General features: G+C 43.7%; 3 protein-coding genes and 1 pseudogene across 3 annotated transcripts; all 4 read right to left on the bottom strand.

The window, feature by feature from the left end:
* Positions 1-9,355: 9,355 nt before the first annotated feature.
* On the bottom strand, positions 9,356-16,163 carry LOC129630737 (cationic amino acid transporter 3-like). Its single transcript, XM_055551232.1, has 11 exons — positions 15,794-16,163; positions 15,067-15,225; positions 12,331-12,517; positions 11,810-11,922; positions 11,417-11,639; positions 11,107-11,246; positions 10,904-11,006; positions 10,387-10,586; positions 10,022-10,188; positions 9,644-9,752; positions 9,356-9,477 (listed from the first exon to the last, which is right to left on the bottom strand). The coding sequence occupies exons 1-11, from the start codon at positions 16,161-16,163 to the stop codon at positions 9,356-9,358; spliced, it is 1,893 nt and encodes a 630-aa protein (XP_055407207.1).
* A 15,421-nt stretch (positions 16,164-31,584) lies between these two features.
* Positions 31,585-33,356, bottom strand: LOC129631172 (solute carrier family 2, facilitated glucose transporter member 3-like). The gene has a single exon (XM_055551997.1). The coding sequence runs from the start codon at positions 32,986-32,988 to the stop codon at positions 31,585-31,587; it is 1,404 nt and encodes a 467-aa protein (XP_055407972.1). The 5' UTR covers positions 32,989-33,356.
* A 7,494-nt stretch (positions 33,357-40,850) lies between these two features.
* On the bottom strand, positions 40,851-45,625 carry LOC129631171 (cationic amino acid transporter 3-like). The gene is made up of 11 exons (XM_055551995.1): positions 45,256-45,625; positions 44,527-44,685; positions 43,355-43,514; positions 43,043-43,155; positions 42,653-42,875; positions 42,344-42,483; positions 42,137-42,239; positions 41,760-41,947; positions 41,397-41,563; positions 41,029-41,137; positions 40,851-40,882 (listed from the first exon to the last, which is right to left on the bottom strand). The coding sequence occupies exons 1-11, from the start codon at positions 45,623-45,625 to the stop codon at positions 40,851-40,853; spliced, it is 1,764 nt and encodes a 587-aa protein (XP_055407970.1).
* Positions 45,626-56,616: 10,991 nt separating this feature from the next.
* On the bottom strand, positions 56,617-71,300 carry LOC129630736 (cationic amino acid transporter 3-like; annotated as a pseudogene).
* Positions 71,301-71,767: the final 467 nt, after the last annotated feature.

Raw genomic sequence — 71,767 nt, 5'->3', positions numbered from 1 at the left:
TATTAATGCAGAAACGCAACCTACGGGGGCCTTGCAGCCTGGACTCCCATCCCCTTCGGCCATACCTCAGGATCAGTTCAGTTCAGTTCAGTTGCTCAGTCGTATCCTACTCTTTGTGACCCCATGGACTGCAGCATGCCTGGCTTCCCTGACCATCACCAACTCCTGGAGTCTACTCAAACTCATGTCCATTGAGTTGGTGATGCCATCCAACCATCTCATCCTCTGTTGTCCCCTTCTCCTCCCACCTTCAATCTTTCCCAGCATCAGGGTCTTTTCAAATGAGTCAGCTCTTCACATCAGGTGGCCAAAGTATTGGAGTTTCAACTTCAGCATCAGTCCTTCCAATGAACTTTCAGGACTGATATCCTTTAGGATGGACTGGTTGGAGCTCCTCGAAGTCCACTGGACTCTTAAGAGTCCTCTCCAACACCACAGTTCAAAAGCATCAATTCTTCAGTGCTCAGCTTTCTTTATAGTCTAACTCACATCCATACATGACCACTGGAAAAACCATAGCCTTGACTAGACGGACCTTTGTTGACAAAGTAATGTCTCTGCTTTTTAATATGCTGTCTAGGTTGGTCATAACTTTCCTTCTAAGGAGTAAGCGTCTTTTAGTTTCATGGCTGCAGTCACTATCTGCAGTGATTTTGGAGCCCCCAAAAATATAGTCTGCCACTGTTTCCACTGTTTCCCACCTATTTTCCATGAAGTGGTGGGACTAGATGCCATGATCTTATTTTTCTGAATGTTGAGCTTTAAGCCAATTTTTTCACTCTCCTCTTTCACTCTTTAGTTCTTTTTCACTTTCTGCCACAAGGGTGGTGTCATCTGTATATCTGAGGTTCCCACTGTAATTCTGGATCTTAAAGATTGTTTTTATACAATCTCCTTAGCTCCACAAGACAGAGAGAAATTTGCATTTTCAGTACCCAGTATTAACCAACAAGCTCCCATGAAACGGTACCAGTGGAAAATGTTGCCTCGGGGTGATGAATAGTCCTATGCTCTGCCAACTGTATGTGGCTAGTGCTCTGGAGTGAGCTCGAGCCCTCTATCCTTAAGCTTACATCATTCACTATGTGGATGACATACTCTTAGTTGCCCCAGAGGACTCTCTACTAAACCCACTTTTTCACCAAGTTCAACATGAACTTATATGATGGGGACTACATGTAGCCCCTGAAAAAATTCAAAAAACAGCTCCCTTTTGCTATTTAGGTTATCGGGTTTCAGAATGCCACCATTACACCCCAGAAAGTACAAAACATTAAATGATTTTCAAAAGCTTTTAGGAGATATTAATTGGTTGCACCCTGCCTTGGACATTCCTACCAGCCTCACTTGAACACCTCTTTGAGACTCTTAAAGGGGACTCAGCCCTTTCTTCCCCTCAAACTCTGACTCCACAAACTAAAAAGGAACTTGATATAGTAAATATTGCCGTTCAAAATGCTCAACTTAATCGTATTCACTATGATTATCCCATTCTCTTCATTGCTGTAGCTTCTCCAGAAGCCCCTATAGGAGTTCTATTCCAAGAACAGCCCACATTTGACATCATAGAATGGTTGTTCCCACTTTCTCAGGAGGGAAAAAGCCTGTTGACATACATTACCCTTGGGTCTAATTTAATTATGCAAGGAAGGAAACGTACTTGCCAGTTGACTGGCTTTAATCCTCAAACTCTCCATGTTCCATTTGACAAAACTCAACAACAGCAACTTTGGCAAACTTGCTTATCATGGCAGGTTGCCCTTGCTGATTCTGTGGGCATTTTAGACAATCACCCTCCTGCACATAAATTATTACAATTTATTTCCCTAACTTCCTTTGTGTGGCCCAGAGTCACAGAGGCCATGCCTATCCCAGGCACTCCTACTTACTTTACAGATGGCTCTAACAATGGCAAGGGAGACATTACCGGTCCTGACAAACGAGAAACTCTAGTTACTTCCCATACCTCGGCTCAGCGGGTGGAGCTAGTAGCAGTAATTACAATACTTGTATCTAAAGAGGAGAAGGCAATGGCATCCCACTCCAGTACTCTTGCCTGGAAAATCCCATGGACAGAGGAGCCTGGTAGGCTGCAGTCCATGGGGTCGCTAAGAGTCGGACACGACTGAGCGACTTCACTTTCACTTTCTACTTTCATGCATTGGAGAAGGAAATGGCAACCCACTCCAGCGTTCTTGCCTGGAGAATCCCAGGGACGGGGGAGCCTGGTGGGCTGCCGTCTATGGGGTCGCACAGAGTCCGGCACGACTGAAGTGACTTAGCAGCAGCAGCAGCAGCAGTATCTAAAGATAAGACACCTATTAATATTGTTAGTGACTCTGCCTATGTTGTTGGAATGACCAAGTCTATTGAGACTACAAAAATTAAACAAGTTAATTCTGAGGAATTATTCCTATTTCTCCAACCTCAAAAAGCCATTAGTTCCCGTTCCTTTCCTTTCCTTCCTTTCTTTATTACACATAGTCGAGCTCACTCTCCCCTCCCTTGGCAATTCTCAGGCTGATCTTTTAACGATGCCCATTTTTAAGCAGGTTTATAAGTCTCATCAGTTTCTTCAGCAATCTGCCCGGTCCCTTAGACATCAGTTTAACATTACTAAACCCCAAGCAACACAAATTATTCAAGCCTATCCTTCCTGTCAGCAAGTCAGTGCTTATCAACCTCCACCGCCTGGAGTTCACCCCGGAGGGCTTACTCCAGATAAAATCTGGCAGATGGATATGACCCATTTTCCTGAGTTTGGATGCTTTAGCTACCTCCATATTTCTAGCGATACTTATTCTCACATGCTTTAGGCTTCTGCTCATCCTGGTGAAACCACCATTCATGCCCAATGCCATTTATTAGCCGCTTTTGCTCATATGGGCATTCCAAAGAAACTTAAAACTGACAACAGGCCCGCTTACATAAATAAAGCTCTTAAAACCTTTTGCTTTCTCTAGTCTATTAGCTGGAGAAGGCAATGGCACCCCACTCCAGTACTCTTGCCTGGAAAATCCCATGGACAGGGGAGCCTGGTGGGATGCGGTCCATGGGGTCGCTAAGAGTCGGACACGACTGAACGACTTCACTTTCCCTTTTCACTTTCATGCACTGGAGAAGGAAATGGCAACCCACTCCAGTGTTCTTGCCTGGAGAATCCGAGGGACGGGGGAGCCTGGTGGGCTGCCGTCTATGAGGTCGCACAGAGTTGGACGCGACTGAAGCGACTTAGCAGCAGCAGCAGCAGTATATTAGTCACTCTACAGACATCCCATATAACTTGACTGACCAGGCTACTGTTGAACAAGCACATTATTCTCTTAAAAATCAACTTTTAAAACATAAAGGGGGAATAGCAGGGAAATCTCCACCTGAATGTCTGCATCTGGCTCTCCTAACCTTAAAATTTTTCACAACAGATGACCAAAAATCCGCCCTGTGTGAGAAACACCATTCATATACCCCTTCAGTGCAACACCCACAGGTCTGGTGGAAGGCGCCAGAAGGTGGTCCATGGGAAGGGCCAACCCCCTCTACCAACCTGGGGTGAGGATATGGTTGTGTCTCAACTATATCAAGGCCCTTGTTGGATACCAAGCATGTGCATCAAGCCATACCATGAACCCCCCATTTGCACCACGGGAGATGTGGGATCCCACAGTGAGCATGGCGATGGGTGACCCAGAAAGTCCAGAGGCTACACACTCATCAGGCACCTCCTGTGACCTGGGGACAACTGAAGAGACTAAGTCAGAAGAATGAATAGATGCTCCTGCACAAACACTTAAGACCCCCGAGCCGTGCTGCTGGCTATGGTGGCATTGGTCTCCCGGGCAGTAACTAGGGAGATGCTGATTTGTTTTGGACTTGTATTCCAAACCCTCCATCAGCTAGACCCTTAACCTGGATTTACCCTTCCCCCCCAACTTGGGCCAATGATTCCCACTGGTTCCCTGATCCTAATGGGGCACCTTCAGATTTAGTACAAGAAGGAGCCTTGTGTGATTATTCTGGATTGACCTCCTCCTTGCCACTTTGTGTAGGCAGTGGCTCCAATTGCCTTAATGTCCATACTCAAACTTGGATAAATATTGTGCCCACATGTGATAATCAAACAGCTCAAATATACACAATATTGGCTGGAAGTATTATAAAAGGCATGACCACATGACCTGTAGCCTCTGTCCTGGGATCCACCTGTTAGCAGACAAAGTATGGGATGCATCTGAACAGGGGCTGCATTGGGAGGACAGTGTGATCCCTCGTCCTCATCAGATTTGTGTTGCCAATCTTACATTTTATGATTGGGGACCTCACAGTCGAGCCCTCGGACGCAACTGTGTAGCCCTGAAATGGCAGTCTGTGACTGTGCAAAGAAAGACACAAGCATTTATTCAAAATTCCGGTCCCATTGTTCAGCATGAAGGCTGCTCCTAAGATATAATATATTGATACTATACTAAAAAAATCGGGTCCTTTACACATGCATATTTGAAAGATAGCTCTCCCCTTCTATCTCCAGTCCATATTTCTGCTGGTAATTACTCTAAAAACAAGGATAACTACACTCTTACAGTGACCGAGAGCCAGACCTTAGGAGTCACTGTATGTGCCTTTCACACACAAGTGTTCTTAGTAGGGAATCCTTATATTAAAAATGAAAATAATATATGGAATGTAACATGTACATCTTGCAGACTGTATTACTGCATAAGTCATGCTGTAATACAGCGCAATTCTGTGCTTGTCCTTCAATGCATGCCCTCTGTCTGGCTTCCGGCTAACTTAACCGAACCTTGGGAGGCACCACCCGGCGTGCATTTAATTATCCAGACACTTGATTCCCTGGTGCATTGCATTTAAATGCTTTTTGGGGATGTTGATTGCAGGAATTGTATCCTTGTCGTTCTAGTGACTTCTACTGCTGTCGCAACCACTGCCCTGGTAGAGACCGTGCAGACACAGCACTTTGTCAATGACTGGGTGCAAACTGCTTCCCACATGTGGAATACTCAGTTAAGAATTCACACCCGATTTGAATCTGAGTTAGCTGCTACTAAGAACACACTGCTATGGGAGATATATGGGGGAACAGATACAGAGCCTACACTTACCAGCAACAGCTTGTTTGCCACTGGAATGTTACTCATTACTGTGTTACTCCTCTTAAATATAATGACTACACATACCTGGGATTTGGTTAAAAAAAAAAAATCACCTCCAAGGAGCTTGGAGCAATGTGTCACTAGACATCGCCCATCTCCAGGAACAGGTTACTATTACCAGTCAAGCCCACCTTCAGGCCACCCCAGCCTCAGAAGTTCTGACTAAAATTGAAGAATCTTTCCAAAAACATAACCCTCTAAATGTAATCAAAGGCTTCGGAGGAGGTCTACAGGGAACCCGAGTACTAATGCTTGTGTTTTACTCCTTCTCATAGTGGGCAGATTTAGCCTCAGATCAATGAGAGAGTCCGCTGAGACTCGTCCGTTATTGACCACGATGGCCCTGCAGTCAAGACAAAAAGGGGGCGATGTTGCAGCCTGGTGGAGCAGAGACCAGAACCTGCCCCATGACTGGAGGGTGCAGCATACCGCATTCCTTGATTGTGCTAGTGAGCGAGCCGAAGGGACATGCTCTCTGCTCCGCTTCACTGCCTGCCCCCGCCTCCATCTCCATGGAAACAAGCCAAGATGTTCCTGATCAACAGCAGGGCCTTAACTTGCCTCCCCCTTTATGGTGCGCTGATCAAACTCCCCAGTATAGTTGTTTCCAAGTGCTCTCACGTGACTTCTGCCAATAAAAATGCGGGCTGAAAGGAGTCATTTTGTCTTCCTGCCATGGAGAGCAGCAAGGCCCCTGACTCCCCGCTTGCCAAATTATACATGTCTGTCTTTTCATTACTCTGGTCTTTCTCACCTGCTGTGCTGGACACAGCAATTATCGAGCATTCCCTCTATGGATGTATACCCAAAACAAATGGAAATAGTATCTCAAAACAGTGTACAATATCTGTATACATATGTTCATAGCAGTGTTATTCCCCGTAGCTGAAAGATGGAAGCAAACCAAGTGTTCATCCATGAAGGCCTGTGGTCTGTATGTACAGCGGAATATTGTGCAGCCTTAAAAGAAGTGATAGGGAATTCTGACTCAAGCTACAACACTGAGGAGTCTTGAGGACATTATGGTAAGCGACATAAGACGGTTACACACACACACAAATATATGATACCACTTCTATGAAGTACCCAGAGTAGTCAAATTTGTAGAGACAGAAAGTAGAGTGGTAGTTGGTCTGGAGCTTTGGTGAAGAGGAGAATGGGAAGTAATTGCTAAATGGGGACACAGTTTCAGTTTTATAAGATGAAAAGGTTTCTAGAGGTTGGTTGCTCAACAATGTAAATATGATTTACTGAACACTCTGAAATAGTTAAGGTAGTAAATTTTATGTCATGTGTATTTTAACAACCATTTAACAAAATTGCTGCCAATGATAAATAATAGAGCGAGCTTCACAGAGTTGCTGGGTATAATGTACTGCAAGGTGGTTTAATATAAATCACCATGACGGCCTCCTCCATGGGTACCAAAACCCGAAGGTTCTCAAGTCCCTGACGGTCTCTTCCATATTCAAGGAGGAAGAGCCTCCAGTTATGGGGTGCAGACAGCATACAGGAGACTGAAATGAAGTGGCCCGCATATCATAAATCCTCTATGTGGGCAATCTTTGATATTGTTTGAACTCTAAACAAAAAAAGAGCATCCAGACCTGGTCCCGTCTCCCACACCTAAACTGTTTCCCCTCAACACAAACATACACAGCTCCCAGCTCTTGCTTTCATCTGGAAAACGGGTCTCTCCATCCTCAGTCAGGGGCCAGGCTGACCCCCTGCACTCTGGAGTTGCAGAGGTCTCTTTGGGGGGATGTGAACTTAGCACCCAGTCTCCTACAGGAGAGCGTGACCCAAGACTTACTGGATCCTTGGAGCAGAGCCTGGAGCACTGGGTCAATCAGGGAGGCCGAGTTTAGCCATGAAGGGCAGGAGCTGAGACATCTCCAAGAACCGAAGTGGGAAGTCCTGAGCACAGAAGACAGTCCTGAACCCCTGGGTTGTTGGGGTGGAGATGGGGCTGGTGGGTGGGGAGCATCTGCAGAATTGCTATCAGCTTGACTCCTCTGTGGTTACCCTCAAGGGAGGTTCCAAAATTTTGTGTATGGTAAAATGCACATAACATAAAACTGACTAGTTTAATCATTTTAAGTGTGCAGTTCAGTCACATTAAATACATTCACTTTTTGTGCAACGGAACTCCAGGACTTTTTCCATTCAACAAAACTGAAACTCTACCGATTCAACAAAATTCCCTCCTTTCTCCATTCCCAGTTTCTGGCAGTCACTCTTCTACTTTCTGTCTCTATGACTCTGACAGCTCCAGGTTCTTCATTTCAGTGGAATGAGACAGTATATGTCCTTTCTGGACAGGCTTATTTTACTTAGAAGAATGTCCGCTAGGATCCATGTTGTAGCATGTGTTAGAAACCCCTTCCTTTTTAACGCTAGTAACACTCTATTGTGGGCACATACCACATGGACTTAGCCATGCTTTGATCAATGGGCACTTGGTTTTCTTCCATGTTTTATTGTGAGAAATGCTGCTATGAACATGGGTGCACAAATGCCTCTTCCAGAGTGTGGTTTCAATTTTTCTGAGTACATCCTCAAAGGTAGAATTGCTGGATCATGTGGATCTAAGATTTTTATCTGCTTGTGATGGAGAGAATGTTGACATATTGAAATATGAGGAAGTCAATTTGACTTATGCATGGTTCAGCTGGAACTTTGTGTGAATTACAACAGCCTGTCAGACCCTCACAGCTCATCTTCTTTAACCATTGAGTTAAAGAACATCTGTTTTGAAAATAAGAATGAATAACTCCCTTCTCATGGAGTCCACGTTAACACTCCCTGGAAGATAAGGTTCCCTTCCCAGCCATCAGCATACTGTTCGTTGCCTCACTGTCTATGTACTCAGTCTGTCTCTTTGGAAATCTTGATGGAATACACCCTGTCGGGTTGATGTGTGTTCTTTGTTTGGATGAAGTATAAGATGATGCTGGAAACTGTGCTTCAATGGAGCAATTCCCCAGAGCTATCTGAGAGTCTGTCTCCCAGACTATAGTCCTCATTTTGGCTCAAATAAAACTCTTGCTTATTCCCATTATATTGATTATTTTCACAGACACTTGAATTCATATGATCACCAAGGACCCTGGGAGGATAGGGCTATAAATCTGGGGAACCCACTTAAACCCTGATCCCACCTAGTCTCTTTTATACTACTTGACTTCCCACAGTCTTCACATGATCTGAGACACTCCAGTGTGGGGGGACCCCAACCCCAGCTGGACCCCAACCAGGAGAAGGGGAGCTTACCATCTCTAATGTGAATTCAAGCAATGAAAGCATTTAACAAGCTTCATGCCTGCATCCAGCCTTGAACAAAGAGGATAAAGGGGATATGACTTGGTCCCCTTCTTCAAGGAGCTCTGTTTGCTGGGAGAGCTGAGCACACAGGCAGAGAAGTGACACTTGATCTAGGAGGTCAGGAACTCTGCTCCTCATGAAAGAAAACCTGGAACAGGAAGTGGAGGGTGAAGCAGGGATGGGGGTACTGCTGAAGGGCTGGCTAGATTCTGACCTGCATCAAGTGACCCACATGCTAAAACACTGGGCATACACCTTCATAATGGAACTTAGATGAAGTGGTGGACTGTTAGATTAACATATAAAAAATTGAAATAGTTGATGTAAAATACTTAAAATGTTTTTTTTTTTTTTAAAGCCAACCACATAAGATGTAATGGAGTGGCCTACACTGTAGCGGAGAGTTTAGGTCTTTTTTAATGGCTGAGTAGTTGTTTCCTATGTGCAGGTTAGTATTTTTATTTCTTCCTCTGGTTGCTGATTACATTGTGATAATTTCCTGGTGAAAATGTATCTTGCTGCACACTTATGAAGCATGCACTTTTCTGTATACATATGATATTTTAAAAAGCTTACATAAACATTGTAAGACTTTAGGAATTCCCTAGAGGTCCAGTGGTTAGGACTTGGTGATTTCAGTCCTGTGGCCCTGGGGTTCATTCTCTGGTCGGGGAACTAAGCTCCCACAAGCTATGCTCTGCAGCCAAAAAATGTGCAGTATTTAAAGTCGCTTTGTCTGTTGGCAAAAAATTCATGGCTGTAAATGCATCCCACACTCATACTCCGTAGAGGCTCAGAGTGTCCTTGAACCAGCAGATCCTTCAGTGCATGGAGGGATTCCATACAGCATCTACTTTCTGCAGTTAAGATGACCCAGCACCAAGGATGTTTTTGTCAAGAGTCTGGGAGGTGGAGGCTGGTGGCTGTTGCTCATTGTTCTCCTCCAGGCTGTGTCGGATCCCATATCCAAAGTATATGACAGATCCTAGTAGGGAAATGAGATGATAGGAAGGGAATGTAGGTGCTTTTCCCCCTTATAAATGCCCAATAGGCCTCCTGTCATAGCATCTGACACAGTTTAGGGAGAGGTGGTAGGAAAAGGATTAGGTTCAGTCACTCAAGGGGTCCTATTTTCCAAGGAAGCCTCTTACCAATTGCTGCCCAGATGCCAAATAGGGCCCAGGTCCCAGAGGTCATCTGCATCATCAGGTAAACGTTCACGAAGATGCTCGCCAGTGGGAGGACAGGCAGAGCAGGGACCTGTGGGCAGAGTCAGTTCATCCCTGAACACACCCCAGATGTCTGAAAGGGAGACCCTACTCCATGTGGATGGGAGATTCCATTATTACTGGGGATGTGTTCAGTGCCTCTTAGATTGGATTTGTAAAGCATTGAGTGTGGATCAGGGAAGAGTCCAGTGGTTTAAGTAACTCCCCTTCTTCCCTGGTCCAACAAAGGATGTTTAGACCTCAAAGCATGCAGACTTCATTCACTCAAGGTGGACATTTTGGGCACATAAGGTCACCTACCTTAAAATAAAGATAAGTGGGGTCCTGGGGCTGCCTCCAGATGATGACCGTGACCCCAGTGATGAGCAGCAGCAGCAGCACAGCCACTGTTGTGAGCTCGGGGTCTCCAGAGAACACCTGGCTGGGCCACTGGGCCAGGAGCAGGCTCAGGATTATCAGCAGGAGAACTGCAAGGGTCAAGGAGGAGGAGAACAGGCTGGACTCAGAAGACAAAGATGGCAAGGCCTGGGGTCACACCCCTCCCCAGGCTGCCCACAGCAGGAAGGGTCATGATATCTCCAAGTGTCCTCATCAATGAAAAAGATACATTTCCACCCTACCCTGCCAATTTGAGAATACTGTCAAAAAGAAATCCCACTGCTCACCAAGCAGGGAGGCACATCCATAGACAATCTGCCCAGATTTCCGGGTCGGGATGGTGCTGGGAGGGAACCACAGACTCTTTAGAATGTTTGAGGTTCCTGCTTCAGGTCCAGAGTCCAAAGGACTTCCTTCAACTTCAGACTTCATCTCAATTTTGTCTTCTGTTTTCTCCTTCTTGCTTAAGATCTGATCTGGCTGGTATCTGAATTAGAGGTATTACAGCAATAATAACAGCAGCTCCTACACATCCAACATTGGACAATCTAATCTGTCTATTCCCAGCTAAGTGGACCAGGACATTTAGAAAGCAGCAAGAAGGCAGAAGATGATTCAGTTCAGTTCAGTTCAGTTGCTCAGTCGTATCTGACTCTTTGCGACCCCATGAATCGCAGCATGCCAGGCCTCCCTGTACATCACCAACTCCCAGAGTTCACTCAGACTCATGTCCATCGAGTCAGACGATTACCTCCCCATCAATCTCCAAGAGCCCAAAGCCCCCAAAGTGTAGTGGGGTCTCACCTGAGGACAAGCACAGAAAAAACCACCAGGGAATAAGCAAGCAGGGTCCCAACAGATACGAGATCCACAAGATCCGTGAACTCGAAGAGTAATGCCATGACCGCTGGAGTGACGGCATAGACAAGGTGGGGAGAGGAGAGAGTGAGTAACTGCTGCAAGTTTGGGCAGTTGATTCAGAGAAGGAGTAGGTTCTTTTTATTCACCTGCAATGTTTCCAGAAGCCATGATGGCCATGACGGGGGTGCCTGTGCGATCATAGATCCAGGCAAGTCCCTGGAAAAGGAGCCCATCCTTTGCCATTGCGTAGATCAACCGAGGCATGGTGAACATGGTACCCAGGAGGCTGGGAGAGGAAATGGGGACATGTGAGAGGACATGGAGAAGCAGGAGAGGCCAGGGCATCCTCTCCCTGGTCTACATGGGGTAAGATGTCTTTCTCTCTTGTCTCTCAATCCCAAGGGCTGGGATACCCTAGCATCTGACAGTAGATGGGTAGAAAACCACAACACTGACCTGGATGTAAGAGCACAGAGGGTGCCGATAGCCACGAAATATCTGGCAGGGCCCCACCCTACATGGAGAAAAGCCTGTGGCAAAGGACTCTTGGGCTGAATCTGGTAGTAGGGTACCATGAGAGTGAGTGCCACTGATACTCCAAAATATGCCAAAAAGCAGATGAAGAGAGAAATCATGATGCTGAAGGGGATGGAATGCTGAGGATTTAGGGCTTCTTCCCCTGCAGGAAGGGCAGAAATGCTGAGTCAGGAAAACATACTGGAATGAAAGCACAAAATCAAATTCCCTCTTGAATCTTCAAGAACAGGCTAACCTACTACCAACCCCTACACCCAAAAGAAGCCCAAACTGTGCCCAACCCTCTGATGGGACACACCGTGACAACGTTACCTCTCGTGGCAATGGAATCAAAACCAAGAAATGCGTAGAAACATGTTGCTGCCCCGTGGAGAATTCCTTCAAACCCAAAGGGCATGAACCCTCCGGAACCCAGAGGGTCCAAGCTATGGTGGGAGAAGGAATGAGGAAGGACATGGGTGAGATGTGTTGAGCCATCTCTACTGGACTCCTCCCTTAATACCACGAATCCTGGACCCTCATCACTTGGATCCATCAGCCCAGGTCTCTTTGTTGTTGTTGTTTTGTCACTAAGTCATATCCTACTCTTTTGCAACCCCCTGGACTGTAGCCCTCTAAGATCCTCTGTCCATAGGATATCCTAGGCAAAAATACCAGAGTGGGTTGCCATTTCCTTCTCCAGGGGATCTTCCCAACGCAGGGATTGAACTCAGATTTCTGGTATCGGCAGGCAGATTCTTTACCACTGAGCCGACAGGGAAGCCCTGGTCTTTTAGTCTTCATATTTCCGGCTCTGCACCACCTCCCCCAAGCATTGCTATGGCCAAGAGTACCGTTCCAAGCTATAAGTGTCAGTGGATCCAGATGTGTTCAGTTTGTAGTCCTGTTCTGTGAGCTCCCAATTGTGCAGGTCTCCTTTAATGAAGCCAGAGAGGATGATAAAGCTGAGAACCAAAAGGTTGATGACTGTGAACACTTTGTTAACCAGGGTCGACTCACGAGCTCCCAGGACCAGTACTCCTGTGGGGAAGATGGAATATGAGACATCCAAAACAGCTAAATCCATAGTCACAGAAAGCAGACTAGTGGTTGTCAGGGGTTATGGAGTTAGTGGTGGTGGTGGACGAATGGACAGTGACTGCTCAGTGGGTACGGTGTTTCCTTTCGGGGTGACAAATATATTTGGAACCAGGTGAAGGTGACTGTTACCTAACATTGTGAGTGTACTAAGTCTCACTGACCTGTACATTTTAAGGTCATTAATTTCTTACTGTGACAATCATATCACAACATATACTTCTACCAAATTGTCATGTTAAATCCAGATCTACCAAACATCAGCTTAAATTTGTACAGTGTTGCATTTATAGCTAAATAAAGCTGGGGGAAATAGTATGTTTAATTTATGCTATGTTATTTTCTTCTCAATTAAAAATACATCTTTGTAATGTCTCAGTCAGTTCAGTTCAGTTCAGTCACTCAGTCGTGTCCAACTCTTTGCAACCCCATGAACCACAGCACGCCAGGCCTCCCTGTTCATCACCAACTCCCAGAGTTTACCCAAACTCATGTCCATTGAGTCGGTGATGCCATCCAACCATCTCATCCTCTGTAGTCCCCTTCTCCTCCCACCTTCAATCTTTCCCAGCATCAGGGTCTTTTCAAATGAGTTAGCTCTTCACATTAGGTGGCCAAAGTATTGGAGTTTCAGCTTCAACATCAGTCTTCCAGTGAATTCCCAGGACTTATCTCCTTTAGGATGGACTGGTTAGATCTCCTTGCAGTCCAAGGGTCTCTCAAGAGTTTTCTCCAACACCACAGTTCAAAAGCATCAATTCTTTGGCACTTAGCCTTCTTTATAGTTCAACTCTCAAAAAGATCTCAATAAATGATTTTCAGCTGGGGTTGACTTTGTATGCCAAGTGACATTTGACAATGTCTGGGGACATCATGATTTTCACAGTTTAGGAGGTGTGTGTCACTGGTATCTAGTGAGTAAAGTTCAGAGTTGCTACTCAGCATCCAATGAATGATGAGTTTTTCTAAAAAACCCCAATTGCACACCCCTACACCTATGAATGATCAAGCCTCAACTGTCAGAGGTACCAAGAATGGGAATGTCTTGCCTTTTTGTCTTTCATATCACAGACTGCGGGGAGCTGGCGGGAGGACCTCCACCCGTGGCAAAGGTTATGAGGAAGGAGGCTCGACATACGCAAAGGCGGGATCGAGCCTCAGGAGTCCCCCTGGAAATCCTCGAGCATCTACCCCCATAACCAGAGCCTGCCTACTTTACTACTTGTGCTCTCACCTACACCTCTGACTTTACAGGCGGCTGTCCCCCACCACCTCTTTCGGAGAAGGAGTTAACTTAGAGCTCCAGTTAATAAAAATTCCTGGGCGTGACAAGAGTGTTTTAACCTACAAACTCCTCTGAAGGTTCTCTAGCCTGCCTGACAGGCTTGTCCGGCCACATGTGATTGCTCATAGCCTCCCAACCGTGAGAGGCATGAGATGCTTTAAACCTTCTAAAAACAGGTTCCTTAGAAAAGTTAGAAAATCATTAGTATAAGTATAGTGGGCTGATTAGAAATTGTATTGGTGAAGGGTTTTTCATGTGTTGAGCCAATGTTTGTTGCTAAGTCTCCACATCCCCTGCCCTTACACACATTAATGAATATATAGAAGAAATAAACATTAACCTTTGATATTAATCACGTTGGACCTTAGGCTAAGTAAATTCTTTCCTTAATTAAAACCCACTACACCCTCACCCTAAAGGAATGTAACTTTATCTGGTACCTTCGGAAGGTGACGTCTGTTTTAAGAATAATCACCCCTGGAGAAATAAGTGTCCTGGTTGACTGACCGCTGTCACAAGGAGAGGGTCATAAATTGTCAGCAGGCCCCCTGGCCAGAAGATGATGTAACATCCCTAAGACCTCTGTATACATTTGTATGAAGCACCTGACTTTGATAAAAGTCAGGACGCTGACCCCACGTGACTTTTGCATAACATCTCAGTGTATGAAAGTAGACCATGGAAAATAAAGAATTGGGATCAGTTTCTTGAAATACTGGTCTCCCCATGTCACTCTCTCTCTCAAATTCTGGCTGAGTGTCCATCTGGAGCGTGGAACCCACCAAGCTTACTAATTATGCCTGGGCTTCTAAGATCCGACTGGGGAGGCCTCAGTGTCTCCTCTCCTCCGGGAGAACGGAAGGACGCCTGCGGCCTACGTAAGTGGTGCAAGCTTCTTGTCTTGAAGTTTTATTGGTTTCCCGCGTAAACCAAGCTACTCAGCCTCTTTTCTCCACTGAATTTTCCTACTGAGCTATCCTCATTCTATTACTCTTTACATCTCTAAATAATGTCTAATTGAAGCTATTGTATCCTGATCCTCGCTGACGCCATCCCCGCTTCGAACTCCCTGGATCAGCCGGGGCTGGACCTCGGCAACAGATCCTATTTTCCAGTCCTCATTCTCCATCATTTTGCCACCCCAAGCCTTTCTCACCTCAGCTTCTGCTCTGCACCCCACTCTTCCCATCTCGTCACCCCCTCTCACCTGTGAGCAGCAGCACCAGGCCCAGGGCAACAAAGTCTGCATAGGTGGGCAGGAAGTAAGGCACATGCAGAGAGAGAGTTCCCTGTAACCCCTGAGAGATGTGGTTCCCAGTCAGGCTGTCCAAGGCGGAGCTCCAGCCCCGGGCTATACAGGCGGTGCCTGCAGAGGCAGAAGAAGGAACATTCAGTGACAAACATAAACCAATTCCTAGTATGGGCCATGGGCTATATTTTGTTTTGGAGGAACCCAAACAAAATACCTGACCTCAAAGAGTTTCTTTTCATGGGTTGGCATGGAAAGACCCAGACGATTCACAAAATAAATCAGCTATTTAATATGCTAGGAGGAGATTAATGTTATGTAAGAAAACGTAACAGGAAGTTGGGACCAGGAGGGCTGGAAGGTGTGGATTGAAATTTGAAAGCTGGATGTAAAGGAATATTCCATGAAAGAAACAGTTGAGCAGAAACTTCAGTATGGTGAGGGGATGAACCTGTGGGTCATGCCTCCCTCTTGGCCACTGCCTAGAGTCCGCTTTCCTTGTGGGCTCTTCATTTAAAGAAAGCAGGGCAGAGCTGAAAACAATGAAGTTGTGTTTTCCTGCCACTATTATCCACTTCCCCCTACAAAGTGGATAATCAAATTCTCATGAAAGAGTGAAGACCTAAACCCCACCTTTTAGAACCTGATCTTAAGCCCCACACTCTCCTCCGATCCATCCTCTCACCCATGACCAAGGACAGGATGAGGTTCCAGCCACTGATGAAGGCGCAGAGTTGTCCCATGGTAATGTAGCTGTAGAGATACGCAGAACTGGAGCCTGGTACCCGGGCCCCAAACTCTGCATAGCAGAGCCCAGACAACACACAGGACAGGCCGGCCACCAGGAAGCAGATGACAGTCGCTGGTCCAGCTCTCACTTTGGCCACTGCACCAACCAGAATGTACACGCCAGCTCCCAGGGTTCTGCCCACACCCAGGGCCACCAGGTCGAGGGTGTTCAGATGAGCTTTGGGACTCTCAGGCTCTGCTCCAGCCTCCAGTGGCTGCCTGTGGACCAGCTTCTGACTAAATTGGCGAACATACTGATGCAGCATCCTAGACGTAGCTGACATGTTACAATCTGCTGAGAAAATAAGACACCAAGCCATCAAGAAGGTCCATCTGCCACTGGTCCTGGGAGTCCAATTCCACAGAGCAATGGAGTGATTAGGAGCAGTTGGTCAAAAGACACATTGAGCAAGTCTTCCGTGTCTGAGCTTTGGATTGTTAAACTCAGGGAAGACTTTTAATATGTTTCAAAGTTACTGGAAGTGTAAGCGGATTGAGGAGAAGAAAACATGTTGCATCAAAATGTGCCACAGTACTGAACTGGACGCTTAAAATATTTTAAGATGGCAAATTTCATGCTCTGTGGTATTTACTTCTGTTTTCCTAAATTGCTGCCATGGTAAATAATAGAGCCAACCTCACAGAGTTGCTTCACAGAGGGTTGTAGCAAATCTCATGGTAACTTAGTATAAATCACCATACAGTCATATCTGCAGTCACCAAAACCTGAGGATTGTCAAGTCATTTATGTCGTCCCTGTATCCACAGAGGAGGAACCCACAGATATGGAGGGTCAACAGTATACAGGAGACTAACATCAGTATTCACATCACAAACCCTGTATAAGGGGAATCTTCACTATTGTTTGAGCACCAGTCAAAAAAGAGTCACAGTCTGCAGACTTGATCTAACCCCCCAAATCCCACCTCTTCTCACACAAACACAGACAGGTCCCAGCTCTTGTTTTCATCTAGAAAATGGGGCTCTCCACCCTCAGGCTGGAACAGGCTGACCCCTGCACTCTGGGGTTGCAGAGGTCTCTTTGGGAGAATGTGAACTCAGCACCCAGTCTCCTACAGAAGAGGGTGATCCGAGACTTACTGGATCCTTGAAGCAGAGCCTGGAGCACTGGGTCAGTCAGGGAGCCTGAGGTTAAGCCATGCAGGGCTGGAGCTAAGACATCTCCAAGAACCGAAGCAGGGAGTCCTGAGCATAGAAAACAGTCCTTACCCTGGGGTGTTGGGGTGGAGATGGGGCTGGGCGGGCGGAGACCATCTGCTGTGTGGCTATCAGCCCTGACTCTTCTGTGGTTATCCTCAGCGGGTGGTTCCAAGATGGTTTGTGTGTGTGTGTGTGTGTGTGTGTGTGTGTGTGTGTGTGTTAAAAGACACGCAATATAAAATTGACTAGTTTAATCATTTTAAATGTGTGGATCAATCACGTAGGGCTTCCCTGATGGCTCAGCTGGTAAAGAATCTGCCTTCAATGCAGGAGACCTGGGTTCAATCCCTGGGTTGGGAAGATTCCCTGGAGAAGGGAATAGCTACCCACTCCAGTATTCTGGCCTGGAGAATTCCATGGACTATACAGTCCATGGGATAGCAGAGAGTCAGACACGACTGAGCGACTTTCACTTTTCAGTCAAGTTAAATACATTCACTTTTTGTGCAAACAAACCAGGACTTTTTCTTCTGGCAAAACTGAAATTCTACCCATTCAACAACAACCCCCCTTTCTCCTTTCCCAGTTCCTGGTAATTACCATTCTACTTTCTGTCTCTATGATTCTGACCACTCTAGGGACTTCATTTCAGTAGAATCAATCAATATTTGTCCTTTCCTGGAAGGCTTATTTTACTTGGTAGAATGTTTACTAGGTTCATGCATGTTGTAGCATGTGTTAGAATCCCCTTCTTTTTTAACGCTGAAGAATACTCTATTGTGGGCACATACCACATTGGCTTTTCCTTTTTTTTTTTTTTTGACCAATGAGCACTTGGGTTGCTTTCATGCTTTATTTATTGTGAAAAATGCCGCTATGAACAGGAGTGTAAAAATATATCTTCCAGAGTGTGTCTTCAATTCTCTTGGATATAGTCTCAGAAGTAGAATTGCTGGATCATATAGTTCTAGGATTTTTATCTGCTTGTGATAGAGAAAATGTTCACATATTGAGGTATGGGGAATTCAATTTGTCTTATACATGGTTCAGTCTGAACTGTGTGTGAACTAAGACAGCCTGTCAGTCCCTCACAGCACATCTTCTTTAACCACTGAAGTAGAGAGCATCTGTTTTGAAGATAAGGCTGATAATTCCCTTCTTATGGCATTCATGTTAACGCCTCCTGAAAGCTAAGATTCCCTGCCCAGACACCAGGGTCCTATAGTCTCCCTATGTCTGTCTCTTGAAACCTTGAAGGAATGTACCCTGTTATATTGATGTATGTTCTTTTTTTGGATGAGGATAAGAATGTGCTGAAATCCATGCTTTAATGGAGCAGTTAGTCAGAGCTATTTCTGAGTGTGTCCCCCAGACTCTAATACTCATTTTGGTTCAAATAAAACTTTCATATTCTCATTAGAGATTGTTTATTTTCATGCATACTTGAATTCTTTTGATCATCACAGACATTAGGAATAAAGGACTGTAAATCTGGGGATGCCACTCAAACTCTGCTCCCTCCCAGTCCTCTTACACCACTCAGCTTCCCACAGTCTGCACATGACCTGAGAACACTCCAGTGTGTGTGTGGGGTCTTCCCTGGTGGCTCAGTGGTAAAGAATCTGCCTGCAATGCAGGAGACACAAAAGACTCGGGTTTGTTTCCTGGGTCGGCAAGATCCCCTGGAGGAGGGTGTCTTGCTGATCCTATTCATGACACCAGTTGTCTCACTGTTCACACTGTTCGCTGAACCCAGGGTAGGCAAGGCACAAGCTAAGAAGCTGGAAGGAGACGCGAGGAGTCATAGAAACTGCAGACACATTTATTCTGTCCTGGCTGGCATGGCAGCCATGACACAGCCTCTCTCCTGGATGATGCAGCAGCCATGACCATAACGTAGGTAAAATGGAGCCATAACATAACCTCATATAACATGACCATAATGTTGCTGCAATGTGACCCTCATGCAGCAGCAACCAGGGCTTTCATGGTGAAGCTCTTACAGGTGTCCTGCACACAGTAGCCCATGACCAGCTGAGTATGTCATGATGCATATAAGTACTATAAATGATCTCAGCTGTTCAGTTCAGTCGCTCAGTTGTGTTCAACTCTTTGAGATCCTATGAACTGCAGCATGCCAGGCCTCCCTGTCCATCACCAACTCCCAGAGTTTACTCAAACTCATGTCCATTGAGTCAGTGATGCCATCCAACCATCTCATCCTCTGTCATCCCCTTCTCCTCCCGCCTTCAATTTTTCCCAGCATCAGAGTCTTTTCCAGTGAGTCAGTTCTTCATATGAGGTGGCCAAAGTATTGGAGCTTCAGCTTCAGCATCAGTTCTTCCAATGAATATTCAGGACTGATATCCTTTAGGATGAACTGGTTGGATCTCCTTGCAGTCCAAGGGACTCTCAAGAGTCTTCTCTAACACCACAGTTCAAAAGCACCAATTCTTCACCACTGAGCTTTCTTTGTGGCCCAGCTCTCACATCTATACATGACTACTGGAAAAACCATAGCTTTGACTAGACAGACCTTTGTTGGCAAAGTAATGTCTTTGCTTTTTAATATGCTGTCTAGGTTGGTCATAGCTTCTCTTCCAAGGAGCAAGCGTCTTTTAATTTCATGGCTGCAGTCACTATCTGCCAAGATTTTGAAGCCCAAGAAAATAAAGTCTGTCACTGTTTCCATTGTTTCCCCATTTATTTGCCATGAAGTGATGGGACAGGATGCCATGACCTTAGTTTTTTGAATGTTGAATTTGAAGCCAACTTTTTCACTCTCCTCTTTCACTTTTATCAAGAGGCTCTTTAGTTCCTCTTCGCTTTCTGCCATAAGAGTGGTGTCATCTGCATATTTGAGGTTATTGATATTTTTTCCTGGCAATCTTGAGTCCAGCTTGTGCTTCATCCAGCCTGGCATTTCACATGATGAAATCACTGCAGATGGTGATTGCAGCCATGAAATTAAAAGACACTTACTCCTTGGAAGGAAAGTTATGACCAACCTAGACAGCATATTCAAAAGCAGAGACATTACTTTGCCAACAAAGGTCTGTCTAGTCAAGGCTATGGTTTTTTCAGTGGTCATGTATGGATGTAAGAGTTGGACTATAAAGAAAACTGAGCACAGAAGAATTGATGCTTTTGAACTGTGGTGTTGGAGAAGACTCTTGAGAGTCCCTTGGACTGCAAGGAGATCCAAACAGTCCATCCTAAAGGATATCAGTCCTGGGTGTTCATTGGAAGGATGATGTTGAAGCTGAAACTCCAATCCTTTGGCCACCTGATGGGAAGAGCTGACTCATTTGAAAAGACCCTGATGCTGGGAAACATTGAAGGTTGGAGGAGAAGGGGATGACAGAGGATGAGATGGTTGGATGGCATCACAGACTCAATGGACATGAGTTTGGGTAAACTCTGGGAGTTGGTGACGGACAGGGAGGCCTGGCGCGCTGTGGTTCATGGGGTCGCAAAGAGTCGGACATGACTGAGCGACTGAACTGAAGGTGAAACTACAGAGGGCATGGCAGCTCACTCCAGTGTTCTTGCATGGAGAATCTCATGGACAGAGGAGCCTGGTGGGCTACAGTTCATGGGGTCACTGAGAGCTGAGCGCTACTGAAGCAACTGAGCACACACACACTCTCCAGTGTTGGGGCCCCCAACCCAGCAGGACCCCAAGCAGAAGAGGGGCTTAAAGTCTCTGATGTTAATTCAAGCTACACAAGCATTGGATAAGCAAGGTGCCTGTGTCCAGTCTTGCACAAACGGATGGAAGGGGATTAAAAGGATGTGACTTGGTCCTTTCTCCAAGGAGCTCTTGGAGAGCTCCTTGTTTGCTGGGAGAGCTGAGCTCGCAGGCAGGGAAGTGATACGTGATGTCAGAGGTCAGGAGCTCTGCTCCTCACGAAGAAAAACCTGGAGCAGGAAATGGAGGGGTGAAGGGTGGATGGGGGTACTGCTGAAGGGTTTACTAGATTCTGGCCTGCATCAAATGTGCTGAAACACTGGGCACAGACCTTCAAAATGGGGCTTAAATGTAGTAGTTGGCTCTTTGTTGTTGTTGATTAGTAGCTATGTCGTGTCCGACTCTTGGTGACCCAATGGTCTGTAGCCCACCAGGCTCCTCTGTTCATGGAATTTTCCAGGCAGGAATACCGGAATGGGTTGCCATTTCCTTCTCTAGGGGATCTTCCTGGCCCAGGGATTGAATCAACGTCTCCTGCATTGGCAGGTGAATTCTTTACCACTGAGCCCAAATCTGGGACGTTCCACTTGACTTTTACACTAACTGACAAAAAAATGGAAGTATAATCCACTTAAAATAGTCTAAATTAAAAAAAAAATTCAACCACACAAGATGTGAAGGAGTGGCTGAAGCTGTGTGGAGAGTTTAGTTCTTTTTTGTGGCTGAGTAACTGTTTGCAATGAGCAAGCTAATATTTTTCTTTCTTCCCCTGGTTGTTGATTACACCATGGTACTTTCTGGAGAAAATTGATCTTGTTGCACATGTCCAAAGCGTGCACTTTCCTCTATGCATATTATATTTTTAAAAGTTTACCACTAGAAAAGGAAGAAATGAAGAGCCCCAGGGTTAGTAGAAGGAAAGAAATCTTAAAAATTAGGGCAGAAATAAATGCAAAAGAAACAAAAGAGACCATAGCAAAAATCAACAAAGCCAAAAGCTGGTTCTTTGAAAGGATAAATAAAATTGAAAAACCATTAGCCAGACTCATCAAGAAACAAAGGGAGAAAAATCAAATCAATAAAATTAGAAATGAAAATGGAGAGATCACAACATACAACACAGAAATACAAAGGATCATAAGAGACTACTATCAACAATTATATGCCAATAAAATGGACAATGTGGAAGAAATGGACAAATTCTTAGAAAGTACAACTTTCCAAAACTGAACCAGGAAGAAACAGAAAATCTTAACAGACCCATCACAAGCATGGAAATTGAAACTGTAATCAGAAATCTTCCAGCAAACAAAAGCCCAGGTCCAGACGGCTTCATAGCTGAATTCTACCAAAAATTTAGAGAAGAGCTAACACCTGTGTTACTCAAACTCTTCCAGAAAAGTGCAGAGGAAGGTAAACTTCCAAACTCATTCTATGAGGCCATCATCACCCTAATACCAAAACCTGACAAAGATGCCACACAAAAAAGAAAACTACAGGCCAATATCACTGATGAACATAGATGCAAAAATGCTTAACAAAATTCTAGCAATAAGAATCCAACAACACATTAAAAAGATGATACACCATGACCAAATGGGCTTTATCCCAGGGATGCAAGGATTCTTCAATATCTGCAAATCAATCAATGTAATACACCACATTAACAAATTGAAAAATAAAAACCATATGATTCTCTCAATAGATGCAGAGAAAGCCTTTGACAAAATTCAACATCCATTTATGATAAAAACTCTCCAGAAAGCAGGAATAGAAGGAACATACCTCAACATAATAAAAGCTATATATGACAAACCCACAGCAAACATTATCCTCAATGGTGAAAAATTGAAAGCATTTCCTCTAAAGTCAGGAACAAGACAAGGGTGCCCACTTTCACCATTACTATTCAACATAGTTTTGGAAGTTCTGGCCACAGCAATCAGAGCAGAAAAAGAAGTAAAAGGAATCCAAATTGGAAAAGAAGAAGTAAAACTCTCACTGTTTGCAGATGACATGATTCTCTACATAGAAAACCCTAAAGACTCCACCAGAAAATTACTAGAACTAATCAATGAATATAGTAAAGTTGCAGGATATAAAATCAACACACAGAAATCCCTTGCATTCCTATACACTAATAATGAGAAAACAGAAAGAGAAATTAAGGAAACAATTCCATTCACCATTGCAACGAAAAGAATAAAATACTTAGGAATATATCTACCTAAAGAAACTAAAGACCTATATATAGAAAACTATAAAACACTGGTGAAAGAAATCAAAGAGGACACTAATAGATGGAGAAATATACCATGTTCATGGATTGGAAGAATCAATATAGTGAAAATGAGTATACTACCCAAAGCAATTTATAGATTCAATGCAATCCCTATCAAGCTACCAAAGGTATTCTTCACAGAGCTAGAACAAATAATTTCACAATTTGTATGGAAATACAAAAAACCTCAAATAGCCAAAGCTATCTTGAAAAAGAAGAATGGAACTGGAGGAATCAACCTGCCTGACTTCAGGCTCTACTACAAAGCCACAGTCATCAAGAGAGTATGGTACTGGCACAAAGACAGAAATATAGATCAATGGAACAAAACAGAAAGCCCAGAGATAAATCCGTGCACCTATGGACACCTTATCTTTGACAAAGGAGGCAAGAATATACAATGGATTAAAGACAATCTCTTTAACAAGTGGTGCTGGGAAAACTGGTCAACCACTTGTAAAAGAATGAAACTAGAGCACTTTCTAACACCATGCACAAAAATAAACTCAAAATGGATTAAAGATCTAAATGTAATACCAGAAACTATAAAACTCTTATAGGAGAACATAGGCAAAACACTCTCTGATATATATCACAGCAGGATCCTCTATGACCCACCTCCCAGAATATTGGAAATAAAAGCAAAAATAAACAAATGGGACCTAATTAAACTTAAAAGCTTCTGCACAACAAAGGAAATTATAAGCAAGGTGAAAAGAGCCTTCAGAATGGGGGAAAATAATAGCAAATGAAGCAACTGACAAAGAACTAATTTCAAAAATATACAAGCAACTCCTACAGCTCAATTCCAGAAAAATAAATGACCCAATCAAAAAATGGGCCAAAGAACTAAATAGACATTTCTCCAAAGAAGACATACAGATGGCTAACAAACACATGAAAAGATGCTCATCATCACTCATTATCAGAGAAATGCAAATCAAAACCACTATGAGGTACCATTTCACACCAGTCAGAATGGCTGCGATCCAAAAGTCTACAAGCAATAAATGCTGGAGAGGGTGTGGAGAAAAGGCAACCCTCTTACACTGTTGGTGGGAATGCAAACTAGTACAGCCACTATGGAGAACAGTGTGGAGATTCCTTAAAAAACTGGAAATAGAACTGCCTTATGATCCAGCAATCCCACTGCTGGGCATACACACTGAGGAAACCAGAATTGAAAGAGACACATGTACCCCAATGTTCATCGTAGCACTGTTTATAATAGCTGGGACATGGAAGCAACCTAGATGTCCATCAGCAGATGAATGGATAAGAAAGCTGTGGTACATAGACACAATGGAGTATTACTCAGCCATTAAAAAGAATACATTTGAATCAGTTCTAATGAGGTGGATGAAACTGGAGCCTATTATACAGAGTGAAGTAAGCCAGAAAGGAAAACACCAATACATTATACCAACACATATATATGGAATTTAGAAAGATGATAACAATAACCCTGTATACAAGACAGCAAAAGAGACACTGATGTATAGAACAGTCTTTTGGACTCTGTGGGAGAGGGAGAGGGTGGGATGATTTGGGAGAATGGCATTGAAATATGTATAATATCATATATGAAACGAGTTGCCAGTCCAGGTTCGATGCTGGATACTTGGGGCTGGTTCACTGGGACGACCCAGAGGGATGGTATGGGAAGGGAGGAGGGAGGAGGGTTCAGGATGGGGAACACATGTATACTGTGGTGGATTCATTTTGATATATGGCAAAACCAATACAATATTGTAAAGTTAAAAAAAATTTGCATAGAAATTGTACAGCATTGGGAATTCCCTAGAGGTCCAGGGGTTAGGACTTAGCAGTTTCCCTGCTGTGGTCTGGGGGTTCATTCTCTCATCTGGGAACTAAGTTCCGAAAAGTTATGCCAAAAAAAAAGTACAAGGTCAAAGTCGTTTTGTCCACTGGTGAAATGTTTATGGCTGTAAATGCATCCCACATTCACACTCCATAGACGCTCAGAGTGTCCTTGAGCCAGCAGACCCTTCAGTGCATGGAGGAATGCCACACAGCATCTATGTCCTGTGGTTAAGATGACTCAGCAGCAGGAATGCTTTTGTCAAGAGTCTGGAAGGTGGAGGCTGTGGCTGTTGATCATTGTTCTCCTCCAAGCTGTGTCGAATCCCATATCCAAAGTATATGATAGATCCTAGTAGGGAGATGAGATGATGAGAAGGAAAAGTAGGCGCACTCCTCACTTACAAATGCCCAAGAGGCCTCCTATCATGGTGTCTGACACAGTTTAGGGGAGAGTCTGTAGGAAGATGGTTGGGTTTTGTCACTCAAAGGGTCTCATTATCCAAGGAAGTCACTTACCAATCACCATCCAGATGCCAAACAGGACCCAGATCCAAGAGGTCTTCTGCATCATCAAGTAAACATTCACAAAGATGCTCACCAGTGCAAGGACAGGCAAAGCAGGAACCTGTGGGCAAAGTCAGTTCATCCTTGAACACACCCCTGATGTCTGAAAGGGAGACCCACATGGGTGGGAAGTGTTAGTCACTTAGTCATGTCTGACTTTTGGGACTCTATGGACTGTAACCTCTTTTCATGGGATTCTCCAAACAAGAGTACTGGAGTGGATTGCCATTCCCTTCTGTAGATCTTCTCTATTGAACCTGGGTCTCCTGCATTGCAGGCAGATTCTTTACTGTCTGAGCCACCAGAGAAGCACACGTGGGTGGTTAGTCCCTCTGGATCTAGATGTATTCAGCTTATAGTCCTGTTCTGTGAGCTTCCAGTTGTGCAGGTCTCCCTTAATGAAAGATGATGATGAAGCTGAGAACCAAAATGTTGATGCCCGTGAACACTTTGTAAACCCAGGCTGACTCACGAGTTCCCAGAGCCAGTATGCCTGTGGGAAAGATGTAATATGAGACATCCAAGATAACTAAATCCATAGACAGTTACCAAGAGCTGAGGGATTGGTGCTGGACAGATAAAAATGTCTGCTCAATGGGTATGGGATTTCCTTTTAAGGTGATAAAAATATTTGGAAACTCACTTGATAGGGGTACTCTTTTGCTATTTTGAGTTGGGTGATCTTGCTTACAGATTTGAAACATGCTTGGCCTTGAAATCAAATGTTTTTATTTAAAAATATATTTGGAACTCAATGGAGGTGGTTGCCCAACATTGTGAATATACTAAGTACCACTGAATTGTACATTTTAAGATGGTTAATTTCTTACATGACAATCATCTCACAATATATATATCTACCAAATCATTACATGTATACTTTAAATTTGTACAATGTTGTATTCATATCTCAATAAACCTGGGAAAAATAATAAAATGTTTAATTTTGTGCTATGCTAATTTCTCCTCAATTAAAACCACAATTTGGTCTCAATACAGAAGAGATACTAATAGGTCTAAGTAAATGAATCTCAGCCTGGGAATGATTTTGTCCCCTAAGGAACATTTGACAATGTCTCCAGATATTCTGATTTTCACAGTTTAGGGGGTGGGTATCACTGGTATCTAGTGGGTAAATGTCAGAAATGCTACTCAACATCCAACAATGATTTTCTAAAAAAGTTGAAACGCACACCCCTATACCTATGAATGATCCAACCCAAACTGGCAATGATGCCACGAATGGGAAACAATGGTCTATGTATTGCCTCTCTTGCTCTCACATCAGAGACCATTCCAGCCCTAATCCCCCACCATTCTGCCACCCAAGCCTTTCCCACCCCAGCTCCCCCTCCACACTCTGCTCTTCCCATTCTTCTCTGACCCCTGACTTACTGGTGACCAGCAGCACCGGGCCCAGGGTAAAAAAGTCTGGGTACGTGGCCAGGAAAGAGGGCATATGTGGAGAGAAAGTTTCCTGTAACGCCTGCGAGATGTGGTTCCCAATAAGGCTGTCAAAGGTGTAGCTCCAGGCCCGGCTACACTGGTGGCGTCTGCAGTGGCAGAAGGAATATTCATGACAAACATAAGTAGATTCCTAATACGGCCATGGCTATATTTTTTTGGGGGAGGGAACCCAAACAAAAGACATAATCGCAAAGAGATTCTTTTCAAGGGCTGGGATGGGAAAACCCAGATGATTCACAAAATTGTGTGTGTGTGTGTGTGTGAGTGCGCATGCACTCAGTCTTGTCTGATTCATTGCGACCCCATGGACTGTAGCCTTCCATGCTTCTCTGTCCATGGGATTTCCCAGGCAAGAATACTGGACTAGGTTGCCATTTCCTAATCCAGGGAATTTTCCCACCTAGGGATGGAACCCACATCTCTTGTCTTCTGCATTGGCAGGCAGATTCTTTACCACTGCACCACCTGGAAAGCCTTCACAAAATAGGTCAGGTATTTAATATGCTAGGAGGAGATCAATGTTATGCAAGAAAATATCACAGGAAATTGGGACCAGGAGAACTGGAAAGTGAGACTAGAAATTTTAAAACCAGATATAAGGGAAAATTCTATGAAGGCAGCTGTCGAGCAAAGACTTCGAAATGGTGAAGGGATGAGCCCATGGGACATGCCTCCTTCTCACACACTCCCTACAGTTCCCTGACCCCTGGGTTCTTGGTCCATCATTTAAAGAAAGTAGGATAGAGATGAATAGAATGACATTGTGGGAGTTTCCTGCCACTGTTATCCTTTTTATCCCACAAGGTGGATAACAAGGTTCTCATGCATGAATGAAGAGTGAAGAACTAAATCCCGCCTCCTTGTTTCCTGATCTTAAACCCACAACTTCCCCTGATCCATCATCTCACCGATGGCTAAGGACAGTATGAGGTTACAGTCAGTGATGCAGGCACGCAGTTGTCCCATGGTGATGTAGCTGTAGAGATACACAGTACCAGGTCATAGTACCTGGGCCCCAAACTCAGCATAGCAGAGCCCAGACATCACACAAGACAGGCCAGCCACCAAGAAGGAGATGACAGTCGCTGGTCCAGCGACAGACAGGGCCACTGCACCAGTGAGGATGTACACGCCGGCTCCCAGGGTTCTGCTCACACCCAAGGCCACCAGGTCAAGGGTGTTCAGATGAGCTTTGGGACTCTCAGACTCCTCTATGGGTTCCAGTGGCCAACTGCCAACCAGCTTCTGAGCAAACTGTCAAACATACTAATGCAGCATCCTAGACATAGATGCGGAGAAGGCAATGGCACCCCACTCTGGTACTCTTGCCTGGAAAATCCCATGGATGGAGGAGCCTGGTAGGCTGCAGTACATGGGGTCGCTAAGAGTCAGACATGACTGAGCAACTTCACTTTCAGTTTCCACTTTCATGCATTGGAGAAGGAAATGGCAACCTACTCCAGTGTTCTTGCCTGGAGAATCCCAGGGATGGGGGAGCCTGGTGGGCTGCCGTCTATGGGGTCACACAGAGTCGGACATGACTGAGTCGACTTAGCAGCAGTAGCAGCAGCAGACATAGATGAGGAGGTTATGCTCTGTAGAAGAAACAAGGCACAAAGCCATCAAGAACGTCATCTGCCCTTGGCCCTGGAGTCCAAGTCCATAGCGCAATGGAGTTGTGAGGGGCAGGTGATAAAAGGACATACGGGGCAAGCTCTCAATCTCCGAGCTTTGGTTTCTACAAACACAAATGAAACTTTTAATACATTTCAAAGTTATTGGAAGTGTAAGAGGATTGAGGGGAGCAAATCATGTTGCATCAAAAAGTGCCACATTACTGAAATGGAAACAAACATTTTAAGATGGCAAAATTTATGCTCTGTGGTATGTTACTATCATTTCCTAAATTGCTGCCATAGTAAACAATAGAGCCAGCTTCACAGAGTTGTGGGTTGGACCACACCTGATCGTAATTTAGTATAAATCACCATACAGTCGTCTCTGAGGTATAACAATCTGGGGGTCCTCAAGTCCCTTACATCATCCCCGTGTCCACAGAGGAGTCCGCAGATACAGAGGGTCAACAGCATACAGGAGACTGACATCAGTATTTACATCACAAACCCTGTATAAGGGGAATCGTTACTATTTTTTCTTTCTTTCTTTTTTTGAAAGCAAGCAACATAATTTATTAAGTATGCAAGGCAACGCACTAAGGCTTTTCCATTTCATCTGCACATAATAAATGAGTACGGCTATTTTCATTTGTACAAAACTCTCGTATAAGAAACTTATTTAGGTTACAACAAGTACTGAGCAGCCACACGGTGTTTAAAGCTGATTTATTGTTACAGAGGAAGGTTCCCCCCAACCCCACCCCCCCACACAAAGCCAAGCCTGTGATGTTATATATGCACATTCAGAACTTTATTTCAAAACAAAGAACTGTGGCAACAATAATAGAAAAAATCCATTTGGAAATTATTCACAACCTGGTCACTGAGAACTGGGGAACATTCCATGCTGCACCACTGCCAACCTGCTGGTCTGAGGAGTCGGAGCAGAGGTGCAGCTGGAGGACAGTCCCCGGCCACAGCAAAGCCCTGTCCCAAGGCACTGCGAGTTTTGTACCCAAAGCCTCAGCAACCAGAGGGAATGGCGAGAACTTAGAACCAAAATACTGTCATAGGCGAGGGTTTGACTGAAGGGCTTGAAATATGTAAGCACCAAAGAAGCTAAGGGAGATCAAACAACATATGAAGGAGGGATGAAGAGCGCAGTCTCCACTTCTAAAAATACTGGATGATTCTGGAAGTGGCCGTAAATGTAATCCCTCCATCTCTGGCCACCCCAGATCTAGAAGCTTATTGTCCCCTTAAGAATGCCCCCCTCTCCCCCATGACGCCCTTCCAGCGCACCCAGGAGGCATCATGTCCTGGTCTCACACTCTTTCCTGTCTTCTCCTGCTGTCTGAGTGGAGAGTGAGTCCTCCACTCTCAGTCTCAACATTTAGGGAGTTCTCTCTGTCCTCTCCAACAAGGAAAGGCAGCCAGATGGGATGGAACTCTGAAGTTTAAAAGAAAACCATTAATGCAGATTCCATCCAGCAGAGGCAGTACTGTTTACATATACACGAATGAGTCTGAACACATTATACCCAACAGGGGCCTTAGGAACCTAACAAGATAACCAGCAACTGCTTCGTGACGGTGCACACAAGTTCACACTCACGTGTGGGCCTTGCCGCACATCCACACAGACTGTCACGTGTGGTCTACAGGAAAGTTCAAGTCCCTCAGGGGGCACCTGACGTAACACCATGGTAACGTGGTAACAGGGGTAACTTGACATGGTAAACTGACATAAACAAGCATGAGATGACCCTCATGTAATAACACACATCAACGGGATAATAACTGTTCAGGAAAAACAATCGTCTTCCAGCGCTGAGGTTACAAATTCCAAGTTAGCTATAAACATCTCTAAGTTCTTTTAAAGCTATGGCTTAAAGCAAAATAAAAATCAACATCTAAAATCCTCTAAACAACAAACTGAAGAAATAATGAACCTCTACCAAGAACCAAGATTTTTGGTTGCTCACTTGGGAGGCTCTCCCACCAGACGGATGATAGGAATATTTTTTTTTTAAAGTGAGTTCACTACAGAGAAGGAAGCTGCTTGGTCCAGTGAGGGGAGAGAGGATTTGTAGAAATAACCATCCCTTCTCTGGACTCCATCCAAAATTAGAACCCATAAACCCCTATTAACTACAATGCCCACCTTAGCAATAATCCTAGATTTCAAGTAATACTACATATAATCTTAAATGAAGAAAAAAGTTCCAAAGGAAAGCAATAGCTTCTTTATACGGGCACATGACTTTTCTGAGAAAGTTGAGAGTTTTGATTGGGAGGATAGAAATTGTTAAGAGGCAACGTGCAAACTTCACACACCCCATCATGCATCCTCCAATCATGCATGACCTTTCTCCCTAAATCTTTCCCTTCTTATTGCACCTTAACCTCTTCAGTATAAAATCTTCCACCCTTGTAACCTCTCCTGAAGCACCTCCCTCTAACCTCAATTTCCTTATGCTTTCATTATTTGGTAAAATTACTTTATATTAAAAAATAAATATTTATGCAATAAAACCAGAAGATAAATAAAACTCAAGTTAGCTTACTCAGTAGAGCTGTATGGAAGAGAAGAAGGAGCTCTTATGGAACCCCTCTCTGCCCCCTACTCTTGAGTGTACCTGCTTCCTGGTGAGTCTGAGGTTGGAGGAATGGTACCTTCTAGCCCACTCCCCAAAATGCCTTGAGGCAATTTTAGAAACTAAGGGAGCAGGAACTGGCCAGGTTGTCACATACCAAGTGGCCAATCCCTTTTGAGATGAAGGTAGGTTTACTTGGTCTCTCCTGAGCTAAAGAAAATGTCCAAGAAATGAAATTTTCAAAAGCCATTGCCGACAACGACTAACCCCAGCCTTGGGATCCTCTGAGCGCCCATCGAGTGTGTGGATGAGAAAGGAATGGAGTAGCAGCATTGAGAAACAGTCCTGGGTTACAACCTGATGAGGTCAAGGCTGCTTTTTGTGACGGGAGGGAGGTGGGTAGGAGGCATGTCTTAGGCGTTGGTGTCCCCCATGGGCTGGATGCTCCATGATGGGGCCTTTCTCACCACGGGTTCCAGTCTGCACCTACCCTTCAAAGGCTCGTGTAATTTCCTCAAAAGTCCTGCCACGGGTCTCAGGAACTTTGAAGAAGGTGAAGACCCAGAAGATAATGAGGAAGATGGTGAAGAAGATGAAAACGTGGGCGCCTAAGTAGAATGAGGCCAAGGGGAAGGTCTGTCCAACCAAAAAGTTGGAGGTCCAGTTAGAACAACCAGCCACTGCCATGGCAGCCGGGCGGGGTCCCTGGCTGAAGAGTTCAGCCACAATAAACCAGGGAATGGGGCCTGGGCCAATTTCAAAGAAGGCCACGAAGACCAGGATGGCCCCAATACAGATAAAGCTCATCCAGCTATAACCATTCTTTAGTAACAAAGAAATCGTAATGAGGATGGAACAAAAAGCCATCCCTCCAAGGCCAGTCAGGTGTAGAGTCTTCCTCCCAGCCCTTTCCACCAAGAACACAGACACCACAGTGAAGATGGTGTTGACCACACCTATGCTGATAGTGGCATAGACTGGCTCCTGGACACCTGCATCTTTGAAGATTCCTGTCGAGTAGTAGATCACTGCATTGATCCCAGAAAGCTGCTGGGAGAGCTGGAGCATGATGGAGACAATGATGGGTTTCCGGTAGTTGGGGGCACGGAAGAGCTCTAGCACTGTGACCTGCTTCTCCCGAGACATCCGCACACTCTCATCCTTCATCTCCTGGATGTCCTGAGCCACATTCTCGGTGCCCCATAATCTCTGGAGGACCTCCTTTGCCTTCTCCTCCTCCTTTCTGTTAATGAGCAAGAATCTAGGACTTTCAGGGCAAAATGGAAGGGCAGTGCACTGGATGATGGCTGGTATGATGGTGAAGACCAGGAGCAGAGGCCAGAGATCTTTAGTCCCCAAGATGACTTTTAGACCAAAGATCTGGGCCACCAGAATTCCAATAACGATGCCCAGCTGGTTGAGAGTACCAAAGGCACCCCGCAGGGCAGTAGGTGAGATCTCTTCAATGTACATGGGCACAAATCCTGTGCAGAGTCCGCAGAAGAGGCCAATAACCAGTCGGCCCATGATCAGCATTTCAACCGACTCTGCCATTTTGCAGAATCCCATAAGGCAGCCGCCAGCTATGGCCAACAGGTTGACAATAAACATTGAATTGCGCCTACCAAATCGGTTGACAAAGAGTCCGATGGAGAAGGAACCGATCATACCACCCACGGAGAAGATGGCCACGGACAAGGACCACAGGAATGTGAGGAGCATGCTGGACGGGGGGGTTCCTGACGACTTTTCCAAAGTGTAATTGAGAAAGTCCTTTATGATCTCCTCAGGAGCATTGATGACTCCAGTGTTGTAGCCAAATTGGAAAGAGCCTATGGTAGCAACTGAGATGGTGAAGATCAGAGGTGTGGTGACCTTTGCGGTCCCCATGGCCCTAATTTAATTCTTTTCAAATCTTCAATAAAGATCTAGGAGTGGGACTCCAGAGACCCCTCTTCCAGGCAGCAAAACCTCCAAAATGCCCTCTCTGGGTGGCAAGTTTTCCTCCAGGTCCTCAGTCTATTATTTCTATATTAAAGAGTCTAAGAAGAGTCTCACAACCTCTAGACTTGATCCAATCCCCCTCTCTCCACCTCTTCTCACACAAACACAACAGCTCTCAGTTTCTTCTGCTTTCATCTGGAAAATGGGTCTCTCCACCCTCAGGCTGGAGCCAGGCTGACCCTCCTGCACTCTGGGATTGCAGGGGTCTCTTTGGGAGGATGTGAACTCGGCGCCCTGTCTCCTGCAGAAAAGGGTAACCCGAGACTTACTGGATCCTTGGAGCAGAGCCTGGAGCACTGGGTCGGTCAGGGAGGCTGAGGTTAAGCCGTGCAGAGCTGGAGCTGAGACATCTCCAAGAACCGAAGCGGAGAGTCCTGAGCACAGAAAACAGTCCTCACCCCTGGGCTGTTGGGGTGGAGATGGGGCTGGGTGGGCGGGGAGCAGTGTTACTATCAGCCCTGACTTTCTGCGGTTGGCGGGGTGGTTCTGAGAGGTTTTTTAACGTGTGGTAAAATACCCATAACACAAAATTGACCATTTTAGCCATTTTTAAGTCTGCAGGTCAGTTGTGTTAAGTACCTCCAAATTTTGTGCAAACTTCAGAAGTTTTTCATCTTGCAAAAACATCAGTTCTGTTCCATTCAATAGTAATTCCCATTTCCCGTTCACAGTTCCTGGCAATTACCCTTCTACATTCTGTCTCTATGAATCTGCCCACTCCAGGTACTTCATTGTAAGTGGAGTCATTCCATATCTCTCCTTTCCTGCCAGGTTTATTTTACCTAGTTAAATGTCCGCAAGGTCATCCCTATTGTATCTTGTGTTAGAATTCCCTTTTTTTTTTTTAATGGTGAACAATAGTCTATTGTGGGTACCTACCATATTGGCTTATACATTCTTGATCAATGGAAAACTTGTGTTGCTTTCATGCTTTAGTTATTGTGAAACATGCTGTGAACAGGAATTTGCACATATCTCTTCCAGAGTGTGCATTCAATCCTTCTGCATACATCATCAAAAGTAGAATCACTGAATCAAACACTTGTAAGATTTTTATCTGCTTGTGATGGAGAAGATGTTCACATATTGAGGTATGGGGACATCGTTTTGACTTATAATACATGATTCAGCCTAAACTTTGTGTGAACGGAACCCTCACAGAATGTCTTCTTTAACAAGTGAGGTAAAGAGCATCTGTTTTGAAGATAAGGATGAGTAACTCCCTCCTCATGGCATGAGTGTCAGCACTCTCTGGGAGATAAGGCTCCCTTCCCAGTCACCAGGGAGCTGCCGTCTTGCTGTCTGTGTATGAAGTCTGTCTCTTTTGAAACCTTGAAGGAATACACCCTGTCATGTTGATGTATATGTCCTTTGCTTGGATGAGGTAGAATAATGAGCTGGATGACATGCTTCAGCAGAGCAGTTCCTCAGAACTATAGGGACACTGTCTCCCTTGCTGCAGTCCTCAATTTGGCTCAAAGAAAACTCTTTCCTATTTCAGTTATGTACTTTTCATTGATCATTTCTGTGGACACTTGAGATCAAGGACCTTAAGAAATATGAACTGTAAGACTTGAGATCCCACTCAACCCTGCTCCCTCCCAGTCCTCTTACATGACTCGTCTCCCCACAGTCTGCACCTGACCTGAGACACCCCAGTGTGGGGGCCTTCAAGCTCAGCTATGCACCAGCTTAACATGTCTGATGTGAATTCAAGTAACACAAACATTGAACAAGCACTGCACTTTGTTGAGTCTTGAACAGTTGATGGGAGAGGATAAAGGGGATGTGACTTGGTCTTCCTGAAGGAGTTCTGTCACTGGGAGAGCTGAGCACGGAGACAGAGAAGTGATACTTGATGTGAGAGGTCAGGAGCTCTGCTTCTCAAGAAGGAAAAGCCAGGAGCAGGAAGTGGAGTGGTGAGGGGGTGATGGTGTACTGCTAAAAGGGTTGGCTAGATTCTGACCTCCATCAGATGACCCACATGCTAAAACACTGAGCACAAACCAGCAACATGGGTCTTAAATATAAGTGGTTGACTATTACATTAACTTCTTTAAAAATTGAAGTATAGTTGATTTACATTATTGTCATTTTGTTTTTTAAAGCCAACCACACAAGATGGACTGAAGTAGATTAAGCTATTGTGGAGAGTTTTAGTTCTTTTTTTGGCTGCGTAGTATACCATCATATGTATATATATATACACACACACACACATAAAAATATTTATATGATATCTTCTTTATCCATTCATCTGACTCTCTTTTTTAAAAATTATTTACTTATATTACTTTTGGCTGTGCTGGGTCTTCCTTGTTGCACTTGGGCTTTTTCTAGTCTTAACAAGTGGGGGCTACTCTCTAGTTGCAGTGAACAAGCTTCTCATTGCAGGGGTTTTTCTTGTTGCAGAGCGTGGTTTCTAGCTGCAAGGGCCTTAGTATTTGCAGGATGTGGGTTCAGTAGCTGTGGTTCACAGGCTTAGTTTCCCCATGGCATGTAGGATTTTCCTGGACTAGGCATCTTATATCTGTGTACCCTGCATTGGAAGGTGAATGGACCACCAGGGAAGGCCTATCCATTCATCTGTTGATGGATACTTAGGTTGCTTCCATTTGTTGGCAATTGTGAATAATGCTGCTATGAACATTGAAGGGCATGCATCTTTTCAAATTAGTGTTTTTGTTTTTATTGGATATATGCCCAGGAGTGGACTTGCTGGGTCAGATGATAGTTCTATTTTTAGTTCTTTGAGAAACCTCCATATTGTGTTTTACAGTGTTTGCACAAATTCACATTCCCAACAACAGTGTATGAGGGTCCCCATCTGTCCAAATCTGCCTTCTGCTCTCCTGGGTTTTGTCTTCATATGTGGTACTGGAACTAATCCATCTTCCCAAAGTATGTCTCAATAACTGGCAAGTAGGTTTATGGTATTGGGTCATGATGTTACCTCCCCATTACAGAGTCAAGAGATCCATGTTAGAAGGATACCAAGATAGCTGGTGGCAAAGTCTTTGGGAATCTTGGTTCCTAGCCCAGGGGTATATGTAAACAGAAATATACTTAGAAATCTATAAGCTGCCATTGCTCAAATAACTGAAGAAACCACAGAAAGAATTGTAGCACAACAGATATACCTAAAACCCTCAGCCAAAGTAAGTTTTAGAGAATAGAATTGCCTTAGATTTTCAACTGGCCAAACAAGAAGGCATCATACTATTACTCACACGACTTCTTTGACTTACATTACTACCTCAGAAGACATTGAGACACACACAGAAAAAATTTTCCAAGGGGCAAAATGGTTGCAAAATGTAACACAGACTGACCCTTTCAATGACCTGATTAGCTGGTTCTCCTTGGGACTGGGCAAATTTTCCACACTGCTTTATAGATGATTATTGTTTTAATATTATTATCCTTTCCCTAGCTATCAAGTTACTCATTTCATATATCCCCATCTGCTTAAAGTCTTCTGCCCAAACCACACATATAAATGATTGTACAGGAATCTGAGATGATGGATCAAATGTATAATCTATAAAATGGCTTCCCATGTGGGTCCATGGTAAAGAATCTGCTTGCCAATGCAGGAAATGTGTGTTTGATCGCTGGGTTGGGAAGATCCCCTGGAGAAGGGAACGGCAACCCACTCCAGTGTTCTTGCCTGGAGAATCCCATGGACAGAGGAACCTGGCGGGCTACAGTCCATGTTTCAAAGAGTCAGACACAACTGGGTGAATGTACCCACACCCACACCCACACATCTATAAAACATTTCTCCATCAGTGTACACGTTTACTGCATTTTAATTAATTTACCCAATTATAAAGTTCTATACATTATGTACTGTTTTAACACAAATACTTTACATAGATACACAGTTTATGAATATTAATACTTATATGTATTAATTACATATAAATTGAATATAAAGATACATACATATTTACAGATATAAGTTTCTTTGTTGTGTTTTGCAAATACTGTATTTTTTACTTTTTTACAATTGAAGCTTTGTGGCAACCTTGAGTCATCAGATGATGGTAAGCATTTCTTAGCAATAACATCTTTAAAAATAAGGTCTATACATTGTTTAATTAAAGACAGTGCTATAGCACACTAAACAGACTACAGTGTAGTATAAAGTAGCTTATATGCACTGGAAAAACAAAGAATTGTGTGACTCTCTTTATTGCCAATTCTCCTTATTGCAGTGGTTTGGAACCAAATCTCCAAGGTATGTCTACATTAACTCTCCACTTTGGGTCATATCATTTAATTGTTACAGAAAGTGCATCATTTTTCCTTGCTAGAAAATTGTCCACATTCTGGTTTTGGCTAATAATGTTTTGGATGAAACTCTTAGGGTCTTCTATGAACTAGCAGTTGAACTAGAAGTTTGAATACATTCTGATTCAACTTCTCATCAAGACTCTTTCATGGACAGTATTCTGTGTTGCCTCTTACAGCACACTGGGTAGCATGGGATATCTGGTTGTCCCCCAGCAGTAAGGGAAGAACAGCAATCAGGTGATGTCAGCCTCTTCCATCAAAGCTTTACTCAAAAGAATCAGTCTCCATGAACTGCTTTCTAAGCCTGTTATCTCAGAACTTGTAAGATACTGTATGTCCTAATTCTGTTCATCCTCATCTGTTTTTAAATTAATCTAATAACTTGTACTCAATATTTTGACCTCCATCCCTCGTTCACTCTACATCAGCTGTTCATTCCCACCAACAGTCCTCTACTTCATTATTACCAATGTCTTCAATGTCCGTAAGCCCAATTTAAACATTAATTCTGCAGCAACACATTTTAATCTTGTCTCTCCAATTTCACTTCCTTTTAGTTCTATGCAACTCTAGCCATTTATCAACTAACTATTACTTCCCACCCACTTCCCTCTCCTCTGGCAAAGTATTTTTTCAATAAAGAACTTTGCCCCATCAACTCTGCTGTGTAACTCTAAGAGTATGTGACTGGCTTCCCTGGTGGCTCAGTCAGTTAAGAATCCACCTGCAATGCAGGAGACATGAGTTCAATCCCTGGGTCAGGGAAGATTCCTTGGAGAAGGAAATGGCAACCCACTCCAGTACTCTTGCCTGGAAAATCCCATGGACAGAGGAGCCTGGAGGGCTACAGTCCATGGGGTCACAAAGAGTTGGACACGACTTAGGGACCAAACCACCACCACCACACTATAACTCAATAAAGTTGGGGAGGGATAAAAATGACTGTTTTGCTTTATCATTATGAAATGATCCAATTTATCAGTGAGTATTCTCTTTTTCTTAAAGTCTATTTTGTTTGATATTAATATAGCTGCCTTGGCTTTCTACTATTACATTTGCACATTATATCTGTTCCCTTACTGTTGAAAGTGAAGTCTGTCAATCATGTCCAACTCTTTGCGACCCCATGGACTGTAGCTTACCAGGCTCCTCCGTCCATGGGATTTACCAGGCAAGAATACTGGAGTGGATTGCCATTTCCTTCTCTAGGGGATCTTCCCCACCCAGGGATTGAAACTGGGTCTCCTGCATTGTAGGCAGACGCTTTACTTTCTGAGCCACCAGGGAAGTCCCTTACTGTTACTTCCAACCTATTTGTATGCTAGCAAATTTGGAAAACTCAGCAGTGGCCACAGGACTGGAAAAGGTCAGTTTTCATTCCAATCCCAAAGGAAGGCAATGCCAAAGAATGCTCAAACTACCACACAATTGCACTCATCTCACATGCTAGTAAAGTAATGCTTAAAGTTCTCCAAGCCAGGCTTCAGCAATATGTGAACCATGAACTTCCTGATGTTCAAGCCAGTTTTAAAAAGGCAGAGGAACCAGAGATCAAATTGCCAACATCTGCTGGATCATGGAAAAAGCAAGAGAGTTCCAGAAAAACATCTATTTCGGCTTTATTGACTATGCCAAACCCTTTGTGAGGATCACAATAAACTGTGGAAAATTCTGAAAGAGATGGGAATACCAGACCACCTGATCTGCCTCTTGAGAAATTTGTATGCAGGTCAGGAAGCAACAGTTAGAACTGGACATGGAACAACAGACTGGTTCCAAATAGGAAAAGGAGTACGTCAAAGCTGTATATTGTGATCCTGCTTATTTAACTTATATGCAGAGTACATCATGAGAAATGCTGGACTGGAAGAAGCACAAGCTGGAATCAAGATTGCTGGGAGAAATATCAATAACCTCAGATAAGCAGATGACACCACCCTTATGGCAGAAAGTGAAGAGGAACTAAAAAGCCTCTTGATGAAAGTGAAAGTGAAGAGGGAAAAAGTTGGCTTAAAGCTCAACATTCAGAAAACGAAGATCATGGCATCCGGTCCCATCACTTCATGGGAAATAGTTGGGGAAACAGTGGAAACAATGTCAGACTTTAATTTTTTGGGCTCCAAAATCACTGCAGATGGTGACTGCAGTCCTGAAATTAAAAGACGCTTGCTCCTTGGATGGAAAGTTATGACCAACCTAGATAGCATATTCAAAAGCAGAGACATTACTTTGCCAACAAAGGTTCGTCTAGTCAAGGCTATGGTTTTTCCTGTGGTCATGTATGGATGTGAGAGTTGGACTGTGAAGAAGGCTGAGCGCCGAAGAATTGATGCTTTTGAACTGTGGTGTTGGAGAAGACTCTTGAGAGTCCCTTGGCCTGCAAGGAGATCCAACCAGTCCATTCTGAAGGAGATCAGCCCTGGGATTTCTTTGGAAGGAATGATGCTAAAGCTGAAACTCCAGTACTTTGGCCACCTCATGTGAAGAGTTGACTCATTGGAAAAGACTCTGATGCTGGGAGGGATATGGGGCAGGAGGAGAAGGGGATGACAGAGGATGAGATGGCTGGATGGCATCACTGACTCGATGGACGTGAGTCTGAGTGAACTCCAGGAGTTGGTGATGGACAGGGAGGCCTGGCGTGCTGCGATTCATGGGGTCACAAAGAGTCGGACACGACTGAGCGGCTGAACTGAACTGAATGTAAAGTGTAACTCTAGACAAAATATGTAGTTATGTGTGTTTCCTTTTTGAAATTTCCATCTCTGTGTTTTTGCTGGAATTAGGTACAAGAAGGTGCTTCTTATGTGTATGTTAATATTTTATTTCTTCCTCTAGTTGCTGGTTATGTTGTTGTACTTTCTTTGTGAAAAATCATCTTGTTGCTCACTTCTGATGCATGCACTTTTCTATATGAATAAAGGGAATGACTCAGTCATGTCTGACTCTTTGCAAACCCATGGACTGTCCATGGAATTCTCCAGGCCAGAATACTGGAGTGGGTAGCCTTTCTCTTCTCCAGGGAATCTTCCCAACCCAGGGGTTGAACCCAGGTGTCCCACATTGCAGGTGGATTCTTTACCAGCTGAACCACAAGAATACTGTGGAATCCCAAGAATACTGGAATGGGTAGCCTATCCCTTCTCCAGTGGATCTTCCTAGCCCAGGAATCTATATGAATATTATGCTTTAAAAAATTTGCTTACATATTGTAAAACATCAAAGTCATTTTGTCCACTGGCAAAAATACGCGGCTGTAAATGCTGTCCACCTTCATACTCCATCGAGGCTCAAAGTGTCTCTTGAACCAGCAGATCCTCCAGTGCATGGAGTGTTTCCACATAGCATCTCTTTCCTGTGGTTAAGATGCTTCAGGACCTGATATGTTTTTGTCAAGTCTTGGAGGTGGAGGCTGGTGGCTATTGATGGTTGTTCTCTGCCAGGCTGTGTCAGATCCCATATCCAAAGTATATGAGAAATCCTAATAGGAAAATGAGACAGTGAGAAGGAAAAGTAGGTGCTCTCCTCATTTACAGAGGCCAAGAAGTCTCCTATTAAGACAGTTTGGGGGAGTTCAGCTTGGGTTCAGTCACTCAAGTGGAGTCTTTATCCCAGAAAACCACTTACCAGTCACATTCCAGACACCAAACTGGGCCCAGGTCCCAGAGGTCATCTGCATCATCAGGTAAACATTCACAAAGATGCCCACCAGTGGGAGGACAGGCAGAGCAGGGACCTGTGGGTAGAGTCAGTTAATCTCTCAACACAGCCCAGATGTCTGAAAGGGAGACCCTACCCTACATTCAGTCCAATTCAGGCTGTATGTTCAGTGCTTACTGAGATTGTATATGTAAAGTGCTGAGTGTGGGCCAGGGAAGGGTCCATTTGTTTTAGCAAATCTCCTTCTTCCTTTGTCCAGCAAAGATGTTTAGACCTCAAAGCATGCAGACTTCATTCACTCAAGGTGGACAGTTTGGACATGTGAGGTCACTTACCTTGAAGTAAAGAGCAGTGGGGTCCTGGGGCTGCCTCCAGATGATGACCGTGACCCCAATGATGAGCAGCAGCAGCAGCACAGCCACTGTTGTGAGCACGGGGTCTCCAGGGAACACACGTCTGGGCCACTGGGCCAGGATCAGGCTCAGGATTATCAGCAGGAGAACTGCAAGGGTCAAGGAGGAGGAGAACAGGCTGGACCCAGAAGACAAAGATTTCAGGATCTTGAGTCCACCCATGAAACTGCTTACATTAGAAAGGGCCATCATATCTCCATGACTCCTCCTTAACTGCCAAAGACACAGAATCCCACCCATCTTGTCAGTTTCAGAGCATGACCAAAGAGAAATCCCAGTGCTCACCAAGCAGGGAGGCACATCCATAGATAATCTGGCCAGATTTCCGGGTGGGGTTGGTGCTGGTAGAAAACCACAGACTCTTTAGAATATTTGAGTTTCCTGCTTCAGGTACAGAGTCGAAAGGACTTCCTTCAACTTCGGGCTTCACCTCAGTTTTCTCCTTCTTGCTTAAATTCTGATCTCGCTGGTACCTGAATTAGAGGCATTATGGCAGTATTAACAGCAGCCCCTGCTCATCCAACATCACGCAGCTTATTCCACATCAGTCCTGCATTAAGCAGAGAACACGTTTAGAAGGTAGCATGAAGGCAGAAGATGATTACAACCCCATTAATCCCCACAAGTCCAAGGTCCCCAGTCAAGGTGTAGTGGAGTCTCACCTGAGAACAAGCACAGAAAAAGCCACCAGGGAGTAAACAGACAGAGTCCCAATTGACATGAAGTCCACAAGATCCCTGAACTCAAAGAGTAATGCCATGACCCCTAGAAAGAGGGCGTGAACAAGGTGGGGAGAGAGCGTGAGAAACCACTGGAAACATGCAAGGGAGGGAAGTCAAACAATGAAGTAGTGGGTTTTGTTTATCCACCTGCAAGTTTTCCAGCAGACGTGATGGCCATGATGGGAGTATGGGTGCGGGCATGGATCTGGGCAAGGCCCCAGAAAAGGAGCCTGTCTTCTGCCATTGCACAGATCACAGGAGGGGTGGTGAACATGGTACCAAGGAAGCTGGAAGAGAAAATGGGAGCATGTTGGGGCTGTGGAGAAGCAGGAGAGACAAGGGCATCTGTTCCCTAGTCTACATGGGGCAAGGTGTCCTTCCCTCTTGTCTTTTAATGCTGAGGGCTGGGATACCTGAGCATCTAACAGTAGATGGAGAGAAAGCCATGTTACTGACCTGGATGTAAGAGCACAGAGGGTGCCAACAGCCATGACATATCTGGCAGGGTCCCAGCCAACGTGGAGAAAAGCCTGTGGGAAGGGGCTGTCACGATGAATCTGGTAGTAGGGGACCATGAGGGTGAGTGCCGCTGAGACACCAAAATATGCCAAAAAGCAGATGAAGAGCGTGATCATGATGCTGATGGGGATGGACCACTGAGGATTTAGGGCTTCTCCCCCTGCAGGATAGGGGGAAGTACTGGGTCAGGTAAACACTGGAGTGAAATCACAAAATTAAATTCCCTTCTCAATGTTCAAAACCAGGATCACCTTCTCCCAACTCCTAATGCCAAGGGCAGCCAAATTGGCCTCAAACCCCTGATGGAACACACAATAACCATGTTACCTCTAGTGGCAATGAAATCAAAGCCAAGAAATGCATAGAAACACGTAGCTGCTCCATGGAGAATTCCTTCAAAGTCAAAGGGCACAAACCCTCCAGAACCCAGAGGGGCAAAGCTATGATGAGAGAAGGGATAAGGAAGAAGTTGGGTAAAGTGAGTTCAGCCACCTCTACTGGGCTTCTCCCTTCATATCACAAGTCCTGGCTCCAGGACCCTGTTATCTGGATCCATCAACCAAGATCTCTTTAGTCCCCACCATATTCCCAGTTCTGCACCCTCACATGCATTACAATGACCAAGAGAACCCTTCTAACCTAGAGGTGTCAGTGGATCCAGCCTGTTCTGTGAGCTTCCAGTTGTGCAGGTCTCCCTTAATGAAGCCAGAGATGATGATGAAGCTGAGAACCAAAATGTTGATGCCTGTGAACACTTTGTTAACCAGGGTCAACTCACGAACTCCCAGAACCTGTAGTCCTGTGGGAAAGATGGCATATGAGACATCTAAGATAGCCAAATCCATAGAAACAGAAAGCAGACTAGTGGTTGCCCAGGGCTGGCGGTTGGTGGTAGTGGACAGATGGTAGTGACTGTTCAGTGGTACAGGGTTTTCTTTTAGCATGATGAACATGTTTTGGACTATATAGAGGTGATGGTTGCCCAACAGCTAAGTCCCATTGAATTGTACACTTTAAGATGGTTAAATTCTTATGGTGACAATCACCTCACAATATATACATCTACCAAATCATCTCATGTAAACCTTAAATTTATACAGTGTTGTATTTATATTTCAATAAAGCTGGGAAAAATAATAAAATGTTTAATTTTATGCTATATTAATTTCCTCTCAATTAAAACACATCTTTGGGGACTTCCCTGATGGCCCAGTGTTTAAGAATCTGCCTTGCAATGCAGGGGATGTGCGTTTGATCCCTAGTCAGGGAACTGAGATCCCACATGCTGCAGAGCAAGCAAGCCTGTGCCCTTGCACTCTGGAGCCCGAGTGGCACAAGTAGAGAGTCTGTGCACCATATCTAATTTCCATCACAGCCAAATACATAAATAAAAATTTTAAAATATATTTTTTATAAAATGATAACCCATATTTGGTCTTAATACAGAGAAGAAACTTATAGGTCTAAGTAATTGATCCTCAGTTGGGGTGATTTGTCCACCTCTTGACTTTTGGAAATGTCTGGAGACATTCTGATTTTCCCAGAGATGCTACTCAACACCCAACAAGAATCTTTTTTTTTTTTTAAAAACCTGAAGTGCACACTTCCACACCTTTGAATGATCCAGCCCAGACTGTCAATAATGCCAAGTGTGGGAAAAAATGGTCTATGTCTTACCTTCCAGTCTTTTGTGTCACACATCCTCCTTTCCAGTCCTAATCCCCTAGCATTTTTCAATCCCAAGCCTTTCCCTCCGCACTTCCCCCTTCCACACCTTACTCCCTGCTTCCTATCACTGACCCCTGTCTCACCTGTGACCAGCAGCACCAGGCCCAGGGCAAAAAAATCTGGATACCTGGCCAGGAAGTAAGGCATATTCAGAGAGAAAGATTCTTGTAACACCTGAGAGATGTGGTTCCCAATCAGGTTGTCAAAGATGTAGCTCCACGCCCTGGCCACACTGGCCGTGGCTGCAGCAACAGAAGAAGGAATATTCATTGACAAGCATAAATCTATTCTTGATATGGTATACTTTGGGGGGGGGCAGCTCAAACAAAATATTTAATCTCAAAGAGTTTCTTTTCATGGATTGGAGAGGGCAGACCCAGATGATTCACAAAATAGGTCAGCTGTTTAATATGCTATGAGGAGATCAATTTTATAAAAGAAAATATAACAGAAAGTTGGGATCAGGAGAGCTGGAAGATGTGGGTTGAAATTTTAAGTCCAGGTGTAAATAAAATCCCATGAAGGCAACAGCTGAGCAAAGACTTCACTAAGGGGAGGGGATGAGCCTGTGGGCCATGCCTCCCTCTCACCTGCTCCCTACAGTTCCCTTTCCTCTGGGTTCTTGGTCCAATTATTTAGGAAAAACAGGATAGACTTAAGTACAATGAAGCTGTGGGATTTTCTTGCCACTATTATCCATTTCACTCCACAAGGTCTAAAACAATGCTCTCATGAATGAGTGAAGACCTGAAACCTACCTCTTAATTTCCTGATCTGAAGCCCCACACTCTCCCCTCAATCCATCATCTCACCAATGACATAGGACAGTATGAGGTTCCAGCCAGTGATGAAGGCACACAGCTGACCCATGGTGACACAGCTGTAGAGATACGCAGTACCAGAGCGTGGTACCCAGGCCCCAAACTCAGCAAAGCAGAGACTAGACATCACACAAGACAAGGCGGCCACCAGGAAGCAGATGACAGTTGCTGATCCAGCTCTCACTTTGGGTAATTCACCAGTCAGGATGTACACGCCAGCTCCCAGGGTGTCTTCCACACCCACGGCCACCAGGTCGAGGGTATTCAGATAAGCTGTGGTTCTCTCAGACTCCTGTCTGGGCTCCAGCGGCTGCTTGTGGATAAGTTTCTGACCAAATTGGTGAACATACTGACGCAGCATCCTAGACATAATTGAGGTGGCTCCGATCTGCAGAAAACACAAAGCCATCAAGAATGTCCATTGGCCCTTGACCCTGAGAGCATAATTCCTTGGAACAATGGAGTTAAGGGGTGCAGGGGGCAAAATAACACATCAGACAAATTCTTCGTCTCTGAGCTATGGTTTCTACAAACATGAATAAAACTTTTAATGTCTTTTGAAGTTACTGGAAGTGTGTGAGACTTGAGGGAAGCAAAATACGTTGCATCAAAATGTGCCACACTGTTGAACTGGACACTTAAAAATGTTTCAGATGGCAAATTTGTGCTATGTGTATTTTGTGTGTGTGTGTGCTCAGTCACTCATGTCCGACTCTTTGCGATCCCACATACTGTAGCTTGCCAGGCTCCTCTGCCCATGAGATTTCCAAGGCAAGAATACTGGAGTAGGTTGCCATTTCTTACTCGAGGGGATCTTCCCAACCCCAGGATTGAACCCACATCTCTTGCATCTTCTGCATTGGCAGGTGAATTCTTTACCACTGAGTCACCAGGGAAGCCCATTCTTATTTTATCATCATTTTAAAAATGCTGCCAATGATATGCAATAGAGCCAGCATCACAGAGTTTTTGGGTATAGCAAACCCCATGATAATTTAATATAAATCACCATACAGTCATCTCTGCAGTTACCAAAATTGGAGGATTCTCACGTTCCTTATATCATTCCCATATCTACAGAGGAGGAACTCTCAGATACGGAGGCCAACAGTATACAGGGACTGTCATCACTATTCACACCATAAACCTTGTATAAGGGAAATCTTTAATATTGTTTGAATATTAAAGAGTCTCAAAATGTCCTGACTTGATCCAACCCCCTAGACCCTACCTCTTCTCACACATACAGTCCCCAGCTCCTGTTTTCAGCTGGAAAACAGGTCTCTCCGCCCTCAGGCTGGAGCCGGGCTGAACCCCCTGCACTCCGGGGTTGCAGAAGCCTTTTTGGGAGGATGTGAACTCAGCACCCAGTCTCCTACAGAAAGGGGTGACCTGAGACTTACTGGATCCTTTGAGCAGAGCCTGGAGCACTGGGTCAGTCAGGGAGGCTGAGGTTAAGCCGTGTGGGCTGGAGCTGAGACATCTCCAAGAACAGAAGCGGGGAGTCCTAGCACAGAAGGCAGTCCTCACCCCTGGGTTGTTGGGGTGGAGATGGGGCTGGGAGGGTGGGGAGCATCTGCAGTGTTACTATCAGCCCTGACTCTTCTGTGGTTACCCTCAGGGGAGATCCTGAGAGGGTTTTTTTTTTTTTTTTTGGGTGGTAAAATACCCATAACTTGAAATTTACCACTTTAATCATTTTATGTGTCCAGTTCATTTGTGTTAAGTACATTCACATTTTGTCCAGGACTTTTTCATCGTGCAAAACTGAGATCATATACTCATTAAAAAATTTCCCTTTCTCCTCCTCTTAATTCCTGGCAATCACCATTCTACTCTCTAACTCAATGAATTTGACCACTCTAAGCACCTTATTTAAGTGGAATCCTTCAATAATTGTTCTTTCCTATCAGGTTTATTTTACTTAGTATCATGTCCACTAGGTTTATCCATGTTGTAGCATTATATTCCCTTCTTTTTTAATGCTAATAAACTCAATTATTGGTAACACTTTGGCTTAACCATTTCTTGATCAAGGGGACTTGGGTTACTTTCATGTTTTAACTACTGTGACTAATACTGCTTTGAGCATGCATGTACAGATATCTTCTTCACAGTGTGCTTTCAATGCTTCTGGGTATAGTCTCAGAGAAAGAATTGCTAGATCATATAGAACTTCCCAGGTGGCTCAAACAGTAAAGATTCTGCCTGCAATGCTGGAGAGCTGGGTTTGATCCCTGGGTCGGGAAGATCCCCAGTAGAAGGAAATGGCAACCCCCTCCAGTATTCTTGCCTGGAGAATCCCATGGACAGAGAAGCCTTGTGGGCTATAGTCCACAGGGTTGCAAAGCATCAGACATGATTAACACACACAGACACACACAGACACACACATGATTCTAAGATTTTACCTGCTTGTGATGGAGAAAAAATTCTCATGCTGAGGTGTGGGAAAGTCATTTTGGCTTATAAACCATTCAGTCTGAACTGTGTGTGAACTAAGACAGCCTGTCCAACCCTCACAGCTCATCTACTTTAACCATTGAGGTAAAGAATGTCTGTTTTGAAGATAAATATGAGTAACTCCCTTCTCATGGTGTCCATGTTAAGACTCGCTGGAAGATAAGGTTCCCTTCCCAGACACCAGGGTCCTTCTGTCTCAGTGTCTATGTACTAGGTCTGTCTTTCTTGAAATCCAGAAGGAATATACCCTGTTGTGCTGATGTGTGAGCTTTGTTTGGATGAGATGTAAGACTGTGCTGGAAACCATGCTTCAGCAGAGCAGTTCCTCAGAGCTCTCTGAGAGACAACCTCACAAGCTATAGTCCTCAGCTTGGGTCAAACAAAACTATTCCATTTCTATTGCGTGTATTGATTGTTTTCCTGGGCACTGGAAGTAATTGATCATCAATCTGGGGACCCCTCTCAACCTTGCTCCTTCCCATTCCTCTTATACCACTTGACTCCCCACAGTCTTCACGTGACCTGACACACTCCAGTGGGGAGCCCCAAGCCAAGCTGGACCCCAGTTGGGATAAGAGGAACCTAAAATCTCTGATGTTAGTTCAAGCAACAAAAGCATTGAATACACATGTGCTTGTGTCCAGCCTTGCACAAAGGGATGAAAGAGGATAAAAGGGAGTGTGACGTGGTCCGCTTCTTAAAGGAGTCTGCTTTCTGGAAGACTGAGCATCAAGGCAGAGAAGGGAAACATGTAGTAAGAGGCAAAAAGCACTACATCTCACAAAAGGAAAAAATCAGGAATCAGAGGGGACGGATGAGGTGGGGTGTGGGTTGGAAAAGATTCTGACATACGTCAAGTGACACACAGGCTAAAACACTGGCCAGAGACCACCAGTGTGGGGTTTGCATGTCATAGTTGAATCTCCCGTTAACTTTGCTTTTTTAAACAAATTACTTATTTATTTATTTTTGGCCTTGCTGGGTCTTCTTTGCTATGAGCAGGCATTCTCTTGTTGCGCCAAGTGGGGGCTACTCTCTAGTTGTGGTGGCTTCTCTTGTTGCAGAGCTTGGGCTTCGAGGCATGTGGGTTTAGTTTCCCTGAGACAGATGGGATCTTAGTTCCCTGACCAGGGATTGAATGCACAGCCCCTACACTGCAAGGCAGATTCTTAACCACAGGAAGACCAGGGAAGTCCCTCCCATTAACTTCTGAAAAGCCAGCCCCACAAGATGAAATGGCTTAAGCTGTAGTGGACAATTTCAGTTGGGTGTGTGGGGACCCACTCAAATCCCCAGAGAAGAGAATTTTAAAGGAAAACATCTGAGATGTTTTTTCTGCAACAAATGCAGAAAAAACATCTTCTCAGAGTTTCTTGTATCTGACTTACAGCAGAGAATTCTGGGAAATAAGGCTGTAATAAATTTCGTCTTTGAGGGAGAGGCTGCTCCCAAGAGGATGAAGACCAGTGAAACTATGACTATTAGCATGTGTGTGCTCAGTCATGTCTGACTCTTTGGAACCCCATGGACTGCAGCCCGCTAGGCTCCTCAGTTCACAGGATTTCCCAGGCAAGAATACTGGAGTGGGTTGCCATTTCACTCCCCAGAGGATCTTCCGGATCCAGGGATCAAATCCAGGTCTGCATTGCAGGCTTATTGTTTACTGTGAGCCACCAGGGAAGATCCAACTGAAGTAGTAGTTCAGTTCAGTTCAGTTCAGTTGCTCAGTCGTGTCCAACTCTGTGTCCATGGACTGCAGCATGCCAGGCCTCCCTGTCCATCACCAACTGCCTGAGTTTACTAAAATTCATGTCCATTGAGTCGGTGATGCCATCCAACCATCTCATCCTCTGTCTTCCCCTCATACTCCCACCTTCAATCTTTCCCAGGATCAGCGTCTTTTCTAATGAGTCAGTTCATCTCATCAGGTGGCCAAAGTATTGGAGTTTCAGCTTCAGCATCAGTCCTTCCAATGAATATTCAGGACTGATTTCCATTAGGATTGACAGGTTGGATCGCTTTGCAGTCCAAGGGACTCTCAAGAGTCTTCTCTAACACCACAGTTCAAAAGCATCAATTCTTCGGTGCTCAGCTTTCCTTATAGTCCAACTCTCACATCCATACATGACTACTGGAAAAACCATAGCTTTGACTAGATGGACCTTTGTTGGTAAAATAATGTCTCTGCTTTTTAATATTCTGTCTAGTCTGGTCATAGCTTTTCTTCCAAGGAGCAAGCATCTTTTAATTTCATGGCTGCAGTCACCATCTGCAGTGATTTTGGAGCCCAAAACAATACAGTCTCTCACTGTTTCCATTGTTTCTCCATCTATTTTCCATGAAATGATGGGACAGGATGCCATGATCTTTGTTTTCTGAATGAGTTTTAAGAAAATTTTTTCACAGTCCTCTTTCACTTTAATCAAGAGGCTCTTTAGTTCTTTGATTTTTGTCATACGGGTGATGTCATCTGCATATCTGAGGTTATCGATATTTCTCCCGGCAATCTTGATTCCAGCTTGTGCTTCATCCAGCCCAGCATTTCACATGATGTACTCTGCATGTAAGTTAAATAAGCAGGGTGACAATATACAGCCTTGACGTACTCCTTTCCCGATTTGGAACCAGTCTGTTTTTCCTTGTACAGTTCTAACTGTTGCTCCTTGACTTGCATACAGATTTCTCAGGAGGCAGGTCAGGTGATCTGGTGTTCCCATCTCTTTAAGAATTTTCCACAGTTTGTCTTGATCCACACAGTCAAAGGCTTTGGCGTAGTCAATAAAGCAGAAGTAGATGTTGTTCTGGAACTCTCTTGCTTTTTCGATGATCTAGCGGATGTTGGTAATTTGATCTCTGCTTCCTCTGCCTTTTCTACATCCAGCTTGAACATCTGGAAATTCATGGTTCATGTACTGTTGAAGCCTGGCCTGGAGAATTTTGAACACCACTTTGCTAGCATGTGAGATGAGTAGTAGACACCTTAAGTCTTTGGTGGTTACTTTCATCTGGGGCATTCTGTTCCATGGTGGTGGTATAATCTGGAATTTTCTCTCTTTGTGTCAGTACACTCTTTCCAGGCTTCCTGCTGTCTCTTGTGGGAGAACTCTTTTCAAATTTTAATTAATTAATTAATTGTTGGCTGTACTGAGTCTTCCTTGTTGCATGAAGGCTTTCTCTAGCTGCTGCAAGCAAGAGCTACTCTCTAGTTGCAGTTCACGGGCTTCTCCTTGTGAATAGATGTCTAATTTGTTGTTTGGTGATTGAAGTATAGTTGATTTATAATATCATGTTAATTTCAGGTGTACAACATGGTGATTTAGTATTTTTACATGGTGATTTAGTATTTAGTGATACTGTATGGTATTACTTACATGTGGAATCTAAAAAATAACACAAATGAATGTACATAGCAAAAGATAAACAGACTCACAGATTCAGAAAACAATGTAGTGGGTACCAGTGGGGAGCGGGAAGGGGGCAGGGGAAAATTAGGGATATGGGATTCAGAAATACAAACTATTATACTATGTATTAAATAGGTAGGCAATAAGGATAGAGTGTAGAACTATAGCCCTTATCTTGTAATAACTTTTGAGGGATTCTAATCTGTGAAAATACTGAATCACTAGGCTGTACACCTGAAACTAATATAATAATTAAATAAATTATATTAATTATAAATAAATTATATTAACATAATTAATAAATTATATTAATTATTATTTTTCATTTATTTATTTTTGGTGGCACCTCAAGGCACGTGGGATCTTAGTTCCCAGACAGGGATTGAACCCACATTCCTTGCATTGGAAGAACAGAGTTTTAACCACTGGACTACTAGGGAAGTTCTATACTTCAATTTTGAAAAATACTGATAGAACAAACAGTTCACAGGTGCTTTTACTTCTTAGATTTCACTACAAATTAAGATTACTAAGGGTAAAGAATTTTGATGAATATGTGTAATTAGAACTATCAAAATTAATAAGGAAAACATCTTTGTGTTCAAGGAAATTTTTAAAAAGTTATAAGGAAAGAACGTGCATTTGTTAAGGGGGAAGAAGGTAATTTTGCCCCAAAATGACATTAAAGAGAGAGCAGAGAAGCATGAGACAAAATTGGAATGTAATAAAGGAAATTATAGAAAGTTTGTGGAAATGGAGCTTGAAAAAGACTTCTTTCCTGGCTTCAGGACTGGCTAAGATAAGAACAAATTAACTGAGTGAATTTTAATATTAAAAGTAAGCTTGTGCAGATGTAGAATTTTGTTTTCTAATTTTGATAATAGTAATACTCTATTGTAACTGTTTGTATTTGCTTTTGAAATATTTTATTGTCACTTGGGTAGGTGGATAATCATTGTTTCACAGAGACCTAAAATCCATTTTGATGAAATGTTTAAGAGCTCTAATCAAATTTTAAACATAGTATTTTTTGACCTCTAGCTAATTTGGGGACTTTTTAGAGAGCCCCTGAAGCATCTCAAATAAAGATATTAAACTCATTATAATTAGGCATATTTTTACATATAATTACATGAGTATCATTGTGAAATAAGAGGTGATAAACCTTCTAAGGTTATAGCAGAAGGATAAATGTTATTAATGTATGTTTCTAAAAATTATATGAAATCCTGAAAATCTTGTATGTCATGGTAAATTGTCATCAGTTATAATTCTAGTTATTATCTTAAAAAACAGGATGTTACAGAAATAGCTCTTTTCTTTAACATTTAAAATAAAAAAAATGTTTTTTTGGCTGTACCACATAGCTGGCAGGCTTTTAGTTTTCTGCAGTTTGAAGTGCAGAGTCCTAACCACTGGACTGCCAGTGAAGTCCCTCTTTTCTTTTTGATTACCTTGCTGCTGCTGCTGCTAAGTCCTTGATTGTTATTTAAATTCATCAACAGTGTCAAACACCTCACCTCTGAAATTTTACATGCAGTGACTCCCTGCACTGTGGGAACCACCCATTTTAATGAATTTCCATGGAGTAAAATGTTCATGATTCACTCTGTCTCCTGCTTCTGCCAACTGTTTTATCCCCCTAATCCATCTACACCAAGGATAATCATTTTAAAAATCCTTCACAACTTTACATGAGATGCCTACCTACATCCATCACTTCATGATTTTCATATGAAAGTGAGGCCAGGTCAAAGGAAGAGGTTCTCATCCCACAGAACCCTTCACCATCTCCCCTCCCCCTCTCTTCTCAATTTCTCTCTGTATGTCTTTTCTCCTGGAACAGGATCTAGGCATCACCATTGATAATGGGCTTCCCTTGTGGCTCAGCTGGTAAAGAATCTGCCTGCAATGCAAGAGACCTGGGTTTGATCCCTGGGTTGGGAAGATCCCCTGGAGAAGGGAAAAGCTACTCACTCCAGTATTCTGGCCTGGAGAATTCCATGGACTGTATAGTCCGTGGAGTCACAAAAAGTCAGTCACGACTGAGTGACATTCACTTTCACTTTACTTTCTATTCCAAGTAGTTTAACAAAATATTTTCCCTCCAAAGCAAATACTGTGGTATCCCTTTGGTCATTTCTGGTAAATAAAAAGTTTTCCATCTTGAGTCAGGTAAAACAGTGTGTACATGTGATTCTTTCATTATATGGCTCATCAAAGATAGCTGAACACTTACAGTGTTCCAGACCTTGTTTTAGCTACTGGGAAGCAAAAGGGTGTCAAGTGTTGTGGTCTGAAGGTACTTCCCCACTTTTGTGTTCATAGGTTGAAGTCTTAACCCCTAGGACCTCGGAATGTGACTGTATGTGGTGATAGGGCCTTAATGAGAAAATGAAGGGACGTCCCTACTGGTCCAGTGGTTAAGAATCCACCTTCTAAAGCTGGGGATGGGGGTTTGATCCTTTGTCTGGACTAAGCCCACCTGGCAACTACTGAGCTGGAGTGCAACAACTAAGACCCGACATAGCCAAAAATAAATAAAGGTGAGACTTAAATGAAGAAAGGGCTTCCCTGGTGGTTCAAAAGTTAAATAACCTACCTGCAGTGCAAGTGACCTGGGTTTGATCTCTGGGTTGGGAAGATCCCCTGGAGAAGGAATGGCAACACACTCCAGTATTCTTGCCATGGACAGAGGAGACTGGAGGGCTACAGTCCATGTGGTCACAGAGTTGGACATGACTGAAGCAACTAACAACTCATACTTCAAATGAAGAAAATTATTTTAAAAAGAGGTAATTAAGGTTAAACGAGGTCATAAGGGTGGGCCCTAAGGAAATAGAACTAATGTTCTTATACCAAGAGGATATTAGAATGCAGAGTGCATACTTAGAGACCAAGGGGTGAGAGGCTTAGCAAATAATATTACAAGACAACCAGATATACTGAATTTAGATATAAATAATGAACACACATACTTTAATCTGTGTATTATACATTTTGTCATTTTCTTGTGCTTCACAGACACTGGATTTTTTGCAAATTGAAGATTCATGGTAACTGTGGGTTGTCAGATCATGGTTAGCATTTTTTAGCAATAAAGTATTTTTAAATTAAGGTATGTACTTTTTTTTTCTGGCCACGCTGCGTGGCTTGTGGGATCTTAGTTCCAACCAGGGATCAAACCCGTATCCCTTGAATTGGAAGGAGGATTCTTTTTTTTTAAATATATATCTTTTGGACTCTGTGGGAGAGGGAGAGGGTGGGATGATTTGGGAGAATGGCATTGAAATATGTATAATATCATATATGAAACGAGTCGTCAGTCCAAGTTTGATGCACGATACTGGATTCTTGGGGCTGGTGTACTGGGACGACCCAGAGGGATGGTATGGGGAGGGAGGAGGGAGGAAGGTTCAGGAAGGGGAACACATGTATACCTGTGGCAGATTCATTTTGATATATGGCAAAACCAATACAATATTGTAAAGTTAAATAAAATAAAATTAAAAAAAAATATTTTTTATTATTATTATTTTTTACAATATTGTATTGGTTTTGCCATACATCAACATGCATCCGCCATGGGTGTATACGTGTTCCCCATCCTGAACCCATGTGTGGAGATTCCTTAAAAAACTGGAAGGTGGATTCTTAACCACTGGACCACCGGGAAATCTCCTGTCTTTTTTAGTCTCAATTGCTATCTTTTAGTCCCAACCAACTATTTATCAACTAACCATCACGTCCTGCCCCCCTTCTTGACCACTGGGAATGCAGAAAAAGATTTTTTTTAAAGAAATTTTCCCATCAACTCTATTGTGTAACTCTAACGGTTTGCTACAGAAAAGGAAAGAAAAATGACCATTTACATCATGTTACACTACATCTTAATAAAGATGGGAGAAGATAAAAATGATCATTTCTCTTTAACATTATGAAGTAATCCACTTGATTATTATTATTTTATCAAAGTCTATTTTTATAGTTATATAGCTAGCCTAGCTTTCTCATGTTACTGTTTGCACATGTATCCGTTCCCTTCCTTTTACTTTCAACACATGTGTATCCTGATATTTAAAGCACCGAAGAAGTGATGCTTTTGAACTGTGGTGTTGGAGAAGACTCTTGAGAGTCCCTTGGACTGCAAGGAGATCCAACCAGTCCATCCTAAAGGAGATCAGTCCTGAATATTCATTGGAAGAACTGATGCTGAAGCTGAAACTCCAATACTTTGGCCACCTGATGCGAAGAGCTGACTCATTTGAAAAGACCCTGATGCTGGGAAAGATTTAAGGTGGGAGGAGAAGGGGATGACAGAGGATGAGATGGCTGGATGGCATCACTGACTCAATGGACATGAGTTTGAGTAAACTCTGGGAGTTGGTGATGGACAGGGAGGCCTGGCGTGCTACAGTCCATGGGGTTGCAAAGAGTCAGACATGACTGAATAACTGAACTGAACTGAATTTAAAGTGCAAGTCTTTAAAAGAGTTTTTAATTTTATTTTTTTAAAATGTTTTTTAGAACCATATAAACATTTTTTTAATGTTTATTTATTTATTTATTTTACTTTACAATATTGTATTGGTTTTGCCATACATCAACATGCAGGATAAAAGAGTTTTTTTAAAAAAAATTTATTTATTTTTGGCTGTGCTGGGTCTTGGTTGCTGCTAGACTTTTCTCTAGTTGTGGTGGGGAAGCTTCTCATTGTGGTGTCTTCTCTTGTTGCAGGGCACAAGCTCTAGGGTGCATGGCCTTCAGTGGTTTCAGCTCTTGGGCTCTAGAGCACAGGCTCAGTAGTTGTGGCACATAGGTTTAGTTGCTCTACAACATATAGGATCTTCCTTGATCAGGGTTTGGATCTGTGTCTCCTTCATTGGCAAACGGACTACCACTGAGCCACTAAGGGAAGCCCCAAGGTATTGTCTTGCTATCGTGAAGGCTTGTTGTTGTTTAGTCACTAAGTTGTGTCTGGCTCTTTGCCACCTCATGGACTGTAGCCCTCTGGGCTCCTCTGTCCATGAGATTTCCCAGGCGGGAATACTGGAGTGGGCTGCCATTTCCTCCTCCATAAAGTGCAACTCATGACACAATATAGTGACCTGAATTTCCTTCCTATGAGGCAATCTGTCTTTTTGCTGGAAATAGGCACAAGGAGGAGCTTTTCATGTGCTGATTAATATTGTATTCTTCTTCCAGGTGCTGCTTACATTCTTGTACATTGTTTTGTGAAATTTCATCTTGCTGTATGCTTATGAAATATGGACTTTTCCGTATGTATATTATGCTTTTAAATTATACAGCTTTAAAGTCATTTTGTTCTCTGTCAATGAATACAAGGCTCTAAATGCATACAGCTTCACAGTCCATAGAAGCTCAGAGTACTCCTTGAACCAGCCGATACTTCTGATGTGTGGAAGGATTCTACACCGCATTTACTTTCTGTGGTTAAGATGATTCAGCACCATGGATGTTTTTGTCAAGTCTGGGAGGTGGAGGCTGGTGGCTGTTGCTCATTGTTCTCCTCCAAGCTGTGTCTGATCCCATATCCAAAGTATATGACAAGCCCTAGGAAGTAGGAAAATAAGACAATGGAAAGGGAAAGTAGGCACTCTTCCCTCTTACAAATGCCCAGAAGGCCTCCTATTATGGTGGCTAAGACAGTTTAGGGGAGAGGTGGTAGGAAGATGGTTGGATTCAGTCACTCAAATGGCCTCTTTATCCCAGAAAGAAACTTACCAATCACATTCCAAATGCCAAACAGGACCCAGGACCCAGAGGTCATCTGCATCATCAAGTGAACGTTCACAAAGATGCTCACTAGTGGGAAGGCAGGGAAAGCAGGCACCTGTGGGCAAAGTCAGTCAGTCTCTGAACACACCCCGTATGTCTGAAAGGGAGAGCCTAGCCTACATGAGCAGGAAGACTCCAGTCTGATTCCAGCTATGTGTTTAGTGCCTACTTATACTGGGCATGTAAAGCACTGAGTATGGATCAGGGGAGACTCCCTTGGTTTCAGCAACTCCCCCTCTTCCTTGGTCCAGCAAAAGATGTTTAGACCTAAAGCACACAGACCTCCTCCACTCAAGGTGGACACTCTGGGTACATAAGGTCACCTACCCTGAACATAAGAGGATTGAAGCTCTGGGGCTGCCTGCAGATGATGACCGTGACCCCAGTGATGAGCAGCAACAGCAGCACAGCCACTGTTCTGAGCATGGAGTCTCCAGAGAACACATGTCTGGGCCACTGGGCCAGGACCAGGCTCAGGATGATCAGCAGGAGACTCCTCCAGTTCCAGGGTCAAGGGTCAAGGGGGAGGTTCAAGGAGGAGGAGAACAGGCTGGACCCAGAAGACAAAGATGTCAGGACCTTGGGTCACACCCCTCCCCAGGTTGCCCACCCCAGGAAGGACCTTCATATCTCCAAGATTCCTCAACAGCCAAAGACACAGTTTCCCATCCTATCTTGCCAATTTCAGAATATGACCAAAGAGAAACCCCACTGCTCACCAAGCAAGGAGGCACATCCATAGACAATCTGCCCAGATTTCCAGGTTGGGGTGGTGCTGATAGGAAACCACAGGCTCTTTATTTTATTTTAATTAATTTTTTAAATTTAAATTTATTTATTTTAATTAGAGGCTAATTACTTTACAATATTGTATTGGTTTTGCCATACATCAACATGAACCTGCCACGGGTGTACACGTGTTCCCCATCCTGAACCCCCCTCCAACTCCCTCCTCATACCATCCCTCTGGGTCATCCCAGTGCACCAGCCCCAAGCATCCTGTGTCCTGCATCGAACCTGGACTGGCAATTTGTTTCATATATGATATTATACATGTTTCAATGCCATTCTCCCAAATCATCCCACCCTCTCCCTCTGCCACAGAGTCCAAAAGACTGTTCTATCCATCTGTGTCTCTTTTGCTGTCTTGCATACAGGGTTATCGTTACCGTCTTCCTAAATTCCATATATATGCATTAGTATACTGTATTGGTGTTTTTCTTTCTGGCTTACTTCACTCTGTATAATAGACTCCAGTTTCATCCACCTTATTAGAACTGATTAAAATGTATTCTTTTTAATGGCTGAGTAATACTCCATTGTGTATATGTACCACAGCTTTCTTATACATTCATCTGTAGAATCTTTGAGTTTCCTGCTTCAGGTACAGAGTCCAAAGGACTTCCTTCAGCTGCAGGTTCCATCTGAGTTTTGTCCTCTGTTTCCTCATTCTTGCTTAAACTCTGATATGGTTGGTACCTGTATTAGAGGTATTACAGCAATATTAACAGCAACCCCCATTCATTCAACATCAGACATTAGAAGACAATAGACAATAACCTCTTTCTTGCCTTAAGCAGAGCAGGACATTAGAAGGCAGCGTGAAGGTAGAAGATAATGACCTCCCCATCTTCCCCATGAGTCTGAGACCTCCAGCCAAGGTGTAGTGGAGTCTCACGTGAGTACAAGCACAGAGAAAACCACCAGGGAGTAAACTGGCAGGGTCCCGATTGGCATGAGTTCCACAAGATCAGCAAGTTTCGAGAGTAATGCCATGACTCCTAGAATGAGGGTGGGAGATGGGGGTGAGAAGCCACTGGAAATATCTAAGTTAAGAAATAAGATCAAAAAAGGGTGTTTATTCACCTGTAAGAGTTCCAGAAGCCGTTATGGCCATGATGTGGGTGCCTGTGAGAGCATAAATCTGGGCAAGTCCCTGGAAAAGGAGCCTGTCATTTGCCATTGCATAGGTCAACCAAGATGTGGGGAAATGACACCCAGGAGCCTGGAAAGGAAAGTGGGAACACGTAAGATGATGTGGAGAAGCAGGGCACCTAGGGCTTCTGTTTCCTCATATACACAGGGTAAGGTATCTATCTCTTATGTCTCATAGTCCCAAGGACTCAGCTGTAATTCCATTACCTCCACTAAGTTTGTTCCTAGTGATGCTTCCCATGACCCACCTGCTCTCACACTCCAGGATGTCTGACTCTAGGTGAGTGACTACACCATCGTTGTTATTTGGGTCATTAAGACATTTTTTGTAGAGTTCTTTGGTGTATTCTTGCCACCTCTTCTTAATCTCTTCTGCTTCTCTTAGATCCTTACCATTTCTGTCCTTTATTCCACATGTACAAGCTGAGTTTCAAAGAGACAGAAGAACCAGAGATCAAATTGCCAACATTAATTAGATCATGGAGAAGGAAAGGGAGTTATAGAAAAACATATACTTCTGTTTCATTGGTTAAGCTAAAGCATTTGACTGTGTGGGTCACAACAAGCTGTGGAAAATTCTTATATATATTTCTATATATATAGAAAATTCTTATATAGACCACCTTACCTGTCTCCTACATGCAGGTCAAGAAGCAACAGTTAGAACTAGACATGGAACAATGGACTGGTTAAAATTGGGAAAGGCGTATGCAGAGGCTGTATATTGTCACTCTGCTTATTTAACTTCTAAGCAGAGGACATCACATGAAATGCGGGGCTGGATAAATCACAAGCTGGAATCAAGATTGCCAGGAGAGATAACAACAACTTCAGATATGCAGATGATACCACTCTTGGACTGCAAGGAGATCAAACAAGTCAATCCTAAAGGAAATCAGCCCTGAATATTCATTAGAAGGACTGATGATGAAACTGAAGTTCCAATACTTTGGCCACCTGATGTGAAGAGCCAGCTTAGTAGAAAAGACCCTGATGCTGGGAAGGATTGAAGGCAGGAGGAGAAGGGGATGACAGAGGAGGAGATGGTTGGATGGCATCACCTACTTGATGTACACAAGTTTGAGCAAGCTTCTGGGGATGGTGAAGGACAGGGAAGCTTGGTGTGCTGCAGTCCATGGGGTCGCAAAGAGTCAGACATGACTGAGCTACTGAACAACAACAACCACTCTACAGGCAGAAAGTGAAGAGGAAATAAAGGGCTTCTTGATGAGGGTGAAAGAAGAGAGTGAAAAGTCTGGCTTGAAACTCAGCATTCAAAAAATTAAGATAATGGCATCTGGTCCCATCATTTCATGGCAAAGAGAAGGGGGGAAAAGTGGAAGCAGTGGCAGATTTTATTTTGGGGGACTCCAAAATTAATATGGAAGTTGACTGCAGTTGTGAAATAAAAGACATTTGCTCCTTGGAAGGAAAGCTATGACAAATCTAGACAGCGTATTGAAAAGCAGAGATATCACTTTGCTGGCAAAGGTTTGTATAGTCTAAGCTATCATTTTTCCAGTAGTCATATACGAATGTGAGAGTTGGACTGTAAAGAAGGCTGAGCCCTGGAGAATTGATGCTTTCAAGCTGTGGTGCTGAAGAAGACTCTTGAGAGTCCCGTGGACAGTAGGGAGATCCACCCAGTCCATCCTAAAGGAAATCAGTCCTGAATATACATTGGAAGGACTGATGCTGAAGCTGAAGCTCCAATACTTTGGCCACCTGATTAGAATAGCTGACTCATTGGAAAAGATCCTGATGCTGGGAAAGGTTGAGGGCAGGAGGAGAAGAGGATGACAGAGGATGAGATGGTTGGATGGCATCATCGACTCAATGGACATGAGTTTGAGCAAATTCTGGGAGATGGTGGAGGACAGAGGAACATGTCATGCTGTAGTCCATGAGGGTCACAGAGAGTTGGACACGACTTAGTGACTGAACAACAACAACCCAGGACTGGGTGCCTAAAATCTGACAGTAGAGGAGGAGAAAGCTTTGATACTTATGTGTTTAAAAGTGTGAACAATATCCGGCAGGGCCCCACCCAAGATACTGAAAAGCCTGTGGCAAAGGGTTGTAAGGATAAATCTGGTAGTAGGGCACCATGAGAGTGAGTGCTGTCGAGACACCAGAATATGCCAAAAAGCAGATGAAGATGGAGATCACCATGGTCAAGGAGATGGAACGATGAGGATGTTGAGTTTCTTTCCCTGCAGGACAGATGTATCAGGAAAATTGCTGTGAAATAAATACATCTTCCTTTTTCACCTGCAAAGCGGGCTAAGTTTCTCCCAAAGCAGGCTAACCTTCTCCCAAACCCTGATGGGGCACAGATGACTATGTTATCTGTAGAGGCAATGGCATCAAGAACAGTAAGTGCATAGAAACATAGAGCTGCTCCATGGAGAATTCCATCAAAGCCAAAAGGCATAAAGCCTCCTGAGCCCAGAGGGCCCACCCTATGGTGAGAAAAGGAATGAAGAAGAACATGGGTGAGGTGTGTTCAGCCATCTCTACTGGAATCCTCCCTTAATACCACAGGTCCTGGGCTCCAGCACCCCCATTGCCTGGATCCATTAGTCCAGCTCTTTAAGTTTCAATTGTATTTCTACTGCATCCTCCCCAACCAGCAAGCATTACTATGTCCAGAAAACCCTCTTAACCTATAGATACCATTGGCTCCAGATGTGTGCAGTCTGTAGCCCTGTGAGCTGCCAGTTGTGCAGGTCTCCTTTAATGAAGCCAGAGATGATCATGATGATTGGAAACACAAAGTTGATGCCTGTGAACACTTTGTTGGTACCTAGGGGTGTCACACGAGCTCCCAGAATCAGTAGTCCTGTGGGAAAGATGGAATATGAGGCATCCAGAATAACTAAATCAGTAGAGACAGGAAGCAGACTAGTAATTTCCAGGGGCTGGCTGGCAGGGAGGGTGGACAGACAAACAGTGACTGCTTAAGGGGGAACAAAGTTTCCTTTTGTTATAATGAACATGTTTAGAACTAGATGGAGGTGATGGTTGTGTAACACTGTGAGTGTACTGAGTGCCACAGAATTGTACTTTTTAAAATGTTAGTTTCTTTCTGTAGCAATCACCTCTGTTATAGCTATCAAATCATCATACTGTGCACCTTAAACATACAATGTTGTATGTCAATTATATCTAAATAAAGCTTGGAAAAATAGTTTATTTTATGCCATATATGAATTCCCTCTCAAGTATAAAAGCATTGATTTCTTTGGATTTGACAAAGTTATAAAATAAATTTATATTTATTGACTTGAAAATAATCTAATAATAGGTTAAAACAGTATGATGCATACTGCGCATGTATGTATATATAAATAGCTATAGATACATATAGGGGCTTCCTGAGTGGCTCAGTGGTAAAGAATCACCTACCAATGCAGGAGACTTGGATTTGGTCCCTGGGTCAGGAAGATGCCCTGGAGAAGGGAATGGCAACCCACTTCAGTATTCTTGCCTGGAAAATTCTATGGACAGAGGAGCCTGGCTGGTTACAGTCTGTGGGGTCAAAAAAGATCTGGACATGACTGACTAAACAACAACATAGGTGTGGTGTATTTCTAATTTTGTAAATACATAGGTTATATACACATACCTATAAAAGGACATGAATAATATATCAAAATGGGATAATGTTACCAGAGGAAACATTGATGGATAAGACCTAACATCAAAAATTCTCCCATACTACTTTACATAAAACAAATTAACCAATAAGGACCTACTGTATAGCACAGGGAAATCTACTCAATACTCTTTAAATGGTCTAGAAGAGAAAATAATCTTTAAAAATGGATATAAAACATATTTGTCTTTAACACAGAGGAAGGAACTTGTTGGTTTAAGTGAACGATTCTGAGCTGGGGTGATTTTTCTCCCACAAGTGACATTTGGCAATGTCTGGACACCTCCTGATTGTCACAGTTTGGGGGGAATGGACACCACTGGTATCTAGTGAGTAATGGCCAGGGATGCTACTCAAGAGTGTACAATGACTTAAAAAAAATTGGAGTAAAATTGCTTTACAATGTTTTGCTAGTTTCCACTATACAACAAAGTGAATCAGTTATAGGTATACAAGTATCCCCTTCCTCTTGAACCTCCCTCCCATCCCACCCCCATCCCACCGCTCTAGGTCACCACAGAGCACTGAGCTGAGCTTCCTGTGCTTTGTAGCAGGTTCTATTTTGCACATGGTAGTGTATACACATCAATTCTAATCCCCCAGTTCATTCCACCCTCCCCTTCCCACCCTGTGTCCACATGTCCTTTCTCTGCTTCTACCGATGGACATGTAGGTTGCTTCCATGCCCTGTCCATTGTAAATAGTGCTGCAATGAAAATTGGGTTATCCAAGTCTTCTTGCATTATGGTTCTCTCAAGGTATTTGCCTTGGAGAACGAAATGGCAACCCACTCCAGTACTCTTGCCTGGAGAATTCCACAGACAGAAGAGCCTGGTGGGCTATATAGTCCATGGGATTGCAAACAGTTGAATATGACTGAGAGACTATCACTTACTCAAGGTATTTGCCTAGTAGTGGGATTGCTGGGTCATATGATAGTTCTATTAATTTAGTTTTTAAGGAACCTCCATACTGTTATCCATAGTGACTGTATCAATTTACATTCCCACCAACAATGCAAGAGGGTTCGCTTTTCTCCACACCCTCTCCAGCATTTATTGTTTGTTTTTTTTTGATGATGGCCATTCTGACTGGTGTGAGGCGAAATCTCATTGTAGTTTTGATTTGCATTTTTCTAATAATCAGTGGGGCTTTTATGGTGGCTCAGCAGTAAAGAATCCACCTGCAAGGTAGGAGAAGTGGGTTCAATCCCTGGATTGGGAAGATCCACTGGAGAAGGAAATGGCAGTCCACTCTGGTATTCTCACCTGGGAAGTCCCATGGATAGAGGAGGATGGTGGGCCACAGTCACAAAAGAGTCAGATAGGACTTAGCAACTAAACAATAACCAGTGATGCTGAGCATCTTTTTATGTACGTCTTGGCCATCTCTATGTTTTCTTTGAAGAGATGTCTATTTAGGCCTTCCACCCACTTTTTGATTTTTTTTTTTTGATATTGAGCTCCACAAGCTGTTTATATATTTTTGAGATTAATCCCTTGTCAGTTGCTTTGTTTGCAAATATTTCTATTCATTCTGAGGGCTGTCTCTTCATCGTGTTTATGGTTTCTTTTGCTGTGCAGAGACTTTTAAGTTTAACTAGGTTCCATTTGCTTATTTTTGTTTTTATTTAGGAAGTCTCTCCTTGCTCTAGGAGGTGGATTAAAAAAAGATATTGCTGTGATTTATGTCAAAGAATATTTTTCCTATGTTTTCTTCTAAGAGTGTTACAGTGTCCAGTCTAAAATTCAGGTCTTTAATCCATTTTGAGTTTATTTTTGTGTATGGTATTAGGGAGTTTTATAATTTCATTCTTTTACACATATCTGTCCAGTTTTCCCAGCAACACTTATTGAAGAGATTGTCTTCTCCATTGTATATTCTTGTCTCCTTTGTCATAGATTAGGAGACCATAGGTACATGGGTTCATCTCTAAACCTGTACAATGACTTAAAAAAAAAACAAAAACCGTCAATTCACAGGACTGCCACCCACACCAAAGACTGATCCAGCCCAAATTTTCAATAGTGCCAGTGGTGGGAAACAATGGTCTATGTCTTACCTTTCTAGCAGACCCTTCTTTCCAATCCAAATACCCTGCCATTCTGCCACCTCAAGCCTTTCCCACCCCAGCTCCCCCTATACCCCACTTTCCCCATCCCATTTGACTCCTGTCTCACCAGGCATCAGCAGCACCAGAACCAGGGCGACAAAGTCTGGATACGTGGCCAGGAAGTGGGGCACATGAGAGAAAGTTCCCTCGAATGCCTGAGAGATGTAGTTCCCAATCAGGCTGTCAAAGGTGCTGCTCCAAGCCTTGGTGACACAGGCAGAGGCTGCAGCAGAAAAGGGAACATTCATTAAGAAACATAAATTGATCCCCTGCTGTGTTCTTGGGATATATGTTGGGGAAAAGAAAAACAGACAAAATACCTACTCTCAAAGAATTTCTTATCATGGGTGCAGAGGGCATACCCAGATGATTCACAAAATAGGTCACTTATTTAATATGCTAGGAAGAAATCAATGTTATGTAAGAAAACAATACAAGAAAGTGGGACCAGGAGGGCTGGAAAATGAAGGTTGGTATTTTAAATCCAAATGTAAAGGAAAATCTCACAAAGGCAACAGCTGAAGAAAGACTTCACCATGGTGAAGGGATGAACCTATGGGACATGCCTCCCTCTCACCCACTCCCTACAGTTCCCTGTCCTGTGGGTTCTTGTTCCATCATTTAAGGAAAGCAGAATAGAGCTGAGTCGACTGATGTTGTGAAGTTTTCCTGATGCTATTACCCTTTTGCTTCCCAAGGTGAATAACAGTATGCTCATGAATTTGTGAAGATTGCAAGGACCCCCTCCTAGTTTCCTGATCTTAAGGCCCAAACTTTCCCCCACTCCATCGTCTCACCAATGATTAAATACAGGATGAGGTTCTAGCCGGTGATGAAGGTGCACAGTTGTCCCATGGTGATGTAGCTGTAGAGATACACAGAACCAGAGCACGGTACCCAAGCTGCAAACTCAGCATAGCAGAGCCCAGACAACACACAAGATAGGGCCGGCCACCAAGAAGATGATGATCGCTGGCCCAGCGACAAACATGGTCACTCCACCAGCCAAGATGTACACACCAGCTCCCAGGGTGCCGGCCACACCAAAGACCACTAGGCCCAGGGTAGTCAGATAAGCTCTGGGTCTCTCAGACTCTTTCCTGGGCTCCAGCGGCCACTTGCAGACCAGCTTCTGACCAAACTGGCAAACATACTAACACAGCATCCTAGACATAGTTGAGGAGGTTACAAGCTGCTGAGAAAAGAAGACACAAAGCCATCAGTGATTTTCATCCATCCTTGGCCCTGCAGCCCATTTCTACAGAGCAAGGGAGTGATGGGGAGTAGGTGGTGAAAAGACACATTGGGCAAAGTTCTCTGAGATTTGGTTTCTTCAAATATAAAGAAGACTCTTATAATTCAAAGAGTCATATTAAGACTGGAAAAGTTGCCTGAAAAGAAGTGAGGGGGAGGAGAATACATCTCCCCAAATGTGCCACTTTGGCTTGGGAGTAGTTTATGAGCTAAGGGGAGTGAAGACCCGGCAGACTCAGTAGAAGCTCCTTGTCTCTCCCTTAACTGCTCAAAACAATTAGATTAGGAGACCTATGCCAGGAAAAGAGCTATTACCAGAGAACAACTTTTAATCTCAGGAAGACTTCCCTCCCTGGAGTGGTCAGCATTTGTTCACCAAGCACTTGCTCTTCTTATCCTCCTGTGGGTTCTCTTCTTCCTCCTTGAAGACAAAGACCCCTATCCCTTCTCCTTAGCTCAGGGGGCCACATAAGCCTCAATTGCTTGACTGTCTTTGAGCCTCAGTGTTCTTTATGGGGGTCCTGTACATACCAAACTAACTTTGTTCATCTGTTTTATGGCAAATGAATTATTAGCCCAGCCAAGAAAATCTAGAAAGCAACATCTTCTGCCCCTACAGAAGCAAAAGCTTCCAATACAGAATCTGGCACACAGTAGGTGCTTAATTGGATTGAGTTGAATGGATATGAATGCTGATTTCTGAATTGAAATCAACCAGCTCTTCTTGTCTGATTTTGCACAAACTGCATTCCATCTTTGTTCTATTTTCCTCTGTAAAATAGAGCAAGTTATCATCATTATTCCCTTCCCTCTTTGATATGTGTGAAGTGACTCTTTTAGGAGCTTGATCAGAGCACTCAGACTCCATACATTTCTTCACAATGGATTCTCATCCTGGTAGCTTTCTGTTTCGTTTCTTGCAGAGTGACATGGATCAGGAACTCTGCTTTGGGGAGAAGGAGATGGAATTTGTGGGGAGGGACAGATTGTAGCCCAGATCAAAGTGTCAAACCAGAGTGCCCTCTCAACTACCTGGAGGGAGGGGGGACTAGCCTTCATTCTGAATCAGAAAGGACAGGACTATGTTTCCTGCTGCTTTGGGACATGAAAGGTCTCCTGCCTACACAGCTCTGCAGGGCTAGGCTGACCCAGTGACCACCAGTTATTGTGAGGGGGGCTTCCACCCCTGATATTCCAAAGTCCAACTTTAACATTTTAATTAAGAGCAAGCATTCAAAGAGCCAGGAAACTGTGAATAAGATCTTGGTTCTGCCAACACTCCAGCACTCTTGAACAAGTCATATACTTCTCTGGACTGGGTTTTGTTCTTGCTCAAATGCTGCTGCTGAGCCCTTCTGCACTGTGAGTAGGAATGTAAAATGGGGCAGCAGCTATGGATGCAGTATGGTGCTTCCTCAAAAATGAAAAATACATTTACCACATGATCCAGTCATGCCACATTGGGTGTATACCCCAAAGAATTGAAAATAGGGTTCAAAGACATATTTGAACACCTGTGTTCCTTAGCAGCATTATTCACAATAGCTGAAAGCTGGAAGCAACCCAGATGTCCATCCATGAAGGAATAGATGAACACAATGTAGTCTATACATGCAGTGGAATATTATTCAGCCTTGATTAGACAGGGAATTCTTTTTTTTTAAATTTATTTTTAATTGGAGGATGATTACTTTGCATTGTTGTGTTGGTTTCTGCCATACACCAACGTGAATCAGCCACAGGTATGCATATGTCCCCTCCCTCTTGAACCTCCTTCTCATCCCCCGACTCCATCCCACCCCTCTAGGTTGTCACAGAGCACCGGGTTGAGCTCCCTGCATCACACAGCAAATTCCAACCAGCTATCTGTTTTACATATGGTAATGTATATGTTTCAATGCTACTCTTTGAATTCATCCCACGTTCTCCCTTCCCCTCTGTGTCCACAAGTCTGTTCTCTAAAAGAGACAGGAAATTCTGATGCATGCTATAGTGTGGAGGAACACTGAGGACATTATGCCAAGTGACAATCGCTCAGTCATGTCTAACTCTTTGCGATCAAATGGACTGTAGCCCACCAGGCTCCTCTGTCCATGGGATTCTCCAGGCAAGAATACTGGAGTGGGTTGCCATTTCCTTCTCCAAAGTTACATAAGCCAGTCACAAAAAAAGATGCTATGATTCCATGTCTATGAAGCATTGAGAAGAGTCAACTTCATAGAGACAATGCAGAATGGTGGTTTGCCAGGGGCTGGGATGAAGGATAAAGCTGGGAGTTATTGTTAAATGGAGACAGTTTCAGTTTTCTAAGATGAAAAGAGTTCTGGAGATTGATTGCACAACAATATAAATATACCTAACAGCCCTGAACTGTATACTTAAAAATGGTTAAGATGGCAAATTTTAAGCTATATTTACTTTACCACCAAATTTTAAAATTGCTGTCCATATCAAATAATAGAGCCAATTTCACGGAGTTGCCGGCTTAGCAAACCAATGGTGACTTAACACAAATCATCACACAGCCCTCCTCTGAGGACAGCAAAATCCATGGATGCTTATAGTTGCTTGGCTATCCATAGAGCAGAAACCTGCAGATACAGGGGTCAACACTACACAGGAGACTGACATCAGTGGTCCTCACAGCATAAACCCTGTTCAAGGGGAATCTTTGATATTGTTTGAGCACCAGTCAAGAAAATGAGCCTTGGAATCTCCAGGTAGTTATCCAAACCCTCTACCTCTTCTATGTAAACAAATCAGCTCCCAGATCCTGTCTTCATCTGGCAAGTGAGTCTTTCCACCCTCAGGCTGGAGCCGGGCTGACCCCATGCACTCTGGGATTGCAGAGGTCTCTTTGGGAGGATGTGGACTCAGTGCCCAGTCTCCTACAGAAGAGGGTGACCCGAGACTTACTGGATCCTTGGAGCAGAGCCTGGAGCACTGGGTCAGTCAGGGAGGCTGAGGTTAAGTCATGTGGGGCTGGAGCTGAGACATCTGCAAGAACTGAAGTGGGGAGTCCTGAGCACAGAAGACAGTTCTCACCCCTGGGTTTTTGGGGTGGAGATGGGGCTGGGCGGGTGGGGACCTTCTGCAATGTAGCTATCAGCCTTGACTCTTCTGTTTACCCTCAGGGAGTGGTTCGGAGAGGTTTTTTTTTAAATTTTTTAATGCTATTACTTATAACATAAAATTGAGCATTTTAACGATCTTTAAGTGTCCATTTCAGTAGTATTAAGTACATTTGCATTTTTTGCAACCAAACTCCAGAACTTTTTTCCCCTTGCAAATATCAACTTTGTACCCATTCAACAACAATTCCTCCTTTCTTCTTTCTGAGTTCCTGGCGATTATTCCTCTACTTTCCTCTCAAATCTGAGCACCCCAGGTACCTCATTTCAGTGGAATCAAACATTTTTATCCCTTCCTGTCAGGCTTATTTTGCTTAGTGGAATGTGTACTAGGCTTCTCCATGTTGCAGCATGGGTTACATTCCTCTCCCTTTTAATGCTGAATAATACTGTACTATATGCACACACCACGTGGATTTAGCCATTCTTTGATCAGGGGGTACTTGGGTGGCTTTCATGCTTTAACTATTTTGAATAATGCTGCTCAGAACAAGGATGTAGGAGTATCTCTTCCCCAGTGGGCTTTCAATTCTTCTGGGTATATCCTCAAAGGTGGAACTGCTGGATCGTAAAGTTCTAAGATTTTTATATCCTATGATAGAGAAGATGTTCACATATTGAGGAATGGGGAAGTCACTTTGCCTTATCCATGGTTCAGGCTGCACTGTGTGTGAGCTAAGACAGTCTGTCCAACCCTCACAGCACATCTGCTTTAACCCTGAGGTAAAGAACATCTGTTTTGAAGAAAAGAATGAATAACCCCCTTCTCATGGCATCCATGTTAACACTCCCTGGAAGACAAGGTTCCCTTCCCAGACACCAGGGTCCTGCTGTCTCACTGTCTAAGTACTAAGTCTGTCTCTTTTTAAACCTTGAAGGAATACATCCTGTTGTGTTGATGTATGTGATTTTTTGGATGAGGTATAAGACTGTGCTTCAATGGAGCAGTTCCCCAGAGCTGAGAGGGTGGCCTCAAGCTATAGCCCTCAGTTCAGCTCAGTTCAGTCGTTCAGTCGTGTCTGACTCTTTGCAACCCCATGGACTGCAGCACACCAGGCCTCCCTGTCCCTCACCAACTCCTGGAGTTTACTCAAACTCATGTCCATTGAGTCTGTGATGCCATCCAACCATCTCATCCTCTGTTGTCCCCTTCTCCTCCTGCCTTCAATGTTTCCCAGCATCAGGGTCTTTTCAAATGAGTTAGCTCTTTGCATCAGGTGGCTGAAGTATTGGAATTTCAGCTTCAGCATCAGTCCTTCCAATGAATATTCAGGACTGATTTCCTTTAGGATGGACTGGTTGGATCTCCTTGCAGTCCAAGGGACTCTGAAGTTTGGGTAAAATAAAACTTTCCCATTTCTATCATGTTTCTTGATTTTTTCTCTGGACAGTTGAACTCATTGATCAGCAAGGACACCAAAGTAGAAAGAGTGTAAAGCTAGGGGACCCAGCTCACAACCTTCCTCCTTCCCTGCCAGAGTCCAACTCCAGCAACCAGGGATTCAATCTGAAGAGATGATGGTGTCGGCCAATGAGACAGCCTCTCATTTTTCTATGGACTGCCTGTTTATTCCAAGTTTAAGATTCTCTTTTATACTTTTACAAAAACATTAGGCCAGAGGTTTGACATTTTCAGTTCCCCCTCTCCCGGATTTATGGAGAATCACTGTTGCTCTTCAAACAGAGTTTCTGCTTCAGTGATTGTCTGGGAATCAGCCTTATCATCTACTATCTACCTCTTCTAATGTGTCCTATAGTTAACTTGTGATTACATTGTAGCTCATGCTACATTCCTCAGTTTACTACTTATCTTCCTAAATCCTGTTTGCCCCTAACATCCTGAGCTCACTATCTCTTAAAAGGGCTTCTAGCTATAGTGTCTCTAAAAATTCCTAACTTCTATAAGCTATAGCAAAATATGCTAACTTTACAACGTTTCTTAAATCTTTAACTTCTAACTGTTTTAATTATTTCTAAGCCTTAAATTCAGTAAACTCCTTTGCCATAAACTTTCTCCTCACAAATAGGCTTCAGATATCAATCCCTCCCATGGCCTCAAGCTACAGCCTATGTGCTCATCCTGGAACACTCTTTTGTAAAAGTCCTTGATCAAATGTCAATGATTAACTTTATGAATTATTTTCTGAGCAATGCTGCAGAAGGCTTTGTGCCTTCTCATGCTTCTCTCAAGACCAATAAGCACCTTAATATTCCTTTTCAGTCAACTCAGCCGAGGAGAGGAAAAGACAAGTCAGAATTACAAGGCCTAACTCCTTCATCGTGGGATCCGTGCCTGCGGAATGAGGAGAGGGGGCTGGGGACCGTGCCTCCATTTTGTCAGTAATGCCCAATGCAGCTCCCGACACTTCCCAGTAGTTAACTGATTTGGTTTCGGTTGCACTAGGACTTTGTTGCTGTGCACTGTCTTTCTCCAGCTGCAGCGAGTGGGGCTGCTCTCTAGCTGTCGTGCACTCTGTAGCTGCATTGTATGGGCTTATCACTGCAGGTGCTTTAGTGCTAGTCTGCTGTTACTTAGTCACTAAGTCATGTCTGACTCTTTTGTGACCCCATGGATTGTAGCCCACCAGGGTCCAATGTCCATGGGATTCTCCAGGCAATAATATTGGAGTGGGTTGCCATTTCCCCCTCCAGGGGATCTTCCCAACCCAGGGGTCAAACCCATATTTCTTGCATTGACAGGCAGATTCTTTACTGTTGAGCCACCAGGGAAGCCCTGTCACAGACA

The sequence above is a fragment of the Bubalus kerabau genome, chromosome 17 (assembly GCF_029407905.1).
Source record: "Bubalus kerabau isolate K-KA32 ecotype Philippines breed swamp buffalo chromosome 17, PCC_UOA_SB_1v2, whole genome shotgun sequence".
Lineage (NCBI taxonomy): Eukaryota > Metazoa > Chordata > Mammalia > Artiodactyla > Bovidae > Bubalus > Bubalus kerabau.
The sequence above is the reverse complement of the archived record's forward strand: the minus strand, read 5'-3'. Positions and strand labels throughout refer to the sequence as shown.

Coding starts and splice junctions, on each gene's coding strand:
- LOC129631172 (XM_055551997.1), bottom strand. CDS start 32,988: ATGGGGACCGCAAAGGTCACCACACCTCTGATCTTCACCATCTCAGTT.
- LOC129631171 (XM_055551995.1), bottom strand. CDS start 45,625: ATGCTGCGTCAGTATGTTCACCAATTTGGTCAGAAACTTATCCACAAG. Junction 41,564..41,759: donor TGGATGTGCCTCCCTGCTTG/GTGAGCACTGGG, acceptor TGACCCTTGCAG/TTCTCCTGCTGATAATCCTG. Junction 40,883..41,028: donor TGGTGTCTGGAATGTGACTG/GTAAGTGGTTTT, acceptor TTTTCCTATTAG/GATTTCTCATATACTTTGGA.
- LOC129630737 (XM_055551232.1), bottom strand. CDS start 16,163: ATGCTGCATCAGTATGTTCGCCAATTTAGTCAGAAGCTGGTCCACAGG. Junction 11,923..12,330: donor GACACTTATAGCTTGGAACG/GTACTCTTGGCC, acceptor CTCCCACCATAG/CTTGGACCCTCTGGGTTCCG. Junction 11,640..11,809: donor TGATTCCATTGCCACGAGAG/GTAACGTTGTCA, acceptor CCCTTCCTGCAG/GGGAAGAAGCCCTAAATCCT.